This window comes from Oncorhynchus kisutch, unplaced genomic scaffold (genome assembly GCF_002021735.2).
Source record: "Oncorhynchus kisutch isolate 150728-3 unplaced genomic scaffold, Okis_V2 scaffold797, whole genome shotgun sequence".
Lineage (NCBI taxonomy): Eukaryota > Metazoa > Chordata > Actinopteri > Salmoniformes > Salmonidae > Oncorhynchus > Oncorhynchus kisutch.
In genome coordinates, this window is record NW_022262742.1 from 3,032 (window position 1) to 75,120 (window position 72,089).

Sequence of the window (72,089 nt, forward strand, 5' to 3'; positions counted from 1 at the left end):
CCTAGCAGAGACTTGTAGATGACCTGGAGCCAGTGGGTTTGGCGACGAGTATGAAGCGAGGGCCAGCCAACGAGAGCATATAGGTTGCAGTGGTGGGTAGTAAATGGGGCTTTTGGATTGGAGATGCTTAATGTGAGTCTGGAAGGAGAGTTTACAGTCTAACCAGACACCTAGGTATTTGTAGTCCACATATTCTAAGTCAGAACCGTCCAGAGTAGTGATGCTGGACGGGCGGACAGGTGCGGGCAGCGATCGGTTGAAGAGCATGCATTTTGTTTTACTTGCATTTAAGAGCAGTTGGAGGCCACGGAAGGAGAGTTGTATGGCATTGAAGCTCATCTGGAGGTTAGTTAACACAGTGTCCAAAGAAGGGCCAGAGGTATAGAGGTATACTATGATATATTTATACAGGTATACTATGACCAATAAGCATACTAAATACTCAATTCATGTCACAAACAGTACAGTTAGTACGAGTATTCGAACACAGCTAAGGCCAAATGAGGAAGTGCAGTCACCTTTTAATCCTGAATGACAATTGTCTTGCCTCATAGAGATAGATAAATCTTCTTAGGGCTGATCGATATGACAACAGCCAGTGAAAGTGCAGGGCGCCAAATTCAAAAGAACAGAAATCTCATAATTAAAATTCCTCAGACATACAAGTATTTCACACCATTTTAAAAATACACTTCTTGTTAATGCCACCACAGTGCCCGATTTCAAATAGGCTTTACGGCGAAAGCACCACAAACGATTATGTTTGGTCAGAGCCAAGTCACAGAAAAACACACTCATTTTTCCAGCCAAAGAGAGGAGTCACAAAAATCAGAAATAGAGATAAAATTAATCACTAACCTTTGATGATCTTCATCAGATGACACTCATAGGACTTCATGTTACACAATACATGTATGTTTTGTTCGATAAAGTTCATATTTATATCAAAAGAATCTCAGTATACGTTGGAGCGTTATGTTCAGTAGTTCCAAAAACATCCGGTGATTTTGCAGAGAGCCACATCAGTTTACAGAAATACTCATAATAAATGTAGATGAAAATAAAATTGTTATGCACAGAATTAAAGATATATTTCTGCTTAATGCAACCGCTGTGTCAGATTTCAAAAAACCTTTACGGAAAAGCAAACCATGCAATAATCTGACTACGGCGCTCAGAGCCCAAACAGGCCAAAAAGATGTCAACAGAAGTCAGAAATAACATTATAAATATTCACTTACCTTAGATGATCTTCATCTTCATCAATCCCAGGAATCCCAGTTCCACAATAAATGTTTGTTTTGTTCGATCATTTATGTCCAAATAGCTACTTTTGTTAGCGAGTTTTGTAAACAAATCCAATCTCACGAAGCGTGTTCATTAGGAGCAGACGAAATGTCAAAAAGTTATGTTACAGTCCGTAGAAACATGTCAAACGATGTATAGAATCAATCTTTAGGATGTTGTTAAAATACATCTTCAATAATGTTCCAACCGGAGAATTCCTTTGTCTGTAGAATTGCGATGGAACAGAGCTCGCTCTCATGTGAACGAGCGTCACGAGCTCAAGGCATTCTGCCAGACCTCTGACTCATTCCCCTCTCATTCGCCCTCACCTCACAGTAGAAGCATCAAACAAGGTTCTAAAGATTGTTGACATCTAGGAAGTGCAACATGACCAATATCCCACTGTGTCTTCAATAGGGAATGAGTTGAAAAACGACCAACCTCAGATTTCCCACTTCCTGGTTGGATTTTTTTCTCAGGTTTCTGCCTGCCATATGTGTTCTGTTCTACTCACAGACATCATTCAAACGGTTTTAGAACCTTCAGAGGGTTTTCTATCCAAATATACTAATAATATGCATATCTTAGCTTCTGGGACTGAGTAGCAGGCAGTTTACTCTGGGCACCTCTGGACAAGAAGATAATAAGAAGCCATAAGAAGATAAAAGACTCATCTATGTATCTGTGCCAATATAGTGTCTGTGACAGCATGGGCAGCGCCATTGAGGCTATCTTCACATTAAAGTAGTAACATTTCTTCTTCACAATTGTCTGAGCCCTTCTGATGACCCGATTGGACATGACTTCAACAGGGTCACCAGTAGGGCTCAGCCAAATGAAGTTGGTAGTCCCACCCAGTTGACTACATTCAAATTGTGAAAGTGCATGAAATGCAGCATTTTGGCCATTAGAGGCCAATATCTTTCTCTCTGTCTGGGCTACAATTGTAGACGGTTGGGTAATTATGCTTTTCACCTGTGAAAGGCTGTTGTGCTGCTAATGAGGGAGTTCTATTAACCTGAGCCGAGGTGCACCGGTCCATGGCCCCTGACATGAATGGATAAAAGCGGTGAGGGCGGAGCACCCTTCTAAAATTGAACAGTAGCCTTACATTTAGGTTTTTGTCCTAACACTACACAGCTGATTCAGATTAACAAAGCTGGATGATTATTTGAATCAGCTTTGTAGGGCTAGGGTAATAAAAAGAAAATGTGCAGCCCTTTGGGGTTCAGGTGACTGAGTGTGGGAAGCCTTTGTCATAGGGTAAAAGTTGCACACCCCTGGGCTGTAGGCTGCACACTTTGGGTCAAATATCAGGTTCTGTAGCTGGGTATTTTATCAGAACAAATCTGTTCTACAATGATTATTTTCCTTAGCTCAGGGTAAGTAGTAGCAGGCCTAGGAGAGTCTTATGCAACGCAAACATTTGAGTTGTGTTCTTCCTCCTTTTAATCATAATAATTTGTCAAATGCCTTACAGGTTGTTTTGCCTATTGATGGCAGCTGTGGGCATACAAGCACAACAGACACCTTCTATAAGTATGCATTTTGCACCTTGCAAATTTAAGCACTAAGTGTTTGACAAGATTTTTTTTTTAAACTAACCTTTCCTATTCCAGATGACCTCAACGCTGAATGCCTTGGTAACGTTATTCGTTTGAGTGTCGCTCCTCTTTTTGAAGAGTTTGACGCTGTCTTCAGTGAGTTTGCCTCTTATGATTCTCTTTCTCTCCTTTCATAATTCATGGCTTGATATTGCTTGTCAACTATTGTGTTCACACCATCTCCATCCCTTCCAGATGACACACAAATCATAAACCTGACGCCTGGCCTTGCTACTCAGTGTGGATTCAGCTTTAAATTTGACCCCATGGGGAATGCCATGTTTTTTGCTTCTCTTCAAAACTGCTTTTCCCAAAACATGGTAACCCTAAGAACTGTAGTGTTTGCTTGTACTTCAAATGGACAGTTTGCCTTTCAGTGTCACTGCATTTGCAACTCATAATGTAGCAATGTCATTTTATTTACCTTTGACGTGGAGTCATGCTGAGACCAGGCTCTTTTACAGATGAGCCCTGTCTACACAAAGATACAAGTCAATATTTGCATCACTAGATGGAAAAATGAAATAACTGAACCCATTCTTCAGTAAAAAGGTCCTCAATAAGCCTGAGTTGCCGAAGTCCGGTTCCAGAAACATTGAAGCAGTTTTCCTTAACTCTGTGGATATCAAAAGGATCTCCATTGTTAGCCACCCCTTGGTCTGGTATCTCTTACCTCTAAGTTAACGATGACGTAAGGTACAGCAGAAGTTTATGGAGAGCTTTCAGAGGGCCAGCCAACTTTTTGATACAGACTGCAGTGATGTGAACTATTGAGCTCTACTCCTGTAGTGTGGCTTCAATACAGTGGCAGCTGCATTCATATAGCCAATTTTGCCACAGTCTATAACTTGCATGAATGTCACCTGAATTTAGTTTTTTTGCTATATAATGAAGGCTTTTTTCCCTTCCCCCTTCATTTTAGGATGATAAGATGTTCAGCTTGGTCATGCAGTTCAGGCTGCCAGGAAACCACACGACTGAAGACCCTGTTTATAGAGTGGGCAAAACCTGTAGCTACACCCCCTGGACCTCCCGAGAGATTCTGTGCGACCGCAACTACATGGAGGCAAGTGAGCAGAGCATGCCCCAATGGACATGTTTACAGTCCCACTTGTCGTACTGCCTGTATAAATGATCTGTCTAGAGCTACAACTGTCCAGTGTTTCATTTCTTCTGCGACACAACGTAGAGGTCTTGACTCTCAATTCCACTCGTGTCTTCAAAATGCACATAGGAGAACTTTAGAGGTGAGGAATTTTGGCCTATTCTCAATGCATTTAAGGAGGCGAGTGGACAGATTGAGAACTGGCCCTTGATTTCCTCTTGTATGGGAGGGAGAAAATGCATAGGGAATAATGGCCTTTCTTCTCTAGGTGTCTGTCAGAAGGACTCTTCCAGACATCCAAACCATCCCCAAACAGCCCACTGGGGGCCCGAAAGCAAGGAGCGGCAACTTCCGGAGGGGAGCTGAGGTTTATATATTTCAGTTTCTGTAATTTCACTACAAAATGACAGGATGGTGCTAAACAATGTGCGTTTGACAATTTTGTTTAATTCATGTTTCCATTTCCTGAGACAGGCTGTTGCTTCAGGATACAAAATGACAGCAGTCGTCTTTAGTCCTAGCAAGAATGTCATGAATGTGGATGAGGTCCAAAGGAAGGGCTATGCAATAGCCAACACTCTCACACGGCTGGTGTTAAGAAGCCCTCATAATGCAGAGGAGACATACCTCCAGAATGTAAGCTGACCTCCATGAACTGGGTCATGTTCAGTAGAGCAAACATTTGGAAACGGTGGCCCTACCTGAACTCTGCAACATATTGTTAATACGGTGTGTCCTACTGAACAGGTAGCTGGGGTTCCGATGCGGGTGCTCTCAACCTCAACCTTCTTTGAGCAGAAGTGGCTGGTTACTCGAGTAGATGCCACGGCTGTTTGTCCAACACCAGGTTGAGTGTGAAATAATTTAAGATCCTATAAGCCCAGTTCTTAATTGGCTCCAGACAAGACATTCATGTAGTGTTCAGTTGGGAAAATGTTTTCCAAATAATGGCACAGTTTTCAGTTGCAAAATGTTCTGTTTTGATGTGCACTTGGCTTCTTGTGTCACTGCAGAGGCAGTGGCCTTTACTCCAGAAGTGATCACCTGGTACATGCCCAAGCACATAGACCCACTTTTCTCCTCTGATGCCTTCACCATGTTGGAGGTGTACATGGGAATTGACGCTAAGAGGCTGGACACTGAGGAAATGGCTGCCAGAAACTACTCGGTTTTAGTCACAGAGGCTCATATTATTGTTGAAATTCCGGTGGGGGCGGTTGGCGGCTACTTCAAGGTCAGCATTGGATGAGTAAAATGTTCCTGTTTTAATTTCTAAGTCTTATTTGTAGAGCCCTTTATACTATAGCAGTTGTCAGTGCTTTGCAGTAACCCTTTGCCATCTCTCATGGGTAAACTCCTAGAAATGTTGTCTTGTGTAAAACGTTTCTTATTGAGCAATTGTTTGCTTAACCAGGCTAATATACAATGGTTTGCAAAATTGTGAGACTTTTGCATAAAATTACACTTAAACATACTCTACCTCTTGTCTTTGCAGTTTGTCCTTTAGCCGCTTGAAATTTCAGACCAAATATCCACACTGAAGTGTTGTTTACCTGACTTTTTAGGGAGGCGGTATCTTTGCCACTGTCAACTGAATGCAAGCAACACTCGGCTGCTGTTTACATATTGCGCAAGTGTTTACTTTGCGTGTCAGTTGCTTTGAAAATGCAAGTTGACAACCATACACCTACCAGCTGTCTAAAGTCTGGTAACCAATACTTTACTTTGGATATTGTGTCTTAAATTACGAGCGGCAAAAAGTGGTAGAATAATTGTATTTAACATTCTGGCTTATAAGGAACATTTACCTGTTTTTGCACTCAAATTGTGTATTACAGCCTGACTGCATCACTCGTCTCCCTTACAGAGCCATATTCAGGATGACCAGTACTTTGTCACTTACACCATTGAGCCCATGCTTGAGTTGCTGTGGATCGAGGAGGTCGCACACGAGAACACCAGCTATAAAGTCCTCTTCCCTATCACAACACCTCTGATGGCCAGGCCTCCACAAGTTCGCAACTGTGAGTCTGGTTTAGTTAATAGTGCCTATGGTAATTTGGGATGCCTGGGTTGTTCATTAGGCACAAAACAGAAAATGTACTGAAACGGGGAGGCAATACCTGGACTTACCCAATAACAAATGTCCATTTTCAACTTCCATTGTACCGCATTTCAAAATGTTTTCCTTTGTTTGCCAATGAACAGACACGCCCTTGGACACAGTTCCTGAGCAGGCAGTGTTTGTGCTTGAGTTGGGGACCTTCAACCTTGATGTGGAGCTGCTGAACATCACCTTTCCCACCATGGTGCTAACTGTTGCAGAGTGCAATGCCAGGGGCTTCAATGTTCAAGAGCAGAGATCCCCGGACAACACCTTGAAGACCTTAAGGATGGAGGTGCCCTTCTCAGACCCGGTGGTCTTTAAGGAGGTGTGTTTCTGTTAAATGCAAAGCCACACGCAGTGATTTGTTCATGCCCTAATAAGTGGGCCACCAACAAAATATAAATAATGGCACAAATGTACTTTGTATCCCTCATTTACTCAAGTGTTGTTTTAATAGTCCCCATATGTACTTAGTTGTCACTTGATGTTGAATAGAGTTCTGTTGCAACAATAATGCTGACCAATGCTTTTAACTTCACTACAGAGAAGGGCGGAACAAGGTGTCACAACCTTCACTCTTCAGCTGATCTACGGCCTGGTCATCTTTCCAGAGTACGCTCCTTTCTCTCACTCTGCCGTTGTGGACGCTGTACTGCTGGACATTGGTATGCCTCTGGACTACGCCAAACTACTGTTGAATGGTTTCCTCTCGTTAATGATTGCCCTGAAAGGAAATTGGCAGTGAAAGACCAACTAGCCATACTGTAGGGTTTTCCTATGCGGTCTTTCTACAGAGAATGTTAAGCTTTAGAGTATTTGGACCCAGTTTCCCTGTTCCTGATTTGCCAGGATCGTGTTTATTCAGTCCCACCGTAGCAAAACATTTTGCAATCTAAACAAGGGTTTCTTCTTGGACAAGTTCAAGTAGTACCTTCCTGTTTTTTGTGCTTAATTAATAACACAACCCTGTTTGTCCTTGTAGTGCCACCCTCAGTCACTGGCAACTGTGATCAGGAGAACTTCCACATCACTGTGGACTACAGGAACCAAGAGCCCTTTTTTGTGGTCTTGGTTGGCAAGCGGCTGCTTAACCATGAGTTTGCTCAACAGTATTTAACAGAGGGCGACACAGACTTCACCATCACGTTGCCCTTCTCTTCGCCGGACGCAGTGTTTGAGGTACGACGCTCTCCCAAAACATGTTAACCTAAATTGCTGCAGCTAGCCTCGCTTTCCTTACCCTGTGTACATGCATACAATATTGGACTAATGAACTCTCCCATTGGTTCCCAGTCGGTTCACTCGTCCTCTGTCAGGAGCAGACTGGATGTGGCTCTGTTGAATCCTTACAACAACATGACCATCAAATACTTTTCCCTGGCTTGCAGCTTCCTCAAAACGCTGACTGGTTGGTTCTCAAACAATTACTTACGATAAATTGTCGTTTAACATGGTTACCAAACCTGGGTTCCTTGCAAATACCGTGAGTCTAAATGGTAGTGCCAGATGGGCATGGTTTGCATTTTTGGTGCTATTCCATTGGTTCAAGCTCAATAAGTGTAACAAATACAGAACCCAGGTCTGATGGCTACCTGTCTTTTGCTCCCCCACCTCCAAGAGTGTTTCTCTAACGGAACGATGACTGCGCTGGCAGTGAAGGTGGAGTCTGCTCCCGGTCTGAACCCCGGTCAGCTGACCCTGAGCGACCCCGCCTGTGGTCCCACCTACAGTGACGATCGCTTCGCCTACTTCCACTTCACTGTGAACTCCTGTGGCACCACCAGGAAGGTAAAATGACTATTACCCTGAGGTGATGGGTACTGTGTATTTACGGACTGTTTGCTTCTTCAGGCTGTAATAAGCAATTCCCCTCTACTACATAGTTTATCAACAATGTCATGCTGTATGAGAACGAAATCTCCTTGCCAGATGAACTTGAGGTGAAGCTGAATGCCACGACGTCTTCAGAGGAGGAATATCAGTAAGTGGATTACGCATCACAATTGTAGCTGTTAGCTTTCATAAGGTTTATTTTTCTTCATCCATTGCTCAATACTTTGTATACAGGGAAAATGTGCCTCTACTACCAGTGTCCACTCCACTGCTTGACGTTTCCCCTATTGAAGTTGCTTACATCCCTCTTTTTAGGTTAAAGGTTTCCTGCTACTATGTGGCCAACATCACTCGCACATTGGCCTTCCTGACCAGGCCGCGTGACAACGAGCCTTTTGCCGAGACTGGGACGGGTCGACTAATGGTCAGAATGAGACTCGCTCAGGGTAAGCGTGCACAAATTCAGAATTTCAACTTGACCCCTAGCCTCTAAAAGAATCTTCGAAGGTCTCCTTTACAAACCCATTCCCAAAAATGTAAGCCTTGTGATATATTACTCTTGCGTTCTGAGATCTACAGGTGTGGCTATGTAGTAACGGTGAGGAGCTGATTTGGGAATTTGTCAGAAGCCTCTAGTGGGGGGTGGATAGTGTTGGCTATAAATGGCTTGTGTTCATTGGGGCACAACAGGATATGATAAACGAGCATTTCTTAATGGACAAGTTCCGATGGTGCCCACTGACCACGACCCCCGGTTGTCTTGTTCTGTGTTCCAGACGCCTCGTATAACACGTTCCACCAGGAGGAGGACTATCCAGTGGTGAGGTACCTGAGACAGCCTCTGCACTTTGAGGTGGAGCTGACCACGTCCTCTGATCCCAAGGTAGCGCTGGTGCTTGACCACTGCTGGGCCACCCTCAACGAGGACCGCGACTCCCGACCCCGGTGGAATCTCATCATTAATGGGTAACATGTCGTTTTTTGGGCCTAAACAAGTGTTATTCCACAGGTGTGGTTCCTGAGTAATTAGCAACCTATCATGCTTGGCAGGCCATTTACTTTGGCTACCGTGGCTATGCCCCCATCCATAGGTCGAGTGGTCACAATGCTTAAAAACGATGTGAGCCATGTGCGGTCTGTCACCAGATCTCCACCCAATTTCACACTTATGGGAGATTCTGGCGCGTATGATCACATGCTTGTCATCACTGAGTGGTCCCTGCAGCGTATCATTGGAACGTATGCTGCATCAAACGACTCTAAACCGCGTTGTCTGAAAAGCATCTAAACAATGTTGTGTTGAGAAATAAAGGTCTTCACAACTTTATTCCAGCTTTGCTTGTAAAATATATCAATGTTAACATTATCATCTAGTCTAAATAACAGGTTGACTTGTTTTACAGTATGATGCGGTACAAGGGAGCCATGTAAATCTAGTATAGAAAGTATGGCAGCCATGTTTGTCAAGCAAGAACTCCTAGAATGCTGTTCACTGCGCCCGTTGCCTGAGACCTTAACTTAGTTTGGCCACTTCAGCATGTGTACGCCGTAACAAGTACAAACATTATCACATGACAAGTAGTTTACAGGTAACTATACAAAACGCCAATTGTTGTCACCTCCCCAAATACAACCGTAGCACGAAAGCTAAGATATAGCACAATCCATTATTGGGGGCTAAGTCCTTGGGGGAAGGTATTGTGAAGAGGATGATGCAGGAAATATTACTAAGATCTGGGAATTTATCAACAATAAATGGTGAGGCAGACAGTTTTTCTAAGCTATATACCCCTGGAAAGGGGGGGGGTCTGATCTGGCAACCCTGAGGTACCATAGTTTACACTCTGATGCCGTGTTCAAATCAACTGACGACTTCAGTGCATTCAAGACAATGAGGTTACTCCAGTTGAGATCACCATAAGTCTGACAGACGCTTACGTGATAACCCGACTGCATTGTATGGTGTTAGCTTATATTCAGTACCACCTTCAAGTGTTTTACACACGTGTCCATTACAATCTAGGCAAGAATCAGAAAGCATGAATAAAACGCTAAGCACATACTTACGGTACGATGCAGTAGAAACGACAACACGTGACACAGAAAATAAGGCACTTTGATAGGAATACACGCATGTCCACAGTCCACAAAGTTTGTCCGGCTCATTAAATTCTCAAATCTAAATGGTCTGCAACCGTGAAATGGGCTACTTTTGTGAATGAATGAGGCAAAATTAGAAGTTGAAACGGCTTCTAGAAAATTAGCAGGTAGTGTGCCTTGGTCTGAGGTCAGCGCGGGTTAAATGTCCACATGTTGGAACGGTGAGTGCATTCTGACATCACGCGCATGAAATCAACTCCCACTGGGGCGACTGTTGAAGATATTTGGAACTTGTGTGTGTGAAAAGGTTAATGTTGGCATTACCTACACCTTTTTACTCAATGTTATCCTTTTGGTTTGCTACAGTTCAGTGTTGTGCCAAGCTGATGGTCAGTCAAATGGAAATCAAGAGCGGCTGGCAAGCTTGGCTTGCCTTTCCGATTGGTTACATACAACTGCTCTTAACACGGACTGAATAGTTGTTGGTTTTGGGTTGAATTCAGGCACAAGTGACCTCTTGTATTTAAAACAGTTATTGCACTAAACCTAAAGGATTGTTCAGATGCCTGTGCAGCATGGATGTTTGAAACTGAATAGGATCAGTTGACAGGATCCCCAGAAGTTGATGCCGCTTTCAATGGAATATCCTGTCCTAGAGAATGCGCTAATTGGGAGTTGCTAAACATGAACAAATACCACGGTCAAGTGTAGCAGCATCTTGCTAACCTTATTTAGCTAGCTAATGTTCATATTTAAAAAAAATGTTACTACATTTTTTATTTGGGTGAGCACTTTGCCACAGATGGACATGCTGGCCTAATTTTTATCAAGAATTTAAATTGGGTTACTATAGAAAGATGACTTATTTTTCCTACCTTGTAATGGGCTACAATGACTTTGCCCATGATTATGCACGCTGCAAATGACACTTTATTTTACGGGTGCCTTTTCAGTATCTGGCTGCATGTTACACCAAGCAGTGTAGTGAAGCAACTTTATTGGTCAAAACCATTCATTTGGGGGATCGGGTTTGCTATGAAATCATGCAATTTTACCATTTTTATGAATTGGTATCAACCTAAATTTGGCCATGTGGACACGGCGTAACTTCGCAGCTGTTTATTAAATCAGCAATGTCATAGCAGTTTAAAAAAACAAGCTGAAATGTTTTGTATATCATAGGAAAAGACAACATTCACATGGCTGTGCACAAAATGGGTAGTTGAGATTTGTCACTTCAGCTGCAACCATATCGTTGTGCAAAATCCTTACCATCGTCTGTCAGCTCAAGTGATTTGTACTGGTGTGGGTGTTTCTCTTAATGTAACGTCTTCAGATTTCACAAATTCCTTTTTGCTAATATCTGGCAGTTAAACGGTAAAGGATAAACCTCCCAAAGATGCAAATTAAAAAAGTAGGCCTAAACTGTCAATGCGTAGGTTACTTTGTATAGTAGAGCTTCGCCCTTCTCAGAAGTCCTCCATGTGACTCCGATGCCGTGGGTGTAGAATTTATTTTGTGTGACCAATTTTTCTCCAACAGCGGAAGAATTGCTCTGGCGCATTGCATGAAATTCTTGTTTAAAATGAAGTACTTGTTGCAAAATATGATTGCCTTGTTGATGATACCGACTGTCTATTCAGCAACTTTGGTTAAACCACGATCAATATTCTGGTCAGACTACAGGCGACCCTTTCTGGATCATTTAGAATTTTAAGAACCATTTAGAGGGACATCTCACCTCATGTCAATGGAATTGAATATACATGTTTGACATCTGTCATTTAACAAGCCATTCCAGTAGACCAAAATAAATATTGTTGACGGAAAGCTCAATTTCTGTTCTTTAAAATAAAAACGTAGGATTTGGGGTGCCGAGGAAGCGGTTTTAAAGTTACCGTCTCACAACGTAAACTCTAGACGGTAGAAATCTATTAAATTGATAGTCAACTTATTAACTTTACATCGTATCCTCCTTGCAGCTGCAAAAACCCCAGCCTTATGATTCAGTACTATACAAGTTGGTTTAATTGAATTACTAGCTAACTAAATAACACAGGCTAAACACACAGGTGACACAATGACAGCTTGTTACAAGGTTTCTCTTCACACCCCCCACCGTTCCGTAAGGGACACTTATCATTGATACATTTTTGAACACACGAACCGGCACCAGCTTGGAGTAAAAGCATGAATGTATTTGTGGGATGCCGCCGTGGAAAGGTAGGTGGTTGGGCTTCTCTCTGATTGGCTACATGAGGTCACAATGTCGTTGGTTGTCCGTGGCTCCAATGACTAGTCTTGAAAAGAACTACAGGATGGATTTTCCTTTCACACGTTCTGGAAGATAGGCTAATCAACCCTGTCGCTGATTCCTCAGTGGGTGATGAGTAGGATTGTTTGGATGTGGTAGCAGAATGGTCCCACTTAAGTTCATTTTCTAGGTTAGGAAAGTTCCAAACGTCTAGCTTGCGCCTCACGGTTTTCTGGTCTAATGTTAATTTCTGTTACCATTCCTTTTATGCACTCAGAGATTAGCTATAGAAAATGAATGTCATATTGGTTTTTATTTTGTGATTTTTACTAGAAACGCGCTTACTCTACAGGTAGGACGTCTCTAGCCTTTACATTGTATATGTTTTTTCAAGACAAAGGTGATTGTTGGGTAAAGCCTGTTAGCAAAAACATTCCTTTAGTTCATACTGGAGGGGGAGAAAGAACCCACTTCTGCTGTAAATTGATCTGATCCTCACAGGACAGTCATGACACCACCACAAGACTTCGTACACAAGGCGGTTGGGGTTTGCAGCGTTTTCTTGTTCATAACTTAGTCCCTCTCTCTACACTGGCAGCTGTGAGAACCCTGAGGATCCATACAGTGTGGTCTTCCACCCGGTAGAAGCTGACGCCAGGGTCCGCTTCCCCCCTCACGTCAAACGCTTTGAGGCCTATATGTTTTCCTTCGCCGGTGATGCGGTTGAGCCGAGTGGCCAGGTAACAAAGTTCACCCAACAATCTTTATTCTTTAATTTTGTGAGTGGCAATCATCCCTTTAAAAACGGACACCATCAAATCTTTGATTCCTAGGTCTTTGTCCATTGTGATGTGGTCATCTGCGATGCCAGTAGTCCCACTGGCGGCCCCTGTAGTAGACAATGTGTGAATCAGGACAACCTGAAAAGAGGTAGGTCTTGTTATGCTTTTCAGACCCTGGCAGACCATAACTGAACTAATAGGTTCGCTCTCTCTCTCTCAACAGGTCAACGACATGTCAAAGACCTCTTTGAGGAGGGTCATGTATATGTTTCTTCTGGATACATTCTTTGGGTGTAATGTATTGTTCTAACATGTCAAATAAAGTGTTCTATATAAAACAATCCTAACCGTTGGAGCTACCTTAACACCATGTCGTAGGCTTGTCATCTGACATGTATCAATCAACCCTTTTGTAAGCATGGAACTCTGAACCATCCACCGGAGGGAGATAAGTGTTGCACACCAATTTCCCATCTAGGACAAACAATGGGTGACGAAACAAAAGCTTTCCATTGTCCAGTAGGATGAACTGACTCAATGTTATAGCAGATGGTGGTTTGCCAAAGTGAAACCAGCAGGGCTGTGGTTGGATGCAGTGTTGGTCATTTTCAACTGAAATTACAACTTTCCTTGATACCTCTCACTAGCTTGGTTTCCATCCAAATATGGACATTTCCTCTTCAATGATATGCATGTCAATCTCTCATGGCTCAAATGGGAAGAGCATGACTTCATCGCTACTTGTTTGTGTAAGAAGTGTTGACAAGCTGAATGTACCGAGCTGTCCGTTTTAAACTCGCGCACAGCTCAGACACCCATGCATTCCCCACAAGACATCTCTTCACAATCTCCAAGTCCGAACTACGAAGGTAGAGCCATGAATACGTTGCAATCTATTCCGCATCAGGATAAGATTTCAACACACACCGTACGGCACAGCGGGGACTGAAGACACTCCTTAAAGTTGCGAGCTTGCACCGCGGGACGGTTTCATTGCTCCAGACCACCACAAGGGGAGTTTGTGCAATCATTATGCATTTGGGTCCCAAGGCTTTGGGATGACCAAAGACTAATTTTGACACGAGCCACCCTTGCCTTGTGGCGCTCAACGAAGATTGCTGACAAAACAGATGGAAGTTGTCTTAACGAGTCAAGCAAATGTACAATTTGAGAGGAATGTGGTAATGTAGAGACGTGGCTATATATATTTTTTGTTAAATTACAAAAATCTCTATTTAGCAAGTTCAGACGAGCTATTGTTAGGAGAATGAATTTGTAATTTGTCTTTCAGGGACTCCTGAGAACCAACAAACCAGGATGTTGTCTTGTGAAACAGTGGCCTGTAAAGCATTGACTGCACAATTGTAAGCTTGCCTTGCAATGCAGCTAAAGTAACATGGCTAGCTATTTACTTGCTTGAGTCGGATTAAAAATAACTGTTGCCGCTCTGGGTATGGACCCTAAAACGTAGTTCTGAACTAATATTCATATCAATCAATGACCCTGAAGTCAATGGCATTAATGAAGCCTAGAGTAGAATATACCTTTATTGTGCCAAGGATGCAAGACCTCTATACCCATGTATTTTAGTTAATACCACGTATGAGATTCCCATCTTGTAGCCTGTACATTGAATATATTCACCGATCATGTACTCTTCCTTGGCAAATAAAGGTGTGGTTCTGGTATGACAGACACTCAGTCATATCAAACGATGCGGTGTCTGTATGTATTACAATTATACACTTCAGTGTTTACTGCTCCTGGGATATCAATGATTACACATTGTAACTATATAATAGACTAAACATTGATTGATTTGTAATTCATATATACAGGGAAAGAACGTATGCATATCTAACTCCATTAATCTGAGGACACAGGATAGTATTTCAACCAGTGGAGAATGTGAAACGCTTTATTGAAAGAAGTGCATTTTATTTATAATATTATACGAGTTCAATCTTGGGCGGGCAGGTGGGTAGAGCGTTGGACTAGTAACCAGAAGGTTGCAAGATCAAATCCCTGAGCCGAGAAGGTAAGTCTGCCCCTGAACAAGGCAGTTCCTAGGCCGTCATTCTGGGTAACTACACCCCAAAATCTGGGGCAGGTTTCCTGCTAGGGTTTTAAATGTTGTCGTGGACATAGAACATCCAATCATGTTATATTTCTATTAAAAAGGTGTACATTTTAGAGAGCGATAACCTATAGATGCAGGGACAAACGGTCAACGTGTTACGGTTTTCTAGGTGTGAAGGAGAGTCGGACCAAACTGCAGCGTGTAGATTTCGATCCATGTTTAATGAACTACGTACAACACGAATAAACACAAAACAAAGCCCGTAACGAAAACCGAAATAGCCTATACTGGTGCAAACTAACAGAGGACAATCACCCACGACAAACTCAAAGAATATGGCTGCCTAAATATGGTTCCCAATCAGAGACAACGATAAACACCTGCCTCTGATTGAGAACCACTCCAGACAGCCATAGACCTTGCTAGATAACCCCACTAGCTACAATCCCAATACCTACACACAAAAACCCCAAGACAAAACACACCACAATACAAAACCTCATGCCACACCCTGGCCTGACTCAATACATGAAGATAAACACAAAATACTTAGACCAAGGCGTGACACAACGGGGAAATGTAAATGGAGAAACATTGAAGGGATTTTACAGGGCCCTAATGGACTACAGACATTGACAGTCTCCTAGCCTAAAAAGAAATGCTGAATGCACTGCCTAGATTGAGGGAAACGCACTGTCCATTATTTGATATGATCAGGGCAGGGAAGCACTAACAAACTGCATTTAGTCCAATAAAAAGATAACATTAGGGTGATAAAAGGCAGTTGCTCCACGCATGACAAGAGAACCCTCTGCTGGAGCAAAACGCCTACAGCACCTGGTATTCCCAGGCGGTCTCCCATCCAAGTACTAACCAGGCCCGACCCTGCTTAGCTTCCAAGATCAGGCGTACTTTAAAAAAAATATATATATATTATGAAAAAAACACAATATTTACAACATTCAGTCAATAATAATTAAGGATGAACAATTCACCCTTTTACAAAATCAAAAAAGAAAAAACCTATTAAAACCCCAATCATCCACCAAAACCAATTAATAATTAAAACCAAGTTTTCCATTCGACTCAATTTCAATAAAAGTGCTCCCCCACAAACAATTTTTCAAAATTACATCCACCATATTTATATATTACTTCTATATCTTTCTCTAAAATACTTCTAAATAAAACCTCCACACTCACAATTTTTCCTTCATAATGTCCCAAATTCCTTCTTAGTCTTACAGCGTATCTGGCATGGCTAAGAACAAAATTCATCAAATTAAAATTAAAAACTTTGCTTTTCCCAGTTAAACCAAAAAGAAACAACCTCTTCCACTCAACCCCAGCAACAATCTCTTCTCCCCAATGTTGTACTAAAATCCCCTTTAAAAACTTATGAAACTCTTCTAATCTACTACATTCAACAAAAAAGTGCATAAAATTTTCCACCCCCGTACCACATATCACACTCTTTTAACATCTCTATTTATCTGATGTAAAACCACGTTCGTAAATATCCTATTATGTTTCAATTTAAAATCATTGTCTTCACATTCTATAGAATTATATTTTACATTTACATTCTTCCATATTGATTTCACATCTATATTTGCAAACACCCTAGACCACACTTTTTCCGAAGCAGGAGTTTTTATCTCTCTTAAAATACATTTTTCATAAACCATTTTAACTTTCAAACCTGACAAATCATACTTCTTCCCATTACTTTCATAATATAAAACCGGTAAACCCTTAGCTCTTGTAGCCACCTCTTTATTTATTAACACACCCCACTCCCCAGGAAGACATCCTAATATTCTCTTATACATGTTCTCCACAGTAGTTCTACTTATTTCATAGTTTTCTTCACATTATCAAATATTGCCTCACATGGAAGGAACCCCGGAATGACCTCATAAAATGTCCCCAATCTGTCTCATCCCAGCCCTCATAAAATATTTACAAAACAACATATTATTATACTGTATCTTGGGATTTTAAAAAATTGGCTGATTTAAAATAGTCTAAAATGGTACACTCATAATAAATATTTGGTAAAAACTCCCCCCAAGCCTCAAACACTTCTCTATAAAACAAAGGTATATTACCCAACATTTCCTTTTTCATACACATCAATAAACCATTGTCCCCCATCCTCCCAGCCTCCTGCAAATACTCCTTAAAAAATATTTTCCATCCATAATCTAATTCCCCATATAAATATTTACGTACCATTTTGACTCTAATTGCTTTTTTCCTCACATTTAAATCCACCAACTTCAAACCCCCCTCCTCATAACCTGCAATCAAAGTTAAAATAAATTTTCGCACCTTTCCCATCCCATAAAAAAATCTACTAAAATCGTATTTATTTCCGATAAAACCCATTCTGGTACGTCTAAAACATTCATGACATGAATAAAAATTGACATCAGCAAGGAATTTACAACAATTACTTTCCCTTTTAATTTCAAAGACCTTCCCCTCCACATATTTACCACCTTTCTAACTTTATTAATTACACCACTCCATGTCAGATCCCTAGCTTCCTGTTCCTTCACCCCTAGAAACACACCTAACACCTTAAAATAATCATTTACCCTTTTAAAAGGAAAAATCCCCTCATTAATCTTCCCAACATACATTATTACTGACTTCTCCATATTCACTTTTGCTCCTGATGCTTGTCCATATACTTTAAAACACTCCATCACCCTTTTAACACTTCCCTCATCTCTAACTGTTATAGTGGTATCATCTGCGTATTGATGAATCAAACTAAAACCTCCTTGTGGAGTCTGTACACAATTTATAAGATGATCTTTTTTAAGAAATGCTGCTAAAGGTTCTACCGATAAAACAAATAATAAAGCTGATAAAGGGCACCCCTGTCTCACAGATCTCTCAAGAATAAAAGAATCAGTTAAAACTCCATTACACTTCACCCTACTTTTTGCCTTCTTATATAATAATTTTATCCATCCTATTATTCTATTACCAAAACCATATTTATCCATTACCCTAAACATAAAATCATGTTCTACCCTATCAAAGGCCTATCAACCCTATTCTACCCTATCTTATCATGATTCATTTTATTTATCACATCTCTAATCGTATTAATTGTATCAGCAATATCTCTACCAGGCACACTATAATTCTGTGTAGGTGCTATAATATAATTTAAAACTTGCTTCATTCTATTTGCCAGTATCTTAGCTAAAATCGTATAATCCGAATGTAATAAACTAATTGGCTTATAATTCTCCAGTTTCAATTTGCTCCACTTATTTTTATATAAAATCGTTATCAGCCCTGTCACCATAGATTCTGAAACACTATTATTATCCTCCATATATTGATACACTTCCAATAAAATAGGTGCTAAAAAACGTTCATATATTTTATAAAATTCTGCAATTATTCCATCCACTCCAGGACTCTTATTTACTTGTAACCCCTTTATTGCATCTTTAACTTCATTCACTGTTATCTTCCCATCACACATTTGTTTATCCTCAACATCAATTTGCACATCCACACTATCCAATATCTCCTTTACACACCCCTCATCCACCTCCCCTTTCTTAAATAAATCCTTATAAAAATTCTGCACTGTTTCTAATATCTCTACATAATCATTGACAACTTCACCCTTTACATTTTCAATCTCTCTAATATATGTTCTCCTCTGTTTATTCTTCTCTAAACCAAGAAAAAATGAAGTACATTTCTCCCCCTCCAAAACATACTTTGCCTTACTTCTTATAATTGCACCCTTACACTTATCTATTTCATATTTACTCAGTTTTGCTTTTAAATCTAAAAACGTTTCTATATTATGATTAAGTTCACTGTCACACTTCCCCATTTCTTCATCCAATTTAGCCCTCAACTCATTTTCTTCTCTTTTCATCTTTCCTCTCTTTTTCCTTGCATATCTTATACTAAAACCTTTTATTTTTTCCTTAACCTTGTCCCACCATAAACACTTATCATTCTCTTTCCGCTTATCCTCCATTTCACATGCTATCAAAGATTTAAGTTGTTTCCCATATTCCTCATCTTCTAAATACCCTGCATTCATACACCATATTCCACTCCCTGCTCTTTCCTTATCTAAACCCACTGAACATGTTAAACCTGCATGATCACTAAAAGTTGTAAAAACATACTTAATATCTTTCATAAAATTCCTTAAACCTTCTTTTACTAAAACCAGATCTATCCTTGTTTGTTTCAAATCCCCTAAAACCACCTGCCTTCTAGAAAATTCTCTTTTGTCTGGATTTTCCTCTCTCCACATATCAATTATTCCTTTTTCTAACATCATCTTCTTTAAAACCCCCCTAGATACATCACTTCTAAAAATAGCTCCTCTTGTCATATCCAGTCTATCCATTTTAACATTAAAATCCCCAACTACAATACAATTCCCCTCACACCATTTCCCTAATTCTAAAAATAAATCTTTGCGCTCTATTTCATTATTAGGCGCGTAAATATTTATAATTCTAAAAACCATACTCATATATTCAAAATCCAAAATTAAAATCCTCCCATTATTATCATTATATATATGTTTCACATTCTCTACCACATCCTTCTTCAATAAAATAGCAACACCACATGAATTACCCCTGCCATTGTTAACAAAAATAAAATCTCTCCATATACAATGTGTTTCTTGAAGGCATAAAATATCAGAATTCTTCATTTTGACTATTATTTGAAATTTTTCCATTGTTCTTAAACCATTCGCATTTATTGACATAAAATTAACCATTCCGATAAATAGTAAAAATAATAAATATTTTCTCATTTACCTCTATCTGTTGTCATGTTTTCTTCCTTTTCTGTCCTTTTTCACGTCCGCCGCCGCTTTCCTCTTCCTGTAGCCTCCCCATTTTCTGTCAATCTGTTCCATGTCATCTGAATCTGAAATTGAAACTTAAACTCTTCTTTCCGGTGCCTGTTGTGCTTCCTGTATCCATTTGTGTCTCCTTTATTATTGTCAGCATCCCACTCCCCTCCACTTCACCTTCTTCCGAGGCACCCACATAGCCCGAGGTCCCCCCCAAAATCTGTGAGTCCCCAGTTCCTCCATCCAGCCCACTCCCCCCCCTCCTCCTGAAAACTCCCTCTTCTTATTTCTGAGTCCATACTGCTCCCTATTTCGTTCGTCTTCTGTTCGATTTTCTCCCTTCTTGCGTTCTCCGTCTCTCCACCCTCCACCACGTCCTCTCCTCCATCATCTTCTTCTGGTCTCGGTGATACATCAGTCTCCACAAAAAGATCTTGGCTCCTCTCCTCATTCACAACCTCTCCACAGTTGCACTCGTCAGTTCTCATGCGACATCCTTTGCAAAATGCCCTTTCCTTTCCACCTAAACATTCTCTTGCATAATGCCCTTGCTTCCCACACTTATAACATTTGAATTCAGGGCAGTCCTTCAAAATATGACCAGGCTGAATACAAAGCCTACAAACTCTGACCTGCTTATCATGAATAACTCTAAAGTACTCTCCTCCTTCAAGTGTGTCAAACTTTGTAGAGTACGGCAATGATTTCACAGTGTCAGTAAATTTCACTTTGCAGTATCTCGTGCCATCTGCTATCTCCGTCCCTGGCCAAACTCTCCTCCTGATTTCAGAGACTGCTGATACACCCCAGCTACATAGCTTGGCCAATATAGCGTTGTCTTCCATATACACAGGCAGATTCATGAAAGAGACTATAAGTTCATTGGAAACCATGTCTCTTGCCATAATTCTTGTTTCTTTAATCATAAAGCCATCCATTAAGCGCTCTTTTCCATTTCTCATCGTGACCTCGTACTTTCTTTCTCCTTTTACTCTACATCCCACCACCTCTCCACACACCTCTTTAATTGCACGTAGTAACTCCATCGTCGTGACCATATCTTCTCCCATCAACTCCACTGCCACCGTAAATTCTTTACCATATTTCATCTCTCCTTCATCTCCATTTTTCTTCCGTTGAGCATTTTATTTGTCCTTGTCCATTCCATTAGCCATTGCCATGTTGTCTGTCATAGTAAAGAAAATTAACACCCAAAAAACTCTCCCCCAAGCAGCAAAACTGCAAAGGGGGAAAAAACAAACCAAACTTAAACTTGTTCAAATGCAGAAATCTAAATTATACTCCAAAAAACGATGCAAATAACCAAAAAAGCTCTCAAGCAAACAAACACTCACTCACGACTTAATTACCAACACCTGTCAAACTTTCCAAACAGGAAGTGCTCACTCAGGCCGGTGTGGTCGTAAGTGAGAAAATATCTCTTGGTGCACTATATAAAGTCAAAGTGAGTCTGATTAACAGCTGTTGCATTTTCACCATTTAGATAAGCATCTTTGTGTCACTCAAAAAGTAGAAGAAATTGCATATACTGTAGCCATAATTTGTAGCACAGATTGTTGGATGAAATACAAACTAACCTTGCTTACTTATTTCAAAGCAAGGGCACATATTTCAGCCTTGTGGGAAAAAACAGACAAAGACAAAGTCTCCCATCCAAGTACTAACCAGGCCCGACCCTGCTTAGCTTCCGAGATCAGACGAGATCAGGCGTGCACGAGAAACTCATGTGACCACTTGCCGCAATGTTATCTTTCTGGCTCATTTTTCAAAATAAAAGCCTGAAACTATGTCTGAAGACTATTGACACCCTGAGGAAGCGATAGGAAAAGGAATCTGCTTGATATCCCTTTAAATGGAGCAAAGGGAGGCTATGGAACATGGAGTTTTCAAAATAGAAGCCACTTCCTGTTTTGATTTTCCTCAGGGTTTCGCCTGCAATATCAGTTCTGTTATACTCACAGACAATTACCCCACTCTTCCACCAAGGCACCTGCAAGTACTCAGACATTTCTGTGGGGAATGGCCCTTGCTCTCACCCTCCGATCCAACAGATCCCAGATGTGCTCAATGGGATTGAGATCCGGGCTCTTCACTGACCATGGCAGAACACTGATATCCCTGTCTTGCAGGAAATCATGCACAGAACGAGCAGTATGGCAGGTGTCATTGTCATGCTGGAGGGTCATGTCAGGATGAGCCTGCAGGCAGGGTACCACATGAGGGAGGAGGATGTCTTCCCTGTAATACACAGCGTTGAGACTGCCTGCAATGACAACAAGCTTAGTCCGATGATGCTGTGACACACTGCGCCAGACCATGACGGACCCTCCACCTCCAAATCGATCTCGCTCCAGAGTACAGGCCTCGGTGTAATGCTCATTCCTTCAACGATAAATGTAAATCCGACCATCACCCCTGGTGAGACAACACCGCGACTCGTCAGTGAAGAGCACTTTTTGGCAGTCCTGTCTGGTCCAGCGACGGTGGGTTTGTGCCCATAGGTGACGCTGTTGCCGGTGATGTCTAATGAGGACCTGCCTTACAACAGGCCTACAAGCCCTCAGTTCAGCCTCTCAGCTTATTGCGGAAAGTCTGAGCACTGATGTAGGGATTGTGCGTGGGAAACATGGGAAACAGTGCTTAAACCCTTTACAATGAAGATCTGTGAAGTTACTTGGATTTTTACAAATTATCTTTGAAAGACAGGGTCCTAAAAAAGGGGAGTTTATTTTTTTGCTGAGTTTATATATATATATAGTATTTACAAATTCACCACATTTATGATTTTATATGGGAATCAAAAAGCTTTCATGAACGTTCACCATGTGCTGATGTGCTCAGCACTGTCAACAGACCCCATTATGATATCACAATGTAACGGAAGCCTTGCCATGATATCATTTCTGGTTCCATCTGACAAGCAACATTTAATTTCCACTCATTTCAATGATAGATCTCTCACAGAGATAGGTTAAGTTCTTATTTTGAGAGTGTTAATATTTATCATCAATCGAGGGAGAAAATGAAGTTTTGTAAGGCTCATCAGTTTTTCAAACGTTTTTCCAAAAATATCACTGTTTATTTTGTGGTTTCATAGACATACAGTATGCCTACATCCATAAAATCTTTAGCTTACATTTTTTTTATGACACACTGTAGAAACTATTTTGCCTACTTCACTTCTGCTATACATTTCATACTGTACCATTGTGATCCAGGGCTATCAGGAGAGCTACCCAATCCCAGAGGGCCATCGTGGCTTCATCAGTGATGCCAGACTTCTGCAGAGGCAGAGAGCTGAGAGAGAGGCCATGGAAGCAAAGCAAAGAAAGATAAGTGCTATCCATGAGAATTATGTCCGGACTGCTCTCATCGGGGTTGGCAGCACCTTCGCGCACCACTTCGTCCCCTCTATTCAGTGCATTCCGCGGCCGAAAGCTCCACCAAGGCCTTTGCCACGAAGGCTTGAACACATAGCTCTGGCCCCACTGAAGAACGTGGTGGGGGTGGACGGAGCCCAAGTTCGACCCGGATCTAAACTCTCTGGAGTCCATCCAGGTAAATAAATCATTCAGCAGCATTAGCGTGGGGCCTGTTCCCGTCCCTCCAACTGGAGCTCCCTCCAAGAGGGGCAAGAAGAAGAAGAGCAGGCGGGAGTCGAAGCCCTGAAAGTCCAGTCGGACCAGGGCTGTGCTGACAACAACGGACCCATTGACCTGATGGAGGAGGTGAGGGACATCGAGGCTCACCTGAAGGAGGAGGCCTGGAAGGTAGGATGGACTTAAAATTTATTGTAAATGTGAAAGTTTGCAGTTCAGAATTATACTTGGACCGATAAATTGCCAAAACAGATAGTTGTTCCATGTCTTAAAATCAAATCAAAATGTATTTGTCACATGTGCCGAACACAACAAGTGTGGCCCTTACCGTGAAACCAACAGTGCAGTTCAAGAAGAGTTAAGAAAATATTTCCCAAATAAACTAAAGTAAAAATTAATAATAATTAAAGTAACACAATGACATAACAATAACGAGGCTAAATACAGGGGGTATCGGTACCAAGTCAGTGTGCGGGGGTACAGGTTAGAAAGGATACTCTCTTTGACAGCATGATAGAATATATCCTAGAATTCTTTTCTGGTCTATACCAAAGGTGGTACATGAGGTGAAGGCTGTGGGCAGGAGAAGTTTGGGCTCGGCCATGTCCACAGGGGAAATAGCCACCAGCTCTCTGGGAAGACTGAGCTCAGTGGATATGAACACCCCTGCTGAGCTCCGTGACTACTTGGATGTTGGGACCCCGGTCAAGTTGCGTGACAGCCCACCCAGGCCTGCCCCCCCCCCCTCCTATCAAGCCCAGGAGCAAACTGCCTCGGCCTATAAGGTTCCTTAGCTTGCCAAAGGCTGCCACCGGCTCAGGTCAGTCCCTCTCATGTACTCACACTAATGTAAATTAGACAGGGAGATGAAGCTAGGTAGATTGATAGAAAAACAGTAGGAAGGGAAGAGACACAAATGGCTTTAGCCCAGGGCCACACTTGATTTGCCTGTTTCACAGTGAGATAACCTTTACTCAAGGCTAATTGGACCCTTCTTCTGAGCAGGGTGCGCACCAAAAATATATGTGCTAAATTTAAAATGATATCATAATGAACTAGTGTTAAAAGCTACAAACAGATATGGAAATGAGTAAATACATAAATAAATACATACAGTTCATAGAGAGATAGATGTCTGCTGTCAACCCATAGACAAGATGGCAGCCAGTGAGCCAAAGGGTCAAATTAAGAACCAGGCCAGATTGCAGCCCCTGTCCAACCCAGAGCAGGCCCTGACTAAGACCTTCAAGCTGCTCCACTCTGCCTCTGATGACTGGTGAGCATTCACTAGACAAGACCAATGGAGCTAGGCTAAAGGAAGCACAGTGTAGTGTCCTTGGAAATGTAGATTTGAGCTACAGAGCGTAGAAACTTCTGAATTTAAGAGACCAGAGTCCTAATTGATGAACATCATTATAATGTTTTTGGAAAATGTTTTGGAAAATGCTTACGTTTCTTTCACTGAATTGCAGGGAGAAGAAGATCGAGGGCTTGACCTCTCTCCGTGTGATGGCTCAGAACCACATGGACATACTGATGCCTAAACTCCATGATATCTGCCTTGCCATTATAAATGAGGTAGCTGTATTCATTCACTGCCCTATTCATTCATCTGCACAAATCTGCTACATTTGGAGAACAAGTCAAATTATTGTGTCATGTTTCTGATGTTCGTGGGTTGTTCTGCTCAACATTAATAGCTGGTCCTGTGTGTGTTATTATGATTCAGGTGAAGAAGCTGCGCTCTGCAGTGTCCTGTGCTGCCATGGCCACACTGGGTGACATGTACGTCCACCTCCAGAGGGCCATGGATTGTGAGGTGGAGGGGACGGCACGCGTGCTGCTGCACAAAGCCAGCGAGGCCAACGCCTTCATCCGGCAGGGCGCCAACTTTGCCCTGGGTCACATGGTGCAGAGCTGCACCCCTACCCGTGTCATGAATGCCCTGCTGGTCGGTGGGCTGAGGTAAAGAGGGAGAGGGGTCAATTAACACTCACTAAGGGGTAGATCCGGACTTCCACAAATTGTCCCATTATCCAAACCTATATAAAATATATTTTGATTTGTTTAACACTTTTTTTCTTACTACAGGATTCCAATTGTGCTATTTCATAGTTTTGATGTGTTCACTATTATTGTAAACTGTAAAAAATTGTAAAAATAAAGAAAAACCCTTAAATGAGTAGGTGTGTCCAGACTTTTGACTGGTACTGTATATATTGTGGTAATGCAAATATGGTACAATCCAAGAGGTGCAAAGCTTTTGGAGACTTACCCAGAAAGACTCACAGCTTTAATCACTGCCAAAGGTGATTCTAACATGTATTGTGAATACTTACGTGAATTAGATATTTCTGTGTTTCATTTTCAATACATTTGAGAAAAAAAAATGAAACATGTTTTCACTTTGTCATTATGGGGTATTGTCTGCAGTTGGTTGAGATAAAAAAAAAATTACAACTATAATTTAATTCATTTGGAATTCAGGCTGTAAGAAAACAAAATGAGGAATAAGTTAAGGGGTATGAACACCTTCTGAAGGCACTGTATATCTGCAAGAAAGTGATAAATGAGCGACTCTTTGAAAGGGAGTCATATATACATTGCCTTATAAAAAGTTTAAAAAGCTATCACGCTATAATCGGCATTGTTTCTCAGACCAAATCTTCATTCTGGTTTAAACAAAGCAATCTGATCATGCTCCAGTAATTACACGCTACAGGGATTTCTTTTTAAAAATGGCTTCTGCAAAGCACATCCACACATCCAATCAACATCCACACATTGATTTCATTCTTCGGGTCTTTATTCAAACACAAACATACTTGGAATAAAATGAGGTCAAGTTTGGACGGTCGTAAATATGCAAATAGGCAATATTGTAAATTTCAGGTCCATGGACAGCAGCAATATCGGCATAGTGATATCTGTCATCCAGCACCACATAAGAGTAGACAGCAGCCATCTCATGTGAAGTTGGCACTGGGGAAATCCCATGTAATGAGAAGCGAGGCCAAGGAGGCAAAAAGACTGAAGGACAAGACTCCCACAAGAACTCTATGCTAAACTGTTCTGCCACATTCATTTACATTTACATACATCTTTAGATTTGTAAATGATAGGGAATACATCTGCAAATAATTTAAACTGTTTATTCAAACTACACTGTACAGCTTTTGTGTGTCTGTGCATCGTAGGTACAACTGTAAGCAATTCCGTTCTCAAATGTCTGTTTAATGTGCGAAACAACATGAAAAACACCTGTTAGACCATTACAATGCGGACTGTCGTGCATTTTTACTATTACCAACAAGACAACGAAGTGATACGTGTCATGGAGACTTATAACGGATACTTTCCAAACCTCAAAAGTTCCTTCGCTGAGTGATATTGTTTACTACACTATTATGCATACAATCCAAGTCATACGTTTATTGTCATTCATACTCTTATTTTTAACCAAATATCATTGCAAAAGTGTTCATTGTGTCAATTCAGAGCTCGGAAATATTGGAATAATGTGATTAAGGGGACTGACACTCAAGGCACACAACAGGATAACACAACAGGATAAAACAACAACCACATTTTCAATTGACAATCATTGCTTTAAATGGATGTGGTCGATTGTTTATATATGCCTACACAAATCTATGTATTTAACTTGTAAACCAAGGTTGGATTAGTTGGTCTGTTCTAATTGCAGCATATTGGACGACTCCACCATCATTGATCATTCGCGACTTTAAGTCATTCCTGTTATCTCTAGAGCATCCCGTATATCTATAGCGCCGCATTACTTCCCCATCTTACCATGGATAGGGTTTGGTGCATTCCGGAGTTCATTTATGGTCCCACAAAGGTAATCTTAGGATAAATTAATTTTAGCATACTGTAAATGCCTGTGCATAATGTGCATAACATAGCATAATTATTTTCATTATCTTCCAAGGAATTCTGTAGAAGCAGCCTTTATTTTCAGACTCTGCAGGCCTGCTGGGAGGAAACATATTACAATAAACAGGTAAGATTCATCCCACAAAAACATAAACAACAGAAAGAGAGTTGTATTTCAAGACAGTTTAGAGAAGGTGGTCATGAGAGTTCTTAATATCACTTGCAAATTGTGAGGCATGAGCAGTTGTGAAATGTTGCGAGAGGCCCTTCTGAAAGAACATGATATGAATGAACATACAATATACTTTAAAAAAAGTATTGTAAGGCTTGAGACAATTAAGACATGGATTATGTATGTGTGCCATTCAGAGGGTGAATGGGCAAGACAAAATATTTACATGCCTTTCAACGGGGCATGGTAGTAGGTGCCAGGGGTACCTGTTTATGTCAAGAACTGCAACGCTGCTGGGTTTTTTACGCTCAACAGTTTCCCATGTGTATCAAGAATGGTCCACCACTCAAAAGACATACAGCCAACTTGACACAACTGTGGGAAGCATTGGAGTCAACATGGGCCAGCATCCCTGTGAATGTTTTGTACACTCAGTACATTAATAGTATTGGTACGTGTTCTTGCCGTAACCTGTAAAGCTGGCGCAGCCTGCGAGGCAGGGGGAGGTGTAAGTGATGCCGTTGTCTGAACACTCAGGGTCCCACTCCCCAGCCAAGGAGGAGCAGTCTCCGTTACATTCTGACAACAGGCTGCCATCGTACACCAGGGGACCTGGGGACAGAGAAAATGGCTGGTAATAATGATGTTTAAATAATTGTTGCTGAACTATCATTGACATACGCACAGTGACAAAACAGCCAGGAATCCTGGCTCAGTAACAACCATACTGAATATTCCCACAAGAGGGAGCCCCGGCACAAGCCCATGTGTGTTTTGGTCTAGCTCTCCCTCATATTCCACTGATCAAAACTTTTGTCAAGCTTATACCTCTTCATCAGTAGACCTCCCAGGAATATCCCCACTGCACCCACAGGCAGGTTCAACTCACCTGGAAAAGTTATACTCACACGTCTTTAGTGCTACCAGTGTGCTGGAGTTTCATTTCCACTCATGTTCAACAAAAAGTGTATTTAAGTGTATTTAATGCCATTCAACATCAGTGCTGACAGGAGGGAACATTTCAGTTGGAGCATGTCCAGGTTTCTATGGCTTCGTTGAGACAGGCAGCCCAATTCAGTCATTGTTTTGAGTAATTGTTGTAACTTTAATGTGTTCATGTTTAAGTTAATTCATTGAGCTGTAATTAAAGATATTTCTTTACAGTTATTTACATATGTAATTGTATTGGTTAGTATTGAATTACGCTTTTGACTGCAAGTTCCAGAATGCCTTGCGACAGGAATGAGAGTGAGAACGCGCCAGTTATGTGCAGGTGCAAAGTGATTAGGCTGACCTTTCCGCTAGCATCTTACCTGCATTGCTCTGTAGAATCTAAAGTTCTTAAATGTAACGTGAACAAGTAATATTACTAAAAGAAGCGTACATATCCACCCCGACGTCCCGAGTCATTACTTTGAAGACAGTTTATTCTAAAAGTAATTGCTCTTTTGACCAATCAGATATGCTCTGAAAAAGAGCTGATGCGAAAATATCTAACGTGATAATTTCCCATCATTATTCAACAGGCTAATGGGTCTCCAGTTGTCTATATAAAGAGTATCCTTATTAAGTTTGGGAATCAAAGTAATTACACCTTGTTTTAAGGATGCCAGGAACTCCCCATTCTTGAAACATAGCAAGAATGAAGGGAATCAATTTATCATTGAATGCTTTATAAAACTCGCTTATTAAACCATCATTTCCAGGGGACCTATTGTCCTTAAGGCTTTTAATACAGTCTTTTATCTCAATTTCAGATAACTCGTCATCACAAAAATCCCTGAAATCATTATCTATCTTCTTAGCAATGTTTGCAACACGTCATGCTCTTATCAACTGAGCTACGAAGGAGCACGTCGACGTCACTAGAATGATGACAAGCAATTTTAAGGGATTCTAAAGGGAATCAGAATTCCAAACTAATTTCTATGGCAACACAGTTGTCAATTTTGTAAACAATCATTTTCGAACGTGTGTTGCCAAGAGACATCTAACCGACGTTCTATGGAACGTTTTCGGTGCGAAAACAACAACTTTGCTGCTGACAACAAACTTGTTTGATTTTTGAGACCTGAGAACAATCGACTGGAAAATGCCTGGGTGCTTTTCAAGACTGGCGGAGAGAGTGCGTGGACGTCGGCGGCCTACTGCGTCGACAGGTTGTTCAAATTCATTTGTGGCTTGTTTTTCTTGTCTTTTTCTGTTTTGCAGGGTTCGTGGTCGTCGACAGGTGGACAGCGACAGCGACTTCGAAGAGGGTATGTGGAGTTTACAACTCTTCTTTGACTACATTTAACAATGTCCTTATAATTTGCGAAATGTTGTGTATTTCTATCATTCAGACTTGGCAAAAATGCTAGTGCTCGAGATGTTGTAGCTTGCTAGCTAACATTAACTTTAGTAACTGTTGCTAAGCAATCAACTTTTGCTACCTAGCTAGCTAATATTAGCAATCTTGCTATTTTTTTTTATGTCCTAACAATAGTTTATTTTATATTCCAATGTTCCTCATTTTAGAAACAACTGTCCTGGATGAGGTCCAGTTGGATGTGCCATTGGATGATGTGCTAGATGTTCCACAGCTGCTAGTCCTCCTTGATGTCCAGAATGCTGCTATCATCCTTGAGGATGTGCCAGATGTGCAGACTATCCTTGAGGTACAATTTTCTGAAAGTTTGGGGTTTTATGTTTGAAAAATATCCCAGATATTCAAGTTGTCTCTTTGACATGAAACAAATCTCTTGTCTGCTTTCTGCTTTAGGAGGCCACTGGCATTTGGCAGTTGATTCTGATTAGGTTCAGCCCCCAGTACTGTGGGCCTGTTGTGATCAGGGTAAGAGACCCCCCCCCCCACACACACACAGTCACATCACTGTTACAATGTTTACTGTTTCCAACATGAATGTATTGTAATGTGCAGAACAATGCCGGTCCGGTGGTTAAAGCTTGGAGAACTTTCCAGTTCATCAGCCCCATCATCACCTACATGCGTGGGGGATCCCAGGTATGTGTCTTTGTAACAACCTAATCATAATCTATATTGTCAGTCATTTGATCTTGATGGAAATGTGTCACAGTAATTGCCGAAGTGGTTTTGTTGATGTTGTCTTGTTGTTTATCTCAACAGCAGGTGGTGGTGAGGATGCACCACGTGAGTAGGGTGAGAGGCCTGGAGACTCAACTGGTGTGGGCCATCTCCAAGGAGACAGCCAGGCTTAGTCCAGAGGGCATCCCCTACTGTGCCACCAAAGTGCAGTCCATCACTTGGATCCAGGTAAGACGTAAATACTACTGAAACAGTAGTAGATTAGGCTTTTCTTCACTTATTCCATTTGGCCTTAATATGTATTCTCTCTTTGTCAGCGTGTGGCTGGCAGGGTGACCCACTATGCGTCTCACCTCCGCCACGAGACGTCTGTGGACGTGACGCTTGGCTGCTACCAGGTAAATAAACGATTTCCTATGTATATAGACTAGACATTACTGGGCATTTTTGCATTCGATTTGGTGTGTTTTCTAATAACGTGTGTGGTAAACCGGTGTGCTGTGTGTGTTTTGAGCAGCAGACTGATGTCTCAGTGGTGTACGCCACTCTCCACATGGGGCTGGACGGGCTTCTATCCTCTTCAGCGTGGTCGGAGGCTGCCTCCTTCTCTACTCCCACCACTCAGCAGTTCACTGACCCAGAGCCTGAGGGCCACAACTGCTATGAGGTCAGACGTTACACACACATACTATTGACTAGGAGCATTAAGATCCTTCCATTGACCGATTGTTTGTTATGTCATTGCACTGGTCACTGATTTTGAATGCTTGTTTTGTTGTCGTAGGGCTGGGAGGAGGACCTGCTGCCTGAGGAGAGGGAGGTTCCTCTGCTAAAGTGAGTTCCTCTAAATGTCTGTGTAGTCTGAGCTTGTCAAATGCTGAAGGACCCCATTGACTCTAATGATTGACATGCTTCATTCCCTCCCTTTCACAGCCTCTACCTTACCACCAAGAGAGTGGAGGACATCGCCCTGAGGCTCGTCTCCTTGCGCCAGGCCTTCACTGTGCGTGGACCCACTGTTCTTTTTGTCTCTGTGACTTCTTGTTCTGTCTCCAAGAGGAAGAGGTCTCACCCTAACTCTTCCCTCTTCCCTAGACCCTGCTTGGTTCCACCCTGAGCAAGAACCATCTGTTTGTGGCGGGAAAGGTCCTCCTGGGCGGCCTTGTTCAGGCCAACCACATGGTAACTCACTAACTCATTCTCTTTCAAGGGAAAGAGAGCGTCCCTGAGGGGAAATGTGTTCTGTTCACTAAGATGCTCTTTTCTTTGTCATAGGACGAGGCCAAATTCATCAGTACCTATAATGACTTTGTGGACTACCTGAGTGACCCCTCCAAGCGGAATGACATTGAGAGGGAGCTGGCTGAGGCAAAGGTGAGTTCATTAACTCTTTCAAGTCTCACTGAGTTCTTCCACATGCATGTCTTTTATACATCACAGTAGCTGATATTTATGAAATCATTCCTATTTTCTCCAAACGTGTTTTCTTGTCCTAGATCCATCATGTGAACATGATAGATGTCCTCTTTGAGCTGGTGCTGTTTGGGATGATGACAGCTCAGAAGTCCCTGATGGTGGTAACTAGCATCTCACTGGAACATGTTTTGATATCGCTCTATTAGCAGTTTCACTTAAATTCCTCATCTCTTCTCTTATCTTTTCTCCTCCTTTGTTTCCTTTAGCACCCTGGTGGGTTCGTGGAGCGTCTGTATGCTCTCCTGTACTCCTTCCTGCCCACTGCTGCCAACATGGAGCCAGAGGCTGATAGAATCGTACTGCTGCTCAATGTAAGAGTCAAGAGGTTACTTCCTGTTTACTTCCATATTCTTAGTGTACTTCCTTTTGACTTCCTTATTCATGGTTAACCAGATTTCAATGCCATTTTAGGGGGAGTATTTCTAATTGTCTCTCTCCTCTTGATAAGCTAGTAACTCAGAGCCATTTTCTATGTGTTGTGTGGTGTTCTCTTCAGGGCGGACTGATGGCTCTGCTAGATGACATGTTTGGCCAGCAGCTGGCCTGGTATTTTAACTCCGAGTCTCTGGTCACTGAGCTCTCCAGCCTCCTGGAGTACCACTTGGAGAACCTCATGGCCAGCATGTAGTCCTACTGCAGGGACCATACTCCTTTCTCCTTCTCTCTCTCTTTTGAAGGAATTGAGGACTTGAAGTGCTTTGTTGAACCCTGATTAGTTAACACCCATTAATTTAATGTATTCTCTTGTTTTCTCTCCCCACAGGATTATTGTGACACTTTGCCTCCCAACAGGGCTGTAGACACCAATGCACTACATTACTTTGCACTGAATCTGACATTTTAAAATAAAATAAGTTGTAGTTCAAAAACATTTTTGTTTCTGTCTTTTCATCTATTTGTTTTATGACCATTTCCTCTTCCTGGAGGTATAATGCATATATTAGAATATTACATGAACAATGATGCTTTATTATCTGCATATGGAAATAAAAAACTATGTTTAGTTGATTTACAGATACTACAGGCCCACACTTATATGGTTTTGTACTGTGGTTTGTGATACTGGGGCGGCAGGGTAGCCTAGTGGTTAGTGTTGGACTAATAACCAGAAGGTTGCATGTTCAAACCCCGAGCTGACATGGTACACATCTGTAGTTCTGCCCCTGAACAGGCAGTTAACCCACTGTTCCTTGGCCATCATTGAAAATAAGAATTTATTCTTAACTGACTTGCCTAGTTAAATACAAAAAATACTGTACTATTTAAAAACATGTAGGATGACATACACTGAGTCCACAATAGACTAGGAACATCTTCCTAATATTGAGTTGCACACTCTTTTCCCCTCAGAACAGCCTCATTTCGTCTGGGCATGGACTCGACAAGCTGCCCTAAGCGTTCCACAAGGATGCTGGCCCATGTTGTGTCAAGTTGGCTGGACGTCCTTTGGGTGGTGGACCATTCTTGATACACATGGGAAACTGTTGAGCATGAAAAAAAACAGCAGTGTTGCAGTTCTTGACACACTTAACCCGGTGCGCCTGGCACCTACTACCATACCCCGTTCAAAGACAGTTAAATCTTTTCTCTTGCTGAATCACCCTCTGAATGACACACACAATCCATGTCTCAATTCTCTAAAGGTTTTAAAATATTTCTTTAACTCCCCTTCATCTACTCTGACTGAAGTGGATTCAACAAGTGACATCAATAAGGGGTCATAGCTTTCACTTGGTCAGTCTATGTCATGGAAAGAGCAGGTGTCCTCAATGTTTTGTATTATCAGTGTGTGTAGTAACCTGGTACAGTATAAAGTATACCACTAGAGGGGATAATTGCTTCAGTCTTGAATGTTACTTCTCACTAGCCCTACATTAACAGTCTGCCATTGTAGACTCCGGTAACTTCGGTATCTTAGTTTTTTTATATTTTCCATTAATGTCTGAACCATTTCCCGTCTTTCCCACTGAAACCGTAATGTTAGCGTTCATGTGAGAGGGTGTAGTAGTGCATACTGACCACTAGTTGGATCATAGTGTGGATGGTGGAGTTTATGCAGGAACACAGAGGGTAGAGGCATTCTCCATCACAGTAGAAGGCAGAGTAACCCGTAGGAGCCAATACCCAGTCCTAATGGAGAGAAATACCATAGAAATCGAATGACAAGATTAGATGAATGACTAGAACAGACTCTTTCTATGATAAAGAATGCAATGAACATACTCTACAATGCACATTCTACACAAATGCCTTGCTTCCCTAGAATACTAACTGTCTGTTACAGCAAATAAGGTGGTACAATGTTAGCTCATGATTATCTATTCAGTACAATGAGCAGTTAAGAGAGATGGAATCTCACCTTCTAGCCTTGTTCACTGAATCTCACAGATAATTCATGTCTCTTACAAGCCTGACGCCCACTGTTGACATGGCTGTGATCTGAAAGGGACCAAAAAATATGTTATGAACCAGGAAAGACTAATGTACACTTTGGATGCATTGGGTTTGAAATGAAATGTAAACGTAACTTAAGTCATTTTGTAATTTGGATGAATTATCCCTTTAAACTGTGTATAAAACAAGTTGAACTACAAGATGAAAAACCAGTGTTGTCCCCTGACCTTGTATGTATACTGGGCAAGGGCAGGTCGTATTTGGGCTTCTTATGGGGTTTGGATTTCAGGGCGACAGGGGGACTGGTTGGCCCTGAAGAAGTTGGTTAGATGAGTACTTGAAGGCTTATATCTATATTTTGGAATATTGGATTTTAATTTCGGGAGGCTTTCATCATGGAAAAGGGACCAGACCACTTTTTTTGTTAGTTAACCTAAACGAATCACCACCCTCTATAGAATAACAACAGTGACAACAGTTGACTGCTATTTAAGTAATAATTTGACTGTCAAATCCATGTATTGGTGTGTGGCCATTGACTTTTATGGAGAGGCCGCCCCACATTTTCTGTGCCATTTCCTGAGCATTTCATTAACTCCACGTTCTAAGTTCTGCACATCCCAGCACTTGGAAAAATCAATGGTACAAGACCTAAGATATTGATCTTTTAGGAGGTGCGTAATGGGCTGCAGGGAAGTCAGGCGTAGGAGAGCAGAACTGGGTTATAACCGGAGCAGTTTAATGAGGAGAAAACCAACAGCACCCAGAACAACAAAATATGGGTTGAAATAACCCATCGCAAACCAGTCTGAAGTGCACATACACTTTACAACAAACAATTCCACACACAGACATGGGGGGGAACAGAGGGTTATATACACGTCAAGCAATGAGGAAATGTAAACCAGGTGTGTGGGAAAACAAGACAAAACAAATGGAAAATGAAAGGTGGATCGGCGATTGCTAGAAGACCGGTGAAGTCTACCGCCGAACGATGCCTGAACAAGGAAAGGAACCGACTTCGGGGGAAGTCGTGACAGTACCCCCCCCCCCCCCCCCCCCTTGACGCGGGGCCCCAGCAGCGCACCAACACCAACCTTGGGGACCACCCAGAGGGCGAGGTGCAGGGCGATCCGAACGGAGACAGTGGAAATCCTGCAGAATTTAATTGTCCAACACGTCCTCCACCAGAACCCAGCATGCCTCCTATGGACCGTGCCCCTTCCACTCCACAAGTTACTGAAGGCCCCTCGCCCGATGCCTCGAATCCTCGATGTCCAGAGGGGGCAGAGGAACCTCCCGCACCTCAGACTCCTGGAGCGGACCAGCCACCACCAGCCTGAAGTGACACACATGATTGAGGGGTTAATACGGTAATCGGGTGGGAGCTGTAACCTGTAACACACCTCGTTCAGTCTCCTCAGGACATTAAATGGCCCCACAAACCGCGGACCCAGCTTTCGGTAGGGCAGGCAGAGGGGCAGGTTTCGGGTCGAGAGCCACACCCAGTCTAGTAATGAGGGAATGTAAACCAGGTGTGTGTACAATCAAGACAAAACAAATGGAAAAAGAAACGTAGATCGGTGGTAGCTAGAAAGCTTGTGACAATGACCGCTGAACGCCGCCTCATGAGAGCCAGATTCATCATAACGCTTCATGGTTTTTGCGACTGCACTACAAGAATCTTTTAAAGTTCTTGAAATGTTCCTTATTGACTGACCTTCATGTCTTAAGTAACGATGGACTGTTGTTTCTCTTTGCTTATTTGAGACTTGGTCTTTTACCAAATAGGGATATCTTCTGTAAACCATCCCTTCCTTGTCTCAACACAACCTATTGGCCCAAACGCTTTAAGAAGGAAAGAAATTCCACAAATTAACTTTTAAGAAGGTACACCTGTCAATTGAAATGCATTCCAGGTGACTAGCTCATGAACAGGTTTGAGAGAATGCCAAAAGTGTGCAAAGTGGTCAAGGAGAAGGATGGCTACTTTTTTGCTTACTACATGATTCCAATTGTGCTCTTTCATAGTTTTGATGTCTTCACTATTATTCTAAAATGTAAAAAATTGTAAAAAGAAAGAAAAACCCTTAAATGAGTAGGTGTGTCCAGACTTTTCTGATTTAAACAAAGCAATCTGATCATACTCCAGTAAAATACACGCTACAGGGAATGCAAAACAAATGGCTTCTGCAAAGCACATATACATTGTCCAATCAACATCCAGACATTGATTTCATTCTTCGGGTCTTTATTTAAACACAAACACATTTGGAATAAAATGCTCTTTCAGTGTTTTGTTGCAGGTTGTGCAATGTTCAGAAGTGTGTGAGAAATTAGCATCAATGTGTGTGTTTGTGTGTGGGGTCAAGTTTGGACGGTCGTACATATGCAAATAGCCTTGTTTGTATATTTCAGGACCATGGACAGCAGTAATATTGGCATAGCGATTTCTGTCATTCAGCACCACATGACAGTAGACAGCGGCCATCTCATGTGAAGTTGGCACTGGGGAAATCCCATGTAATGAGAAACGAGGCCAAGGAGGAAAAAAGACTGAAGGAGAAGACTCCCACAAGAACTCTATGCTAAACTGTTCTGCCACATTCATTTCAAATGTTACATCTTTCGATTTGTAAATGATAGGGAATACATCTACAAATAATTGAAACTGACCACTCAAACTACACTGTAGAGCTTTAGCGTGTCTGTGCATTATTTATACACAAAAGCCCTTTTACCAAATTCAGTTCGGACATTTGGAACAGTTAGCAGGATAAAGTCCAGCGAACGAAGAGAGTACCCACCACATTTCTGAACAATAAATATGCCCAAATAAAAAGGTAGTAAACCCAAGCTGGCTTTGTAAATAAAAGTATACCAGTGACTGAGCCTACAAGTTACTAGAGAAGGCCAGCCAACCCTGGTATACAAAGTGTAGTGGTGCGTAAGGGTTTTGCAGTTTAAAATAAATCTCAAAGTGCCATGGTAAAGGGTGTCAATTGATCTCAAACACTGAGCGGAAGCATTCATATATAAAATATCCCCATAGTCTAGTAAAGGCATAAATGTAGATGATACTAGCCTCCTTCTGGATTCAAAAGAAAAACAGGCCGTATTCCTAAAATAAAATCCCAATTTCAGCTTCAATTATTTTGTAAGTTGTTGAATATGCAATTTAAGAGAGGCCGTCATCAATTAAAATTGCAAGATATTTATATGAGGTTACAACCTCAATCTCTTTGCCCTGACAGGTGGTAATAGGTGAAAGATTTAGAGGTCTACTTCTTGCATTAGAAAACACCATTTGTTTAGTTTTGTCAGTATTGAGGATAAGCTTCCATTGACACAAGGTATGTTGAACAGTATAAAAAGCAGTTTGCAAGTTCTGGAAAGCTTTTGTAAGAGACGAGGCACAACAGTAAATAACAGTATCATCAGCATAAAAATGAAGTTGCGCATTTTGGACATTTTTTGTCTAAATCATTTATATAAATAGTGAATAAGAGAGGACCAAGTACAGAACCTTGGGGCACACCATTAAAGACAGACTATTTAACAGACATAAGCCCATCAAATTGAGTGCACTGAGTTCTATCAGACAGATAGTTAGCAAACCATGCAACTGCATGCTCTGAAAGACCTACACTCGACAATCCCTGCCTTAGTATAGCATGATCAACTGTATCAAAAGCCTTAGAGAGATCAATAAAAAGTGAGACACGGTGCTGTTTTTTGTCAAGGGCTTCAGTGATATCATTTACAACCTTCATGGCTGCTGTAATTGTGCTATGCTTCTTCCTGAAGCCCGATTGCTACATTAATAAAATAGAGTTACTGTTACCAGACATAGACTTAATAGCCTTCCAAAACTTTCTAGGGTCTGTAACGATTGTCGTCGGAAGAAGGAGAAGAGGACCGCGTGGTAAGTATTCGTAATACTTTTAATAAATACGAATACTTGAACAAAAACAACAACACAACAAACGAACAGTTCTGCAAGGTGCAATACACACAAAACAGAAAACAACTACCCACAACCCATAGTGGGGAAACAGGCTGCCTAAGTATGGTTCTCAATCAGAGACAACAATTGACAGCTGCCTCTGATTGGGAACCATACCAGGCCAAACACATAGAAATCTAACACACAGAACAAAACATAGAATGCCCACCCCAACTCACGCCCTGACCAAACTAAAATAGAGACATAAAATGAACTAAGGTCAGGACATGACAAGTACCAATCAAGATCATTTCACTGTAAAGAAGTTTAGACATAAGGTGTGTCAAAGAAGAAAATGCATCATCGAGAATACAGGGGGGTCTATAACAGCCAATCACAGTTATAGAGAGTTATAGAGAGACCCTTTGAAACGTCAATATTCAAAGCAAGAAATTCCAACTGTTTACATATAGTTTCAGACTTTGCCACACTTACAGGGAATTTTTGTATTTACATATATAGCCACACCCCCACCTTTCTTAAAACGATCAGTGCGATAAACATTGTAACCACAAAAACAGACTTGCTGAGCCAGGTTTCAGAAAACACAATTACATCAGCATCAGTTGATTTAGCCCAAATCCTAACCCCATCAATTTTTGACAACAGGCTGCGTACATTTAAATGAAAAATACCAAAACCAGATCTTGATTTAAAATCAGAGGGGGTTTAGAGACATTGTATATAGGTTGCACGTTACCTGATATCAACAAAAGAAGAATAACTAGGCACCTCGGTTTAATAACATTGTACAGCTTCTCTTTTTTAAGAGACCTACCGCAAGCGAATTCTACAAGTGAGTTTCCAGACAATATTAAACAGTCATTTAAAACCAATAGACCTTGGTAGTGCAACAAATTTGTACTGTTCACATCATGCCACAAATACATGGGCACTTGGACGAGTGGACCGGGTGAAAAAGAGCGAGTTCCTGCAGACAAAATGTCTAATGGTCCGGAGAGCACATTGTCAGATGTCCTCACCCAGCAGCAATGTTCGTTTTCTCCAGAGTTCAGTAAAGTGACACAAAATTGTCATTTTCTCTGACAAATGTCAAAAAAATTGAGACGAAAGAATGTAAGGGGAGAGAAGGACAGCTGTATGTATGAGTCTGAATGTGAGTATTTGCGCGTGTGAGTAGATTGGGTGTTGAGGTTGTAGGTACAACTGTAAGCAATTCCGATCTCAAATGTCTGTTTAATGTGAGAAACAACATTAAAAACACCTGTTAGACCATTACAATGCGGACTGTCATGCATTTTTACTATTACCAACAAGACAACGAAGTGATACGTGTCATGGAGACTAAAAACGGATACTTTCCAAACACCAAAAGTTCCCGCGCTGAGCGATACTGTTTACTACACTATTATGCATACAATCCAAATCATACGTTTATTGTCATTCATACTCTTATTTTTAACCGAATATCTTTGCAAAGGTGTTCCTTGTGTCAATTCAGAGCTTGGAAATATTGTAATAATGTGCTTAAGAGGATAACAGGATAACACAACAACCACATTTTCAATTGACAATCATTGCTTTAAATGGATGTGGTCGATAGATTTGTATAGGTGGAGCAGTGTGATGTTGTTCCCCTAGATTATGCACCAAATTGCACACAAGGACCAATTCAAATAGGCCAGGTCAAGAGGGGATGTTAATAATTTGATAATAATAATAATTCAGTGTATTTTTTAAATTGAATTACAGCTGCATAGCTAATGTTTTTCTTTGGTGTAAAAACACTTTTTCATATCAATATTGTACATACATGTGATTGTATATTTTGGTTTGGTCCATCGCAGGTTATCTGTATTTCCATACCCCCTTATTGTTCTCTTTTGCCTGACCTTCGGCTTGCAAGGTATGTTGTCCTTGGCTCCGAAATTGTTCAATATAAAACCGTGGTAATGTTACACAAGGTACTGTTATGCACCATAAATTTGTTACAATGTGGATAATATAAATTATCCTAATTAAAAGTACACAATGCAGAACGAACCACGCTACATAGGCATATATAAACAATGTATTTAACTTGTAAACCAAGGTTGGATTAGCTGGTCTAAACAACATGCACCCCGATAATCGCGTCATGAATCGGGATGGGCTCCTACATCCTCATATACACATTATGACATAATAAAGAGTTTAATCTTTTACGAAATAAAGACAAAGAAGCATACCCATTTATACAGGTTCTACACATTCCATTTCTCCATGGCAATAGAATGTAAACATTCTACTTTGCGCCAAACATCCCTACAACTCAATTCTAAGTGCAGCATATTGGACGACTCCACAGTCATTGATCATTCGCGACTTTAAGTCATTCCTAGAGCATCCCGTATATCTATAGCGCTGCATTTCTTCCCCATCTTACCATGGATAGGGTTTGGTGCTTTCCGGAGTTCACTTATGGTCCCACAAAGGTAATCTTTGGATAAATAAATTTTAGCATACTGTAAATGCCTGTGCATAATGTGCATAACAGAGCGTCATTATTTTCATTATCTTCAAAGGAATTCTGTAGAAGCAGTCTTTATTTTCAGACTCTGCAGGCCTGCTGGGAGGAAACATATTACAATAAACAGGTAAGATTCATCCCACAAAAACATAAACAACAGAAAGAGAGTTGTATTTCAAGACAGTTTAGAGAAGGTGGTCATAAGAGTTCTTAATATCACTTGCAAATTGTGAGGCATGAGCAGTTGTGAAATGTTGCGAGAGGCACTTCTGAAAGCACATGATATGGTATTTCGTGGCACGGTCTCACACCTTACCTCATCTTGCAGAAGAAGCTCATGGTCCACTATCTGCTGCTCCAGAGTCAAGGCCAGGTCCCTCCCCATGTCACCACGGAGCACATGAGCAACTGGCTGGTGTCTCAGGGCAAAAAATCTCTTAGGGAGAGGTGAGTACCACGTCAGCACTCGCCTTCACTGCCATTCCCTGCCACCAGCAGCACTCCAGGAGATGTGGGTAAAATAAACAACAGAAAAATCAGAAGCCAGGAAAGTTGAATTGCTCTGTGTTTTATTTGAAGGGTGTGGAAGGAAACCCTGGAGGAAGGAAACAACCTCGCTCGGCTGGTAAGAGAATGAGAGTTAGAGACAAACTACAAGTTAGTGAGCTCTTTACTAGCCTTTCAACAACGAGTTAGCACAGCAGAATAGATCTGTTGTGAAATTACACCAATGGGACTTCCTGTTTCATACTGCAGGCCTGGGAAGTAAACACTTGCCTAAAAATGATGAACTTAGAGCACGAGGCTTTCTGCAAGCTCCGCCGCTCCATGCACCCCACCTCGCCAGCTGACATGTGAGTTCCATGTACTGCCCTGCATATGACTTGATCCATTTATCTACACATCTGGAACTACACAGAAACAGACTAAGACAGTGTTCTCTGTGAGCACATTGCACATCGTTTAGCGTTGTCTTCTCCTCTTTGTTGATTTCAGCGATCCTAAGGTCCACAGCATCGTGGAGAAAGCTGTGAGAAGCATTCCGGGCGAGCAGTCCAATGAGCCCCGTAGCAACCTGCTCAGCCCATCTCAGGTGGTGGTGGAGGTGGTGCCCAGGCTCCTCCTGGCCCTGTGGCTTCAGCCAGAGGAAGGCCATTCAGAGCACCCAATCCTAATAAGCGGGATGGCCGTGGGCATGGTGGCGGCCGTAGTGGAGAAGCTCTCCTGCATGTTAAAGGACCCTTCCCCTCACATCCCTTTCTCCCGGGCTGCTGCTTTTGACTCTGTGCGGTCGATCCTCGGGAGAATCAGGCAGTCCATCTCCACAGATGACCTGCAGAGCCCTTTTTATATGAGCTCTGTCTGTGGCTTTGTGGCTGACGAGGTGCAGAGCTGCTTCCAGCCCCCTGCAGCCACCCTACCAGTCCCCCCTGTCCTCGCAGTGGCCGTTTCCACCACACTACCAGCTGGCATCCAAGCAGGTGAGTAGAAATGATAGAGAGCACTCTGACAGATGCCTGTTCTGATGACATCTTGGTGCCTTGTAGTAGTAGAGCTCATCAGGATTGTTGTTTTCACCCACAATACAGACCCGGCTTCTTCCCACCTGGAGGTTCAAGACATCACCACTAGCACAGAGGCAGATCCGGCTTCTTCCCACCTGGAGGTTGTGGACATCACCACTAACACAGAGGCAGATCCGGCTTCTTCCCACCTGGAGGTTCAAGACATCACCACTAACACAGAGACAGATCCGGGTTCTTCCCACCTGGAGGTTCAGGACATCACCACTAACACAGAGGCAGATCCGGCTTCTTTCCACCTGAATGTGGTGGACATCACCCCTAATACAGAGGCAGAGCCCATCTCTTCCCTCTTGGAGGTTGTGGACGTCACACCTGAAGAAAGGACTCTCACGATGGCTGCCTTCGCCACTCTGCCAGCTGACATCCAAGCAGGTGAGTAACACTTAGAGAGCACTCTGACAGGTGTCGTTTGTCATGACATCTTAGTAGAACCTTTCAACTGGCCAGTGTTTAGAAGCTACGGTTTGCATTAGTTTACATTCTGATCCTCTTTTTTCCCTTTCCAGAGGATGTTGCTGTGGTCATCCCGGATGTCACCCCACACGTCACCAAGGATGTGACACTGGATGTTCCATGCAGAGCTAGAAAAGGGGCAGTCCGTCGATTATTTTGCAGACTTTGGAGGGCAGTGTGCTGCTGCGCCTGCCACAAGGAAGAGGACGAACAATATTAATTATTCATCACACCTGCAGAAAAGGGATTGAACCATAGAGCATTAAATTATTCACATTATAATTGAACTTAATTTCTTCTGTTTACTACTTAATTTCAGAAACTTTTCTATAAACTTTCACTTTGCAAGTGTGGAGTAGGTTGTGTAAATAAGTGGGACACATCCCAATTTTGATGCTTTGAATAATTTACTTTGTACATTTAAAAAAAACATGTCTTATTTGACAACAAAAAACGGAGGGCGCTCAACCAACGTTGAGTTGAGGTGCAACCAAATATTTGAATCATCATAGAAAAGGAAAAAGCCCAACTCTTGCTCACTATAAAAAATGCATTGTTTTATTCAAGCAAGGTTAAAAGATTAACGTTTCGGCCTAGTCTTTGACGATATGCAAGTTCTGTTTGCCCAGTAAAAGGGTGACCCAGACTCACCCTGGTTCTTGAGGGTTGAAGACAGTGAAAAATGATCATTAAGTAAATGGGACTTTTCAATTATTGAATAAAAATCTTTAATGAACATGAATTTAAATACAATTGACTTGAGGATTTAGAGCAGGCAGGCTGACTGGCTAGCCCTGAAAGCCCTCTGCCTCTACCTCTGTGTGGTTCATCTCAACCAAGAGCTTGTGTGGGTTGTCTTTCTCTGTGGGTGTGAATCACTATGACCTCTCCCTCTGCCTGCCATTTGGCTGATCAGAAGCCTTCTGCTCTTTCTTGCTCACATGAACAGGAGGAATGGCCTCTGGGGTAACCTCCTCCATCTATCTAATGCCTCTTCCACCTCCACTTTCTGTCTGTGTTTGATTGAGGTCACTCGTTCTCTCTCACTGGGTATTGGATAGTTCCTCCTCCTCTGTGTCTTTGTGAGGGTGGAGGGAGTTATCCTGTTCCGGCTCCCTCTAAGGGTGTGCATCATAAACTATTTCGGTGTGTTGAGGGGTTCAGTGGTTTTGGAGGGAGTCTGAAGTTCGATCTCTAGCGATAAGTGTAGGGGCTGTCCCGTGGTGGTGTCCCCCTCCCTCCAAAGGAGGAGCAACTGAGACATGTGATGAGGCCAAGGAAGATCACTCTGCAAGGACGGGATAGGACACATCACAACACTGCAGCTCATTCATATTCAAACACACCTCAGAGTACGGACACAAACATGGACGCCCCCCCCCCTCCCCCCCCCCCCACACATAGACAATGAATTTACCTGTACATATCAGAATCATACATTCTACCCCCACAAGTATTGATCCCCCACCTCAAACATGTTGAGTCAATTCCAGATGCTGGAATCCACCAAGGGGGGGAAACTCAATAGGAAGGTGTTCTTAATGTGTTGTTCACTCAGTGTAGATCATTCCCTAGCATATACTTTCATTTGTATGCGTACTGATACTGTAAATACACAAATTATATTAATGTTATCTACAATATATTATAATACCGTAAGCCTCCCTGCTGCAGGGGCATTTCCTCCTACAATTTTGAGCTGATTTTCTTCACTTTAGCAATATTTTGTATCTTTGTTCATTTTCACATTTATTGTGTTTGGAATGGCACTGTTACTACAGGAGATGATGCTATCATAAAGTATTTGATGTAAGTATGTAGGATAATTACCCATAATGCTCACTGACAGAATTTCCTAGTTCTGACTTGAAGGGCCATCTATGATGTAGGGCAGGTCAGTAACCAAATGATTTTACTGTGCCCAGTCGCACACAGACTTTTATGGTCACACAAGTTGCCACCGGTGGATTCAAAATGAGTAGCCTAACAATTATTTACATGGCCCCAGGTACATTTGCAACCAAATTATTTTTCTGTGAGAAATCAATAATAGTTAAACACATAGGATAACAGTCAGCAATTGACAGTGAGCAATGAGCAAGATAAGCATAGACGGGAAGTTGACAATAGCTTATTATTAGTGTAAATTAATCAGATCCAATGATTTACCGCCCTTAGGGTGGGGTACCGCTAGTCATCATTATTATAATCACCATCTCAATCATTATCACCATACCATCATAGACTTATTCTTCTGTACCTGAGACTCATCTGACACTACCTTAGACATGGCAGTCTGCAACTCAATACACTGCCCCTGCATGGTGTTCAGCGTCCCCTGCATGTGGTTAATCGACTGCTTAACATCGTTCAGCAGGATCTGAATCTCAAGCCTGCAAGAAATCAGGTGGTTCAACACACTGAGATGGCGAGAGGCTTCAGACCATGCCCATTGGACCATCTTTAGGATTCGTTCTCACTTAACACCAATCTAATTAGGAATGTAACTTTGTGCAGAAGATGTTACTATAGTGTTATTTAGAAGAGAAAAAGTGTACTTTGTCAGGCGCCAAAAAGGATGACGGCATGTCTCCCTGCTCCAGTGAGCTCTGCTGGCAGGTCTTGCTCACTGTTGGAGAAACAGGAGCCAAATTAGAGGAAAATATCTATGGTTGTTCAGCAATGAAACGTTCATGACATAATGGGGATTGTCCTTCCCTGTGAAAAGAATAACAGCTGGGGTTTACTTTCTCACTATTAGATAATGTAATACAATCTTTAAACCCATCAGAAGTGTAGTGCTTACCTCCATTAAAACATTGGTCCATGTTATTTAGGCTATAGCTTGACGCATATCCTTACCTTGGACAAGCGTATCCAAAAGGCCTGTCCAGTCATGCGTGAAGATACCTTTAGGCAGATAAAAGCGCGGTACGGATTGAGACATGCTCGGTAATGTGAATCTGTAACACTGATATAAAAACGCGTTTTCATTTATAATTTACACTGTAGAATGACCTGCAAGCCAATCAGAATCTAGTTTTAAACAACACTGTGGGTTCCATGGAACGTCACAAACATATTAGGCCACTTGCGTCCCAGATTACAGTCACTGAACATGGGTTTAATAGCTATAATGGCTATATGTACACTATATGCACATCGTATTGAATTGAGATTACATTTACTGCATCACTGTAATTATGTAGCCTAATCCTATGGGGATCATATGTGAAATGTCAGAATCATGGCACATGAAAACATAATGAAATTGACTGCAGATTATAAAATTCACTGTGACACAATATCCATGTAATTCCAATTAAATTACGTTGAACCAACGTGGAATAAACATTGAATTGATGTATGTGCCCAGTGGGAAGTGATCAATTCGAAATGATTGAATACATACAGTATTACAAAGAAAGAGATACAAAAATTGCTTAGAAAAGCTTGAAAAAGTCTCATTTCCCCGGGCCACTCAAAAGTCAAATGTATGTACGCATTACAGTACATCGCTGTGTAAATGATGTGCAGGAGAGCTCCATGAAATCAGTGACATGGTCAAGATGGCGACATGAGAGGGTGGAACATTTCTAGCTGAGGAACAATTTTAGGGTTCTCTGATAAAGTTTATAGTTTTAGACTGCAGTTGGAATTTGTTTTTCGTTTTCACAAAAAACGATATCTAACCATACAATGAATAATTTTGTAATTTATCAACCCATTGACATATTTTTGACGATTTCCAATGAACAAGCTAGCTATCGAAACGTTTCAGCGTGTGCCGTTAAGTTAGCCTGCTAACGTCTTCATAGCTAGTAGCATGTAATCAGGACATGACCAAACTGTTGCTGAGATAATGGATGTTGAAACTTCCAAGGAGAAAAGAGGCATTGTTGAAACTCACTCATATGCTTGCAGTGTAAAAAAGGGGGGTGAATGCGATTCATACCCGAATACCCCAACCAAGGAGCAACTTCCAAAGAAGCTGAGAAGTGAACCATCAATGAGCCAGCTACAGGACAACATCGTCCGCATCCTCACGGCTAAAATCAAAGAGAGCGCAGATAACATCATGAATTTGGTGTAAAAGAACACTGTCAGTATCGTTAACCTGAAGAAATCGATTGATTTCAGTGCTGAGGAAGTAAAAACTCTGAAGCAGCAGAACGCAACATTGAACATTCAGGTTGCCAAGCAGGAGAAGAAACTCACTGAAATGGAGTCAAAAGGTAAACGAGAATGACCGGTATAGTCGGAGATGGAATCTTTCGAATTTATGGAATAGCAGAAAAATCTGACAAAGAACATCAAAGCAAGACATTTGCAGGGCAATAGGAGGAGCGATATGTTGTTGCAGGTTCTCTGGATGTAGTGCACCGCCTGGGTAGGCTGAGAGATGGGGAAAACAACCAGCCACCACGACCAGTGATCATGAGATTCATCTCCAGGACAGTGAGGGACTTGCTTGGTCGCAAGTGGGTATTCCAACTGGACAATAACCCCAAGTATACTTCCAAAGTTGTGGCAAAATGACTTAAGGACAACAAAGTCAAGAATTGGAGTGGCCATCACAAAGCCCTGACTTCAATCCTATAGAAAATGTGTGGGCAGAACTGAAAAGGCGTGTGCGAGCAAGGAGGCCTACAAACCTGACTCAGTTACACCAGCTCTGTCAGGAGGAATGGGCCAAAATTCAGTAAACTTATTGTGGGAAGCTTGTGGAAGACCAACCGAAACGTTTGACCCAAGTTAAACAATTTAAAGGCAATGCTACCAAATACTAATTGAGTGTATGTAAACTTCTGACCCACTGGGAATGTGATGAAAGAAATAAAAGCTGAAATAAATAATTATCTCTAGTATTATTCTGACATTTCACATTCTTAAAATAAAGTGATGATTCTAACTGACCTAAAACAGGGATTTTTTACTAGGATTAAATATCAGGAATTGTGAAAAACTGAGTTTAAGTGTATTTGGCTAAGGTGTATGTAAACATAAGACTTCAACTGTACCTAGAAGTGCACACTATTCTTATTATTTTTTAATGTATGTATATAGTCAACTATACAACTTCCACTACTACTACACTTTATATCATCCAATAATATATAATGAAAAACACTCAACATGAAGAATTTATGCAATTATGTTAATTTCAAATATTTATTTTGAAATATAGATTAGGTGCTCTTCTTTTTATAGCAGGAAGTAAAGGGACTGGACAAGGCTTTGCCTATAGCTGAATGCACAGAGATACCATCTCGAGATCCTTAGGCCCATTGTCGTGCCATTCATCCGCCGCCATCACCTAATGTTTCAGCATGGTAATGCATGGCCCCATGTCGAAAGGCCTGCATACTCACCAGACATGTCACCCATTTAGCATGTTTGTGATGCTCTGGATTGACGTGTACAACAGCGTGTTCCAGTTCCCACCAATATTCAACAACTTCGCACAGCTATTGAAGAGGAGTGGGACAACATTCCATAGGCCACAATCAACAGCCTGATCAACTCTATGCGAAGGAGAAGTGTCACGCTGCATGAGGAAAATGGTGATCACACCAGATACTGACTGGTTTACTGATCCACGCCCCTACCTTTTTTAAGGTATCTGTGACGAACAGATGCATATCTGTGTTCCCAGCCATGTGAAATCCATAGATAAGGGCCTAATGAACGTATTTCAATTGACTGATTTCCATATATGAACTGTAACTCAATAAAATCTTTTAAATTGTTGCATGTTGCGTTTATATTTTTGTTCAGTACACATTTGAGTGTATTGACTTACCTGTTTCACTGACGGCAGGGGTCTGGTTCTGGGAAGGTGTTGGAGTGCAGTGGTTCTTCTTGTTGACCTTCTTTGTACTCTGGGTAACAAACAGTCATTTATACAGTAGGAGAAATTGCACACAAAGGGTATCAGTGTTTACCATCATACTGTACGTATAATGAATAAAAATAATCTTAAAAATGTGTATTTTGATGACATATGTACCTTTGGGTTGAGTCCACAGAGAGCGCTGAATCTTCCTCTCTTCTTTTCCTTTCTACAAGTAAGTCCAGAATGACCTACCTCGTCACTGCCAAGTACATTGTGTGATGACAACTGTGTCATGGAGGGAGGTGAAGAGCTAGCCTCATTGCATTTAGCTAGTAGTTCCCTAGTTAATGATTTGACCAGGGCATCGTCAAATGCATAATCCGTTGACTTCATTGCAACCTGGAGCATCTTCTCTGACCCAAATTCTTGAAGAAGCCCCTTGTAGACAGCCTTGAAAATCTTTTTGATTTTCAGATTCTGGGGGTAGGCTTGAGTTGGTTCAAGGCCTGAGGTGCCACAGAACTCAGACAGAATCCTCTTTGTGAGAACTCTTGATGTTTCACCAATGTCAGAGGATTCCAGTAATGTGAAAGGGGTGATCATTGACAGCAATCTAACAATCAGTAAAAGTACCAAAGAGGTGTCGTCATTGCTAGTGGAGTCAAATGATGCATGTGTATCAGAGTCCATGGCTGATGGAGTTGATGGATGCACAGAGACACTAGACATCTCCAGATCTTTGTTGTCCATCTTGGATTCCACCTCTCCTAAAACTTGAATATCCACAGTTCCACCATTGTGTGTGCTGCTGCCAGACAGAGAGGGTCTAGCCAATGATTTGGAACTAGACTGACAGCTAGTGGTCATGAGAGCCGGTCTGTCAGAGTCAAGTGTTCCAGCATCAGTTGGGGACAACCCATTGATTATGTTAATCAACTCTAATAATTATTCTGATGAATTGGAGGCCACAGAACAGGTATCCATGACCTGATCGACCATTATATTGGTGAAAAGGCTCTTTGTGTCAAAGTAAACCTGTGAGGAACTAACGGAGATGGCAGAAGAGCTCGGCATAAGCCAACTTGTTTCCTGCAGAGAATCATCAGAGATGATAGTTTGGCAGAAATCGGATCCTTGTGATGGTGGAGGAAGCCAGAAGACAATCTGCTGTAGCAGACGTTTTATTGACTCCGTAGCAAAGGAGTATACAAGGTCAGATGGAAACTCCCTGGATTCTTCAGAAGAATTCAATCCTGTCTTCAGCTTCAAAAGAATAGAGGCAGACATGCTCTTGCCAGCTGGCACAAAATGAGCCTGGGGGGTATTGTGACTTTTTATGAGGTCATAAACTTGAGTTGAGGAGTCACTCATATCAATGACCGAACTCCTAATGATAGGACAATAGATTTCAACAGGCCACTCATTGGGGACTGGAGTGCCTGGAAGAGAATTTGTAAAATCACTCTGGGACCCTCTGGTCATGGCAGAGGTGATGGACAGGGAGGACTTTGAGGAGGATGGCCGGTGTATCTCGTGTCCATCAGTTCTCACCATGTCAACATCCTCCAACATGGAGCCCACGATGGAACGAGTCAAGAGGCCTTTCTCTGAGGTGCTCATCCTCTCTGACATAGACACACTCCTCTGGATTGTCATCAGAGTCTGACTAATTAAGGCTTTGGAATAAATTACCATGCTTATCTGGCTGCCTTCATGTTCACTGTAAGTCATTTGTGTAGAAGTAGCTGTTCTGCATATGGATTCGGCATGTTTGGGGGCCTCAACCACATTGTTTAGGAGGACCGGTTGTTGCTGGGCAAAAAAATCCTTGACCTTGATGAACACATTGTTGAACAGGTTTACAGTGCCTGGCCAAATGATCTTTCCTTTCACATTGGCCCCGTTCTGAACACTGACAGGAAGGGTTGAAGCTGACAGGGATCTCTCTAACTGGCCAGACACTGAAGCATCAGACATTTTAGTGATCTGGGTGAAGCTATTAAGGTCTTTAGTGATGCTTATGATGATGTTGGATGCTGCAGAATTGGTGTGCAGAGAAGAGGTGAACAAAGGTGGAGTTCCACTCTTCTGAAGGATTTTGACATCTCTATCATCACCATCGTTACTGGACTCTGCACAAATGTCTGCACTTCTACCATCAAGGCTGGTATTTACAATGCCAATTAACCCTGATTGAAGGATCCCACCAGCCATATGTGAGGCTTTCGTTTGAAACTCATCATTACATAGTTTGTCAAAGGCTGTGGATTTAAGACTTCTAGAGGATGCCTCCTCCTCATCATTGTTGATCTCACCATGCAAATTGTCCTGTGTATTGACAGCATAGTCATCAACAGATAGATATGATTTGGAGGCGGCAAGGACGTCAATCTGAGAAACAACGGCATCCAAAAGCTTGGACAGGTCTTCTGTATCTCCTTTTAGGCTAGAGAGGCATTCCTCCATGGATTCCTCAGAGTGATACACAGTGAGGATCTGACTAATGTGTCCAGCAACTAGTGTCCAGCAATTTAGATGCTTCAGAGTCTCCCAGTAAGCTGTTTGTAAAGGGGTTGACAGATCTCAGAGCTTCGCTCACTGCCTTTCTAGCCTTTGTCTGGAAAGACACACTGGAGAGTTTCTTCATATTTATAACTGGAAGACTCTGGGTAGATTCACTGTTGGTGGTGCTGTCCTGCAGACCAAGTGGAAAAGTGAGATGGGAGAGACATTGTTCACTGTCTAACAACTCAGATGGTGAGGGGGAACAAGAACTGGTGAAATCATTCAAGTCAGACATGATGCCATCCACAAATAGAATGGCCTCCAGAGACTCTTCAGAATCACACTCTCCAACAGAAGATGAGAACTTCTCTATCACCTCAGTCTTATACAAGACAAGAACCTGGCTGGCAATCGCTTTTGTGGTGTCAAGGAGGACTTGGTCTTGCAAATACTTGTTGAGAGCCAAGAGAGGTTTTGGGGTCTCACTTTGTCCTTTTTGTTCATTCATAGATGAGGGGGTTATTAAAAGTGGTTTACAAGAAATGGAGTCCGATGTGTCAGCCTCACCATTACTCGAATGACCGATGTCTAGGCACAAAGTTGGAACCATTGTGAAATAATCTTTTGTGCTCCCCACAAATGTACTTGCGAGATACCCTTTTTCTGGACAGGTAAGAATCCGCTTCAGCGTATTTTTCATGTCGTAGTAACAACCAACAGTGTAAGACCAGATCTTACTCTGATGGTTTTCAAGAAGGATCTGCTCACTCTGTGCAGGAGAGCAGGATGCCCTGATAGACTGGGTAAGATTGTCCATGTCTGAAACAAAGGTACTTACCAACTCAGAGGCCTCAGGGTCAATCATAAGGTCTCTGATCTCACCTATCCGAGGAGTTGGACTAGATGATATAGTGCCAGAACAACATGATGTACAACCCCTGAATCTTTTAACAATCTCCCGGATCGATTCAGTGGCCTTGGTCTGAAACTCCTCAGTGAGTAGTCTATCCATACTTTGTGTTGACAGACGAAGACTAGATTTGGCACCTTTGATATTGAGGTTGCTCTCTCCTTGTTTTAGCATCTCCTCAGGACTTTTACAAGCTTCAAGCATCTTCATATGGTCAGCAACAACACAAAGCAGTTCCCTCTTGTCGGGGTCATTTTCTTCCTTATTGCTGAAGTTCAAAACAGTGCCACTGAGGGCTGTCATGACCTGTCCTGTTAAATGTGTCATATCCACCTCAACACCATCCTCTCTGAGAACAACAATCTGCTCAACACTCTTCCCATTAATATACATCTGAAGTATGTTGGAAACGCCAGACACCATCTTCTCAACAACCTTGGTTCTGGAGACACCACCACTGGCAAAAATAACAGGGGACATTCGGCCAGAGATGGGAGTTTGGATGGCCACAGAGATTATGGAATTGACCTTCTTTGACACTTCTCCAACAATAACCCGGGATAGACTTTGAGTGTCTACCTGGTCCTCTCTTTGGATACAGAGGACATTGTTCAGCGACTCTTTGAAGGAATCCTGGACACCAGTGAGGAGACTGTCCTCAGTAATCCCAAAAAAGTCACTGAGTGGCTCAGATGATATAGACTCACCATCTCCCTGAGTATTTGGCAACACTGTCTGAGACCTTTGAGAATACAAAGCAAACAATACAGCATTCCATATTCAATAGTAGACACGGTAGTGACATTAATACATCATTCAGTAATCAGTTAAATTGGTCATTAAGAGTAAACTGTTATACAGATAACAAAACATATTTTCACAAAATGGGTTATGAATAGTTAGGTGAAACCGGTTTCTTTAGGAATGACTGAACATACCCATTACGAGAGGAGCTTGATTTGGCCGTGCAAGACCTTGAGGATTTGCTGCTGCCTCTCTTGCGAACCTTCAGGTTTGTGCTAGAGGATCTCTCTGATTCTGTCAGAGACTTGCCGGATACTGGAGACACATGGCTGTATATCCGTACAAAACGGAAAATTGCAGGGATGATGACCTCCAGGATGGCCTCAGATACAAACCGCACAATCTCCAGGCACATCTCTGCAAGCAATGCCCTCATCACCTGTAGGACCGAAACAGTGTAGGTAGATTACTCATAGCCGGGCTCTGAAACCAAGCTCCTCGAAGAGATACCAACAATCTCACATATGTTCATGAGAATCATGAAAGTGGCATACATTGGAAAGCATGAAAAGCAGTAGGCTACTAAAAAGCTCTTTGAATGAAACTGTTTGTGATAATGTGGATGATACTGTAGATAGATAAAAGGTTTGTATCTAATATTCTTGAAACATCTATTAATATATCTATGAATCATTTTCAGGGTTAAGGGACTTACAGGGTCCATCCTGCCAATGCTTAACTGCCTCCATTGCCTATAGGAGATAATTAGATGTTTTTAGCACCAAAAAGCACACCAACACACATACAATTTATAAAATCCTCCAGATGACATTGCATTCAAATACTACAATAAAAGTTTGGACATACTCCTCAGTAAGTTTTTCCAGAAACCGGATGATAATCGGGTTGAAAGCATTCGGATCGATTGGCGGGAGGTCAAGAGCCCTGGTCTGACAGGCCCTGGAGACACACTCACTTAGGATCTTCTCATTAGATTGTCCCTGGTGAGATGTCCCCTGAACTGCCATCCCAGAGAATTCCACAGATGTAGAGGGACCTGTGTGCAAAGCAGCATTCACCAAGGTAAAGAAGTCAGAAAACATGTAACCTTCTGAGGCAAATATGTATTCGCCAACTTTGTGTACTTTGTGAAGTTAAGTAGCCAAGAAAGTATAACATGTGCACTCTGCTATTAGTCCTCTGCTCAATAGATCCAATAGGTCCTCTGCTCCATACTAAATTACATTTACATGCAAAAGGATTACATTCAGTGAAATTAGAGTTTCATTTATGACCTGCATCAGTGATCTGCTCCACTTTGTTTCTCTTGGTCCTCTTGGCCTAAAAAGACAATACAGTCAATGATATACACGTAGATACTGTATGAAGCCATTCCAATACAGCCCTTTGAGTAGAGCAAGGGTAAGACTGATTGCAGGGCTGTCCCCGACAAAAAAAAAAATTTGTCGACCGAGAGTCATCCTGTTCTAATGTTAAAATGTATTTTTCCATATCAGACACAGCCTATGTGTTTGAATACAATCACCTACATAGGCACTGAGCTTTAATTAAATAATTAAGACACACAAATGACTCAAGAAAGAGCCCAATGGTGACACTGTATTAAAAGAAATGACAGCGAGTGCCTGTGTGACAGGTGCACGTTGTCTCGCTCTCCTCCCTACTGCAGCGAAAAGGCACCACATAACAGCAACTGTTTATTTTGCTGTCCATGCTGAAGACGCAATATCATTTCAGCCATTTAGTTTCTTCCTTACAGTTCTGGAAACGTCTTCTTTACAGTTCTGGAAACTTTAGAGTGTTTTCTATCATAATCTGACAATTATATGCATATTCTAGTTTCTGGGGCTGAGAAATAGGCCGTTTCAAATGGGTATGTTTTTTAGCCAAAAACGAAAATACTGCCCCCTACGCGCAAAAGGTTAAGCAAATGTTAAGCAATACCAGTCTGTTCTAATGACTAAAAATTATAAAGCCATTATTACAGTATAGCAAATATTAAAAACAGCCGAATTTGTGAAATTGCTTAATACAACATTTTGCCGGTGCATGAGGCTTGGTGCTCACAGAATCAGTAGTCTATTAAACAAATACTCAAACAGGCAACAGAAGCTATATCTGTCTTACTCCTGTATATATGTATACAGTACCAGTCAAAAGTTTGGACACACCTACTGATTCAAGGCTTTTCTTTATTTGTACTATTTTCTACATTGTAGAATAGTAGTGAAGACATCACAACTATGAAATAACACATATGGAATCATTTAGGTACCAAAAAGTGTTTAAAAAAATCGAAATATATTTTATATTTGAGATTCTTCAAAGTAGCCATCCTTTGCCTTGATGGCAGCTTTGCACACTCTTGGCATTCTCTCAACCAGCTTCACCTGGAATGCTTTTCCAACAGTCTTGAAGGAGTTCCCACATATGCTGAGAACTTATTGGCTGCTTTTCCTTCACTCTGTGGTCCAATTCATCCCAAAACATCTCAATTGGGTTGAGGTTGGGTGATTGTGGATGTCAGGTCATCTGATGGAGCCCTCCATCACTCTCCTTCTTGGTCAAATAGCCCTTACACAGCCTGGAGACGCAAACCAGATGAGATGGCGTATCACTGCAGAATACTATGGTAGCCATGCTGGTTAAGTGTGCCTTGAATTCTAAATAAATCACAGACAGTGTCACCAACAAAGCGCCCCCACATTATCACACCTCCTCCATGCTTCATGGTCGGAACCACACATGCGGAGATCATCTGTACTACTCTCACAAAGACATTGTTGGAATTTGGACTTATCAGACCAAAGGACAGATTTCCACCAGTCTAATGTCCATTGCTTGTGTTTCTTGGCTCAAGCAAGTCTCTTCTTCTTATTGGTGTCCTTTAGTAGTGCTTTCTTCGCAGCAATTTGACCACGAAGGCCTGATTCACGCAGTCTCCTCTGAACAGTTGATGTTGAGATGTGTCTGTGACTTGAACTCTGTGAAGCATTTATTTGGGCTGCAATGTGAGGTGCAGTTAACTCTAAAGAACGTATCCTCTGCAGCCGAGTTAACTCTGTCTTCCTTTCCTGTGGCGGTCCTCATGAGAGCCAGTTTCATCGTTGTGCTTGATGGTTTTTGCGACTTGATTGTTTTTGCACTTGATGAAAAGTTCAAAGTTCTTTAAATTTTCCGGATTGACTGAACTTCATGTCTTAAAGTAATGACGGACTGCTGTTTCTCTTTGCTTATTTGAGCTGTTCTTGCCATAATATGGACTTGGTCTTTTACCAAATAGGGCTATCTTATGTATACCAACCCTACCTTGTCACAACACAACTGATTGGCTCAAATGCATTAAGAAGGAAAGAAATTCCTTTACTTAATTTTTAACAAGGCACACATGTTAACTTATGAAATGCATTCCAGGTGACTACCTCATGAAGCTGGTTGAGAGAATGCCAAGCGTGTGCAAAGCTGTCATCAAGGCAAAGGGCTACTTTGAAGAATCTCAAATGTAAAATATATTTTGATTTGTTTAACATTTTTTTGATACCTACATGATTCCATATGTGTTATTTCATAGTTTTGATGTCTTCACTATTATTCTACAATGTAGAAAATAGTAAAAATAAAGAAAAACCCTTTCGACTGGTAATATATACACTGCTCAAAAAAATAAAGGGAACACTAAAAAAACACATCCTAGATCTGAATGAATGAAATATTCTTATTAAATACTTTTTTCTTTACATAGTTGAATGTGCTGACAACAAAATCACACAAAAATTATCAATGGAAATCAAATGTATCAACCCATGGAGGTCTGGATTTGGAGTCACACTCAAAATTAAAGTGGAAAACCACACTACAGGCTGATCCAACTTTGATGTCATGTCCTTAAAACAAGTCAAAATGAGGCTCAGTAGTGTGTGTGGCCTCCACGTGCCTGTATGACCTACCTACAACGCCTGGGCATGCTCCTGATGAGGTGGCGGATGGTCTCCTGAGGGATCTCCTCCCAGACCTTGACTAAAGCATCCTCCAACTCCTGGACAGTCTGTAATGCAACGTGGCGTTGGTGGAGGGAGAGAGACATGATGTCCCAGATGTGCTCAATTGGATTCAGGTCTGGGGAACGGGCGGCCAGTCCATAGCAGCAATGCCTTTCTCTTGCAGGAACTGCTGACACACTCCAGCCACATGAGGTCTAGCATTGTCTAGCATTAGGAGAAACCCAGGGCCAACCGCACCAGCATATGGTCTCACAAGGGGTCTGAGGATCTCATCTCGGTACCTAATGGCAGTCAGGCTACCTCTGGCGAGCACATGGAGGGCTGTGCGGCCCCCCAAAGAAATGCCACCCCACACCATAACTGACCCTCCGCCAAACCGGTCATGCTGGAGGATGTTGCAGGCAGCAGAACGTTCTCCACGGCATCTCCAGAATGTCACGTCTGTCACATGTGCTCAGTGTGAACCTGCTTTCATCTGTGAAGAGCACAGGGCGCCAGTGGCGAATTTGCCAATCTTGGTGTTCTCTGGCAAATGAAAAACATCCTGCACGGTGTTGGGCTGTAAGCACAACCCCCACCTGTGGACGTCGGGCCCTCATACCACCCTCATGGAGTCTGTTTCTGACCGTTTGAGCAGACACATGCACATTTGTGGCCTGCTGGTGGTCATTTTGCAGTGCTCTGGCAGTGCTCCTCCTGCTACTCCTTGCACAAAGGCGGAGGTAGCGGTCCTGCTGCTGGGTTGTTGCCCTCCTACGGCCTCCTCCACGTCTCCTGATGTACTGGCCTGTCTCCTGGTAGCGCCTCCATGCTCTGGACACTACGCTGACAGACACAGCAAACCTTCTTGCCACAGCTCGCATTGATGTGCCATCCTGGATGAGCTGTACTACCTGAGCCACTTGTGTGGGTTGTAGACTCCGTCTCATGCTACCACTAGAGTGAAAGCACCGCCAGCATTCAAAAGTGACCAAAACATCAGCCAGGAAGCATAGGAACTGAGAAGTGGTCTGTGGTCCCCACCTGCAGAACCACTCCTTTATTGGGGGTTTCTTGCAAATTGCCTATCATTTCCAACTGTTGAAAGTGTCTATTCCATTTGCACAACAGCATGTTAAATTTATTGTCAATCAGTGTTGCTTCCTAAGTGGACAGTTTGATTTCACAGAAGTGTGATTGACTTGGAGTTACATTGTGTTGTTTAAGTGTTCCCTTTATTTGAGCAGTGTATATGGATGATTTACAAAGCCAGGCACATTTAACAATTAGGCTTTTGATTATACACCTAATTTAGTTGGGTTTTCCTCTCTCCTCAATTTTCTTAGACAATTAGGCTAAGGCCAGGGCTGTTTCCCTGTCTCTGCTACTGCTACTGCTGCTGCCTCTGCAGCATTGTTCTCAATCCCAATATGCTGGTTAACTTTGCTATTATGCACATAGCAACATAGGAAAGGGCGGCAATTCTACGGAGCACTGAAGATTATGTTTCAGAACCATGGACAGCGACCGTATCCAATGCAGGAGAAAGCGCATTTGTTATAAAATAATATTTGATTTATTAGTGTTGCACCATTATTTTCACGATATAACCATATACAATGTCAGTATTACGTCTTAGCGTGATAGACTGTGCCATCCCCGTGGCCTCGGCAATGGATTAGTCAACTGAGACAGGCGCGAATCAGACAGGTGTCCATGTGCACCATGAAGAAAATGCGGCTGCTCGACTTAAGAAATCCCAGTCAACCAACAGCCTATCGACCAAACTGTCGACCAAATGGGGTCAGCCCTAGATTTACTATTAGGAGATAAAAGGGTATTGCATGGGCAATTTACCTTCCTCGGAACAACATGCTGTAGGGGCAGGTTATAGATATGAAAGATATCACAAATATCCACATCTCTGCTCAATCTATTCCCTTACCTTGACTTTATTTCTTTTCACGGCATCCTGCTGCATCTGAGGCAGGGGATCCTTCTTCACCTTTTCCTCATCTTCATCATTCTGATTATCAACAAAATCTCTCTCAGCCGCATCACTATCAGTGATCAGTGGACAATATACCACAGCTAAGAGCTGTTCTTACACGTGACACAACGCACAGTTATTATAAACTGGTTACCAACTTAATTAGAAGAGGACAAATAAATGTTTTACGCTCTGATATACCATAGCTTTCAGCCAATCAGCATTCAGGGCTCAAAACACCCAGTTTATAATGGCCAATATATAAAAAAATTTAACAGAACAGGTTTTCGCTATAAATACACATAGATTCTATTGCCTGATTTCAAGATTCGTAATTAATGTGTTCTGGAGTCACCTATTATTATTATAATTTAGGTAGAATTATGATAGCCTACTACTGTTATCTTTGCAAGGATCATATTTGATGTATAACAAGTCCCATAGGTTATTATAATGCATAATTTTTTTTACAATATTAAAAATGATAATATTAGCGGCACATTAACGTTAGCCCACACCGCCACCCAGCTGCCACTACTTGCGGCTCCCCTATCGGCATGTCCTGTAAACCCTGTGGTTCCTGACGCAGCATAAAAAAAGACGGTGGAGCGGTTCCTGCACCACTGCATGGGGCTTCTCTGTTAGCAATTCATAGGCTTACCTTATTATCCTCCATAGTTAAAGTCTATGGCTGGAGCATATGTTTCCATCATGTAAAACTTTACCAAGTGATTACCAAAGAGATAAACTATCGCATTTTATAAGGTAACTCAGCCAACGTCATAATGTGAATGCACTTTGACGTAATAAAACAACTTCAGGGATGATCTGTCAATCAATGCAATCAGCGATGCAATACTGGATCCCCATAACACTAAAAAGACCACTCGAAACAATAAATACTGGTGTATTAGCTACGTTTCCGTTTTTTTGAGTAAACAACAGCCGTCACCAATGATGAGCAATACATAACATTGTAAATAAGAATGCGTTCTTAACTGACTTGCCTCGTTAAATAAGGTTAAATCATTTTTTTTTTATAAAAAAAATTCAATGCAGTAATTTGAGAAGGACGCTTGAGGGCGACTACGAACCAGTTTTGAATAAACGAGGACAGAAACATGCCATGTGTTGTTGGGTCAGAGGCGAAGGGTCATAGTTGAAATGAGAAAAAATGGTGGCGCACGCAGAAATAAACGTGGTTCACCCTGGTGGCAACAAAATAAACTTCAGAGAGACAGTTATTACAAATGATTCCAACTACATTGTAGCTGACATGAGCTAAACCTGAATTAACTGTATGACACAAGTATGTCATGGATGCAAACTGTAGCCCTGGCTAGCTACTGTGGCTAGCATGTTAGCTAACGTGTTACTGTGTAGCTACAACACAAGTATTCTAATCTTGAGAGAAACGTAACGTTGACTATTGTTGTCTGTGGTCCTGCAAGAATTATGGGTTCGATTCCCGGGAGCACCCATACGTAAAATGTATACGTGCATGGTCATTGCTTTGTCCCGCAACGAACTATTGTTGATACAGACGACTCTTTGCAGAAGCTTCCGTACGTGTCCTTGATCAACCAACTCAAACAAAAATAACGTTTCCACTTAACAGCGACATATTCAGTTTACTCAAGTTAAAGTCACCCAGTAAAATACTAGAGTAATAGTCTAAAAGTATTTGGTTTTAAATATACTTAAGTATCAAAAATGTAATTGGATAAAATATACTTATAAACCTATAAATAATTTCAAATTCCTTATATTAATAAGCAAACCAGATGGCACCATATTCTTGTTTTTTTCATTTATGGATAGCTAGGGGCTCCAACACTGACATAATTTACAAATTAAGCAGATATAGATTAGAATGTTAGATTAGAACATTGTGCAAGGTTATTGTCCATTGTGCCAATGAAGCTGTTCTTATGCTACACCCTCAGGAGTGTGGTGTAGCATCAACGTCAACAAAACAAAGGAGATGATCGTGGACTCTATACCATCTACTGCATCTTGCCTATGCCATTTGGCCATCGCTCATCCATATATTTATATGTACATATTCTTATTCATTCCTAATAGCCTCTTGATTCTAGCCATCCCGGATCCGGGATTGTGAATACAGCCTCAAGCTCATTACCATAACGCAACGTTAACTATTCATGAAAATCGCAAATGAAATGAAATAAATATATTAGCTCTCAAGCTTAGCCTTTTATTAACAACACTGTCATCTCAGATTTTAAAAATATGCTTTTCAACCATAGCAAAACAAGCATTTGTGTAAGAGTATTGATAGCTAGCATAGCATTAAGCCTAGCATTCAGCAGGCAACATTTTCACAAAAACAAGAAAAGCATTAAAATAAAATCATTTACCTTTGAAGAACTTCAGATGTTTTCAATGAGGAGACTCTCAGTTAGATAACAAATGTTCAGTTTTTACAAAAATATTATTTGTGTAGACAAATCGCTCCGTTTTCTTCATCACGTTTGGGTAAGAAAAACAACGAAAATTAAGTCATTAAAACGCGAACTTTTTTCCAAATTAACTCCATAATATCGACAGAAACATGGCAAACGTTGTTTAGAATCAATCCTCAAGGTGTTTTTCACATATCTATTCGATGATAAGTCATTCGTGGCAGTTTAGTTTATCCTCTGAAGAAATGGAACGCGCATGGACCTGGAGATTCCGCAATAATTTCGACGCAGGACACCGGGCGGACACCTGGTAAATGTAGTCTGTTATGGTCAATCTTCCAATGATATGCCTACAAATACGTCACAATGCTGCAGACACCTTGGGGAAACGACAGAAAGGGCAGGCTCATTCCTGGCGCATTCACAGCCATATAAGGAGACATTGATAAGGAGACATTGGAACACAGCGCCTTCAGAATCTGGGGCATTTCCTGTATGAAACTTCATCTTGGTTTCGCCTGTAGCATTAGTTCTGGGGCACTCACAGATAATATCTTTGCAGTTTTGGAAACGTCAGAGTTTCTTTCCAAAGCTGTCAATTACATGCATAGTCAAGCATCTTTTCGTGACAAAATATCTTGTTTAAAATGGGAACGTTTTTTATCAAAAAATTAAAAGAGTGCCCCCTATCTCGAAGAAGTTAACACTTGTGTGTATAAGGGAGTTGTGAAATTGTTAGATTACTTGTTAGATATTACTGCACGGTCGGAACTAGAAGCACATGTAACGGTTTTCTAGGTGTGAAAGAGAGTCGGACCAAAATGCGGCGTGTAGATTGCGATCCATGTTTATTAAACTGAAGAAACACGAAGATCTGCTAACCATGTGTATGTGTATGTGATTTGATTGAATGTTTTCCCCATAAAACCTACCACTGCTTTGATTTCTAATTTGATCAGTATTGGTTTATGCTGTGTTAAAATGTGTGTTTAAGCAATAAACAAATTTGAAAAAGAAAATCTCTGGTTGTAAACTGACTGCAGTAGCTATGTTTTTGGTATCGCTCATGTCATACTGCGTGTCATTCCTCAACTGTCTGGATTTTACATTCATTTTGGACCTCCACACTAAATCAACAAACTGTTTTTGTACATATTCAAGTAGCGATGCATAACATACAAATACAATCAGTACATGGCTTTCCATTAATTTCTTAAACTCATTGGAAATGAAATGGAATTCAACTATGCTATAATCCCACTGAATCATGAATAAGCCTCATTCAGATGATTTTATATGGTCCTTTACACACCAGCTCCGTGGGAAAATTGGATCCTGGCCAAAGGCACAAGTTCATTCAACAGGTGTGAGACATCGAGGATGAGTTTTTGACAATATTAATGTCAACTGCCATATGTTGATGTACATGTCCAACTGGTTTCCTCCTATTTTCAGACTACTGATGCCAGACTAGTGTTTTATCACGTGGCCACAGATACTCCCCTATTCTGTCAGTGGTTCCAGATCTACAACAGACAACTGTGTGCGCATAGCATACAGTATTGAGCAACAGAGAAGTAAAATTCCATTGTTATGAGAAAATCATAATACAAAAAATGAACACTAAACCAAAAATATTCACACATTTTTTGTTAAGTGCCTTGTGCCGTCCCAAACAAAGTACAATAAAATGCTAAAGGGCATATGCAGTAGGGTTGATAAAGGTCAAGATACGTTTGACTGGGACTAGTGGAAGCGTAGGATGTTTGGTAACATTTGGCCTTTGTTTGGCCTATTTTCGGTTTAGTGTTTATTTTTTACCGTGACACAGACTCTGTGGTCTATGTAAGGAAACCTAGTGATTGGAACTCCCCTCTTAGCAACTATCTGAGTGGTTTAACATGACACAGACACTGTGGTCTATGTAAGGAAACCTGGTAATTGGACCCCCCTCTTAGCAACTATCTGGGTGGATTAACATGACACAGACTCTGTGGTCTGTGTAAGGAAACCTGGTGATTGGACCCCCCTCTTAGAAAACTATCTGGGTGGATTAACATGACACAGACACTGTGGTCTATGTAAGGAAACCTGGTAATTGGACCCCCCTCTTAGCAACTATCTGGGGGTTTACCATGACACAGACTCTGTGGTCTATGTAAGGAAACCTGGTGTTTGGAACCCCCCTCTTAACAACTATCTGGGGGGTTTACCATGACACAGACTCTGTGGTGTATGTAAGGAAACCTGGTGTTTGGAACCCCCCTCTTAACAACTATCTGGGGGGTTTACCATGACACAGACTCTGTGGTGTATGTAAGCAAACCTGGTGATTGGAACCCCCCACTTAATGTCCTATAGAGACAGTAGTAATACGGAGAGAGGTTGGTTATTGTCCTATAGGGACTGTAGTAATAAGGAGGTTGGTTAATGTCCTATAGAGACAGTAGTAATAAGGAGAGAGGTTGGTTAATGTCCTATAGAGACAGTAGTAATAAGGAGAGAGGTTGGTTAATGTCCTATAGAGACAGTAGTAATAAGGAGAGAGGTTGGTTAATGTCCTATAGAGACAGTAGTAATAAGGAGAGAGGTTGGTTATTGTCCTATAGAGACAGTAGTAATAAGGAGAGAGGTTGGTTAATGTCCTATAGAGACAGTAGTAATAAGGAGAGAGGTTGGTTATTGTCCTATAGAGACAGTAGTAATAAGGAGAGATGTTGGTTAATGTCCTATAGAGACAGTAGTAATAAGGAGAGAGGTTGGTTAATGTCCTTTAGAGACAGTAGTAATAAGGAGAGAGGTTGGTTATTGTCCTATAGAGACAGAAGTAATAAGGAGAGAGGTTGGTTAATGTCTTATAGGGACAGTAGTAATAAGGAGAGAGGTTGGTTATTATCCTATAGAGACAGTAGTAATATGGAGAGAGATTGTATAATGTCCTATAGAGACAGAAGTAATAAGGAGAGAGGTTGGTTAATGTCCTATAGAGACAGTAGTAATAAGTAGAGAGGTTGGTTATTGTCCTATAGAGACAGTAGTAATAAGGAGAGAGGTTGGTTAATGTCCTATAGGGACAGTAGTAATACGGAGAGAGGTTGGTTATTGTCCTATAGAGACAGTAGTAATAAGGAGAGAGGTTGGTTAATGTCCTATAGAGACAGTAGTAATAAGGAGAGAGGTTGGTTAATGTCTTATAGGGACAGTAGTAATAAGGAGAGAGGTTGGTTAATGTCCTATAGAGACAGTAGTAATAAGGAGAGAGGTTGGTTAATGTCTTATAGGGACAGTAGTAATAAGGAGAGAGGTTGGTTAATGTCCTATAGAGACAGTAGTAATAAGGAGAGAGGCTGGTTAATGTCCTATAGAGACAGTAGTAATATGGAGAGAGGTTGGTTAATGTCCTATAGAGACAGTAGTAATAAGGAGAGAGGTTGGTTATTGTCCTATAGAGACAGAAGTAATAAGGAGAGAGGTTGGTTAATGTCTTATAGGGACAGTAGTAATAAGGAGAGAGGTTGGTTATTATCCTATAGAGACAGTAGTAATAAGGAGAGAGGTTGGTTAATGTCCTATAGAGACAGTAGTAATAAGGAGAGAGGTAGGTTAATGTCCTATAGAGACAGTAGTAATAAGTAGAGAGGTTGGTTATTGTCCTATAGAGACAGTAGTAATAAGGAGAGAGGTTGGTTAATGTCCTATAAGAACAGTAGGAATAAGGAGAGAGGTTGGGTAATGTCCTATAGAGACAGTAGTAATATGGAGAGAGATTGTATAATGTCCTATAGAGACAGAAGTAATAAGGAGAGAGGTTGGTTAATGTCCTATAGAGACAGTAGTAATAAGGAGGTTGGTTAATGTCTTATAGGGACAGTAGTAATAAGGAGAGAGGTTGGTTAATGTCCTATAGGGACAGTAGTAATACGGAGAGAGGTTGGTTATTGTCCTATAGAGACAGTAGTAATAAGGAGAGAGGTTGGTTAATGTCCTATAGAGACAGTAGTAATAAGGAGAGAGGTTGGTTAATGTCTTATAGGGACAGTAGTAATAAGGAGAGAGGTTGGTTAATGTCCTATAGAGACAGTAGTAATAAGGAGAGAGGTTGGTTAATGTCTTATAGGGACAGTAGTAATAAGGAGAGAGGTTGGTTAATGTCCTATAGAGACAGTAGTAATAAGGAGAGAGGCTGGTTAATGTCCTATAGAGACAGTAGTAATATGGAGAGAGGTTGGTTAATGTCCTATAGAGACAGTAGTAATGAGTGACACAATTTGTGGAAATAGGAAGACAACAGTGAACAATGTTGGTAAGGTGTGTTATCAACATCAGTGAATAATGTTGGTGCGGTGTGTTATCAACATCAGTGAATAATGTTGGTACGGTGTGTTATCAACAACAGTGAATAAAAAGGCACAAATACCATAACTAATCTCTGGGGAAGTGGGTATCAATACCATAACTATTCTCTGAGGAAGTGGGTATCAATACCATAACTATTCTCTGGGGAAGTGGGTATCAATACCATAACTATTCTCTGGGGAAGTGGGTATCAATACCATAACTATTCTCTGGGGAAGTGGGTATCAATACCATAACTATTCTCTGGGGAAGTGAGTATCAATACCATAACTATTCTCTGGGGAAGTGGGTATCAATACCATAACTATTCTCTGGGGAAGTGGGTATCAATACCATAACTATTCTCTGGGGAAGTGGGTATCAATACCATAACTATTCTCTGGGGAAGTGGGTATCAATACCATAACTATTCTCTGGGGAAGTGGGTATCAATACCATAACTATTCTCTGGGGAAGTGGGTATCAATACCATAACTATTCTCTGGGGAAGTGGGTATCAATACCATAACTATTCTCTGGGGAAGTGGGTATCAATACCATAACTATTCTCTGGGGAAGTGGGTATCAATACCATAACTATTCTCTGGGGAAGTGGGTATCAATACCATAACTATTCTCTGGGGAAGTGGGTATCAATACCATAACTATTCTCTGGGGAAGTGGGTATCAATACCATAACTATTCTCTGGGGAAGTGGGTACACAATGAATAACATTAAGCTGGAACACACCCAGAAAAATGATTTTGTGTGGAAGTGCTGACTAACGGCAAATAAACTATAACTAAAAAAATAAAGAGAGTCCCACACTCCATATATAAACTCCATATATAAACTCCATATATAAACTCCATATACAAAATCCAAGTAATTTATTGGGTTTTTACCAACGTTTCAGCATCACTGTGCCTCCTTCAGGGTGATGTCATGAATACTTGAACCAGGTTATGTAGACAAACAGTGCAATTAGTGCAACCAATGTCAATAGTGAGGGGTGTGTCATAATGATTAAGTTAATTAGAATGAATTGAGTGAAATTGTTAAAAAACAATAGTTTATGGTATATTGAATATATTAGGCTATTATATATTCACCCAAACAACTTGGTATAAGTCATTCACAGTGCCACTGCTTGGAGCTAGGGTTGGGTTGAGTTGGGGTTGGGCTGGATTGGGGTAGGGTTGGGTTGGTTTAGGGTTGAAGCCAGCATGTGGATGGACATTAATCTAAGGTTTGAGGATATAGAATTAATTATCTGTATTGACCTGATTGAGTATAAGTTTGAGGATATATAATTCATTCTCTGGCTGTATTGACCTGATTGAGCCATTTTTCTAGTCCTGTAAACAGAGAGACAACAACATACATGGAGATGTGTTTAACACGGTTTCATGTATTTTAATCATGTTAATTTGTAACTCTCTCTCTGTATGGCAGATTCTCAGTAGGTTTTCATGGTCCATTAACCTAACAGCCTGGCAGGTCTACACAGTGAGAGAGAGAAAGGGGGGAGAGAGAGAGGGGGGGAGAGAGAGTTTGGGTATTGTGGGAATCTTTAATCAGGATGACTCATTGGGCAGGTCATAGTCTATGTTTGTGAGAGAGAGAGAGAGAGAGGAGTGTGGAGACTGTAGAGGGAGAGACGGAGAGAAGAGAGAGAGAGAGAGAGAGAGAGAGAGAGAGAGAGAGAGAGAGAGAGAGAGAGAGAGAGAGAGAGAGAGAGGAGAGAGAGAGGAGACCGGAGACATTATCACCACACAACACTAGAGGGTTACTAATTCACAGTTGTGTTAGTTTGTCATTAGTTCATGGTAAGTAAACAAATTGGGAAGATTTGGAAGGATTCTGTATGGAGGAATGGTCTAAGATCACTCCCAATGTGTTCTCCAACTCATAAAACCTTTTAGAAAAAGGCTCAGTACCGTTATCCACACAAGGTCAATTTTGACCCCGAACCTTTAGAGAGAAAAAGTATTACTTGTTAAACACAATCTCTCTCTCTGAGCAATATTGTATTAGTAGAAAATCATTTAATTTCATAATTTTGTTTGCGCATACAATATAGCTCAGTCTTATAATGATTTCTTTTATACAGTCATTTTTACAAATCTTTATCAAAGGTGTCAATAATTTGGGACCCCAATGTATCCTTCAAAGTTAGAGATATGTTGAACATGGATCCATCATAATGAATCTACATTTATAGTATGAACCTGGATCATTATAATGATTCTACATGTTATAGTATGAACCTGGATCATAATAATGATTCTACATGTTATAGTATGAACCTGGATCATCATAATGATTCTACATGTTATAGTATGAACCTGGATCATCATAATGATTCTACATGTTATAGTATGAACCTGGATCATCATAATGATTCTACATGTTATAGTATGAACCTGGATCATCATAATGATTCTACATGTTATAGTATGAACCTGGATCATCATAATGATTCTACATGTTATAGTATGAACCTGGATCATCATAATGATTCTACATGTTATAGTATGAACCTGGATCATCATAATGATTCTACATGTTATAGTATGAACCTGGATCATCATAATGATTCTACATGTTATAGTATGAACCTGGATCATCATAATGATTCTACATGTTATAATATGAACCTGGATCATCATAATGATTCTACATGTTATAGTATGAACCTGGATCATCATAATGATTCTACATGTTATAGTATGAACCTGGATCATCATAATGATTCTACATGTCATAATATGAACCTGGATCATCATAATGATTCTACATGTTATAATATGAACCTGGATCATCATAATGATTCTACATGTTATAGTATGAACCTGGATCATCATAATGATTCTACATGTTATAGTATGAACCTGGATCATCATAATGATTCTACATGTTATAATATGAACCTGGATCATCATAATGATTCTACATGTTATAGTATGAACCTGGATCATCATAATGATTCTACATGTTATAGTATGAACCTGGATCATCATAATGATTCTACATGTTATAGTATGAACCTGGATCATCATAATGATTCTACATGTTATAGTATGAACCTGGATCATCATAATGATTCTACATGTTATAGTATGAACCTGGATCATCATAATGATTCTACATGTTATAGTATGAACCTGGATCATCATAATGATTCTACATGTTATAATATGAACCTGGATCATCATAATGATTCTACATGTTATAATATGAACCTGGATCATCATAATGATTCTACATGTTATAATATGAACCTGGATCATCATAATGATTCTACATGTTATAGTATGAACCTGGATCATCATAATGATTCTACATGTCATAGTATGAACCTGGATCATCATAATGATTCTACATGGCATAATATGAACCTGGATCATCATAATGATTCTACATGTTATAATATGAACCTGGATCATCATAATGATTCTACATGTTATAATATGAACCTGGATCATCATAATGATTCTACATGTTATAATATGAACCTGGATCATTACAATGAGTTTACATGTTATAATATGAACCTGGATCATCATAATGATTCTACATGTTATAGTATGAACCTGGATCATCATAATGATTCTACATGTTATAATATGAACCTGGATCATCATAATGATTCTACATGTTATAGTATGAACCTGGATCATCATAATGATTCTACATGTTATAATATGAACCTGGATCATCATAATGATTCTACATGTTATAGTATGAACCTGGATCATCATAATGATTCTACATGTTATAGTATGAACCTGGATCATCATAATGATTCTACATGTTATAGTATGAACCTGGATCATCATAATGATTCTACATGTTATAATATGAACCTGGATCATCATAATGATTCTACATGTTATAGTATGAACCTGGATCATCATAATGATTCTACATGTTATAGTATGAACCTGGATCATCATAATGATTCTACATGTTATAATATGAACCTGGATCATCATAATGATTCTACATGTTATAATATGAACCTGGATCATCATAATGATTCTACATGTTATAGTATGAACCTGGATCATCATAATGATTCTACATGTTATAGTATGAACCTGGATCATCATAATGATTCTACATGTTATAGTATGAACCTGGATCATCATAATGATTCTACATGTTATAATATGAACCTGGATCATCATAATGATTCTACATGTTATAGTATGAACCTGGATCATCATAATGATTCTACATGTTATAGTATGAACCTGGATCATCATAATGATTCTACATGTTATAGTATGAACCTGGATCATCATAATGATTCTACATGTTATAATATGAACCTGGATCATCATAATGATTCTACATGTTATAGTATGAACCTGGATCATCATAATGATTCTACATGTTATAGTATGAACCTGGATCATCATAATGATTCTACATGTTATAATATGAACCTGGATCATCATAATGATTCTACATGTTATAATATGAACCTGGATCATCATAATGATTCTACATGTTATAGTATGAACCTGGATCATCATAATGATTCTACATGTTATAGTATGAACCTGGATCATCATAATGATTCTACATGTCATAATATGCCATGGCCTTTACTGGCCAAAGGTTAAACTGCTGTTATGTTTATGATATACTATGGTGTTGTGTCACTAGACTTTGACCAGATATTATTGCATCCAAAGATCAACTGTACCTAGAACATAGATACAGAGACACTTGTTATCAGGAAGGTGCTTTCTCAGCACAATGGAAAATATCTCAATGACTTGACATGTTCTGGTTGTGAATTCAGGCTACAAGGTAAGAATCTTCCCAGGGAATGTTGTAAAGTGTGTAGGGAAATTAAATGTCTGGTGTTATTTTAGTATAGAGAATGGAAGTAAAATGCTTAAACCTAACAGTCCGTTTCACCTGGGACAGCTACGTGACAGTTCAATCATACAAAATGGCGCTAACTGGGCGTAGGCAAGTCACATTCAATAACATGTTGTTCATATAATCGTATATTGAGGTTATTTTAGAATTTGTAAAAATGATAATGTATCATAGTTCTAAATCATCTTTCAGAATATCAGAACATTTGTTGTTTTCAAAACTATAAAGATCTCCTGCTTCCTGTTGTAATTTGGTATGAAACCACTGAACATACTTTTCTTAACATTAATATTATGAACTGAATTCATTAATAGCATCATAATAACATGCCTGTTGAACAAAGCAACACACTAGAATGAGAGAAATTATTAAAAGAGAAAGTGACACGTTATAATTATTAATATAATTATTGTTATTATTATTATTATTAGTATATATATTATATTGTTATTATTATACATGGAGAAAATGTGAAAAATATAAATCACAACTACATGTTCACGTGATGCATTAAATCACCTGACTGTTTGGATACGTCTGTAAGTAATGTTATATTTATAAGAGATAATTAATGAAAGAGAACATTTGACATTCAATAATTAGTTGTCACTGTGTGAACCACAACCAACATGCTGGATCTCTGTTTAGTTGTCACTGTGTTAACCACAACCAACATGTTGTATCTCTGTTTAGTTGTCACTGTGTGAACCACAACCAACATGTTGTATCTCTGTTTAGTTGTCACTGTGTTAACCACAACCAACATGTTGTATCTCTGTTTAGTTGTCACTGTGTGAACCACAACCAACATGTTGTATCTCTGTTTAGTTGTCACTGTGTTAACCACAACCAACATGTTGTATCTCTGTTTAGTTGTCACTGTGTTAACCACAACCAACATGTTGTATCTCTGTTTAGTTGTCACTGTGTTAACCACAACCAACATGCTGGATCTCTGTTTAGTTGTCACTGTGTTAACCACAACCAACATGCTGGATCTCTGTTTAGTTGTCACTGTGTGAACCACAACCAACATGTTGGATCTCTGTTTAGTTGTCACTGTGTGAACCACAACCAACATGTTGTATCTCTGTTTAGTTGTCACTGTGTTAACCACAACCAACATGTTGGATCTCTGTTTAGTTGTCACTGTGTTAACCACAACCAACATGCTGGATCTCTGTTTAGTTGTCACTGTGTTAACCACAACCAACATGTTGTATCTCTGTTTAGTTGTCACTGTGTGAACCACAACCAACATGTTGTATCTCTGTTTAGTTGTCACTGTGTTAACCACAACCAA

At 40.9% G+C, this 72,089-nt stretch overlaps 3 protein-coding genes and 2 long non-coding RNA genes across 9 annotated transcripts; 4 read left to right on the forward strand and 1 right to left on the reverse strand.

Moving 5' to 3' along the window:
- The first annotated feature begins 2,514 nt into the window (after nucleotides 1–2,514).
- LOC116362155 (uncharacterized) lies at nucleotides 2,515–13,413 on the forward strand. Of its 4 annotated transcripts, none has more exons than XM_031816440.1 (21): nucleotides 2,515–2,669; nucleotides 2,768–2,826; nucleotides 2,907–2,987; nucleotides 3,087–3,211; nucleotides 3,814–3,957; nucleotides 4,265–4,363; nucleotides 4,471–4,632; nucleotides 4,744–4,843; nucleotides 5,010–5,230; nucleotides 5,864–6,020; nucleotides 6,205–6,428; nucleotides 6,648–6,768; nucleotides 7,086–7,282; nucleotides 7,397–7,511; nucleotides 7,722–7,891; nucleotides 7,987–8,084; nucleotides 8,252–8,382; nucleotides 8,713–8,902; nucleotides 12,889–13,030; nucleotides 13,124–13,220; nucleotides 13,273–13,413. In XM_031816440.1, exons 1-21 carry the CDS (start codon nucleotides 2,647–2,649, stop codon nucleotides 13,380–13,382), a joined length of 2,766 nt encoding a protein of 921 aa, XP_031672300.1. In that variant the 5' UTR covers nucleotides 2,515–2,646; the 3' UTR covers nucleotides 13,383–13,413. The 4 variants fall into 4 exon arrangements, with proteins under 4 accessions (XP_031672300.1, XP_031672302.1, XP_031672303.1 ...); XM_031816442.1 differs by having other exon boundaries at nucleotides 13,296–13,413; XM_031816441.1 differs by having other exon boundaries at nucleotides 2,519–2,669; nucleotides 3,817–3,957.
- Nucleotides 13,414–24,391: 10,978 nt separating this feature from the next.
- Nucleotides 24,392–25,689, forward strand: LOC116362157 (TOG array regulator of axonemal microtubules protein 1-like). Its single transcript, XM_031816445.1, has 4 exons — nucleotides 24,392–24,459; nucleotides 24,792–24,915; nucleotides 25,112–25,217; nucleotides 25,369–25,689. The coding sequence occupies exons 2-4, from the start codon at nucleotides 24,797–24,799 to the stop codon at nucleotides 25,606–25,608; spliced, it is 465 nt and encodes a 154-aa protein (XP_031672305.1). The 5' UTR covers nucleotides 24,392–24,459; nucleotides 24,792–24,796; the 3' UTR covers nucleotides 25,609–25,689.
- Nucleotides 25,690–29,168: 3,479 nt separating this feature from the next.
- Nucleotides 29,169–32,872, forward strand: LOC116362153 (uncharacterized). Of its 2 annotated transcripts, XM_031816436.1 has the most exons (13): nucleotides 29,170–29,966; nucleotides 30,226–30,365; nucleotides 30,470–30,541; nucleotides 30,629–30,712; nucleotides 30,836–30,982; nucleotides 31,072–31,152; nucleotides 31,272–31,421; nucleotides 31,539–31,588; nucleotides 31,688–31,757; nucleotides 31,850–31,936; nucleotides 32,030–32,128; nucleotides 32,251–32,331; nucleotides 32,437–32,872. In XM_031816436.1, the coding sequence occupies exons 1-13, from the start codon at nucleotides 29,801–29,803 to the stop codon at nucleotides 32,617–32,619; spliced, it is 1,410 nt and encodes a 469-aa protein (XP_031672296.1). In that variant the 5' UTR covers nucleotides 29,170–29,800; the 3' UTR covers nucleotides 32,620–32,872. The 2 variants fall into 2 exon arrangements, with proteins under 2 accessions (XP_031672297.1, XP_031672296.1); XM_031816437.1 differs by lacking the exon at nucleotides 30,470–30,541 and having other exon boundaries at nucleotides 29,169–29,966.
- An 8,275-nt stretch (nucleotides 32,873–41,147) lies between these two features.
- On the forward strand, nucleotides 41,148–41,709 carry LOC116362156 (uncharacterized). The gene is made up of 3 exons (XR_004207714.1): nucleotides 41,148–41,227; nucleotides 41,429–41,547; nucleotides 41,680–41,709. It is a non-coding gene; the product is annotated as an uncharacterized LOC116362156 (long non-coding RNA).
- Nucleotides 41,710–54,057: 12,348 nt separating this feature from the next.
- Nucleotides 54,058–59,197, reverse strand: LOC116362158 (uncharacterized). The gene is made up of 3 exons (XR_004207715.1): nucleotides 59,081–59,197; nucleotides 54,430–54,475; nucleotides 54,058–54,191 (listed from the first exon to the last, which is right to left on the reverse strand). It is a non-coding gene; the product is annotated as an uncharacterized LOC116362158 (long non-coding RNA).
- Nucleotides 59,198–72,089: the final 12,892 nt, after the last annotated feature.

Bases quoted from the DNA above. Each gene is read 5' to 3' on its own strand.
- LOC116362153 (XM_031816436.1), top strand. From the start codon at position 29,801: ATGCCTGGGTGCTTTTCAAGACTGGCGGAGAGAGTGCGTGGACGTCGG. The intron at 30,542-30,628 runs GTAAGAGACCCC...TGTAATGTGCAG, and splicing joins GTGGGCCTGTTGTGATCAGG to AACAATGCCGGTCCGGTGGT. The intron at 30,983-31,071 runs GTAAGACGTAAA...TCTCTTTGTCAG, and splicing joins AGTCCATCACTTGGATCCAG to CGTGTGGCTGGCAGGGTGAC.
- LOC116362157 (XM_031816445.1), top strand. From the start codon at position 24,797: ATGGCAGCCAGTGAGCCAAAGGGTCAAATTAAGAACCAGGCCAGATTG. The intron at 24,916-25,111 runs GTGAGCATTCAC...ACTGAATTGCAG, and splicing joins CACTCTGCCTCTGATGACTG to GGAGAAGAAGATCGAGGGCT. The intron at 25,218-25,368 runs GTAGCTGTATTC...ATTATGATTCAG, and splicing joins GCCTTGCCATTATAAATGAG to GTGAAGAAGCTGCGCTCTGC.
- LOC116362155 (XM_031816440.1), top strand. From the start codon at position 2,647: ATGATTATTTTCCTTAGCTCAGG. The intron at 4,364-4,470 runs GTTTATATATTT...TTCCTGAGACAG, and splicing joins ACTTCCGGAGGGGAGCTGAG to GCTGTTGCTTCAGGATACAA. The intron at 8,383-8,712 runs GTAAGCGTGCAC...TCTGTGTTCCAG, and splicing joins CAGAATGAGACTCGCTCAGG to ACGCCTCGTATAACACGTTC.